Source organism: Miscanthus floridulus, chromosome 11, assembly GCF_019320115.1.
Source record: "Miscanthus floridulus cultivar M001 chromosome 11, ASM1932011v1, whole genome shotgun sequence".
In the NCBI taxonomy this organism is placed as follows: domain Eukaryota; kingdom Viridiplantae; phylum Streptophyta; class Magnoliopsida; order Poales; family Poaceae; genus Miscanthus; species Miscanthus floridulus.
In genome coordinates, this window is record NC_089590.1 from 59,186,613 (window position 1) to 59,258,701 (window position 72,089).

At 43.4% G+C, this 72,089-nt stretch overlaps 2 protein-coding genes across 10 annotated transcripts; both read left to right on the plus strand.

Annotated features, from left to right (window-relative positions):
- Window positions 1-18,915: 18,915 nt before the first annotated feature.
- LOC136490873 (uncharacterized) lies at window positions 18,916-23,677 on the plus strand. 5 transcript variants are annotated; one of them, XM_066487075.1, is made up of 14 exons: window positions 18,916-19,197; window positions 19,650-19,885; window positions 20,087-20,229; window positions 20,299-20,532; window positions 20,614-20,750; window positions 20,852-21,112; window positions 21,265-21,416; window positions 21,828-21,892; window positions 21,998-22,066; window positions 22,152-22,465; window positions 22,537-22,824; window positions 22,972-23,141; window positions 23,226-23,273; window positions 23,375-23,677. In XM_066487075.1, the coding sequence occupies exons 5-14, from the start codon at window positions 20,622-20,624 to the stop codon at window positions 23,463-23,465; spliced, it is 1,587 nt and encodes a 528-aa protein (XP_066343172.1). In that variant the 5' UTR covers window positions 18,916-19,197; window positions 19,650-19,885; window positions 20,087-20,229; window positions 20,299-20,532; window positions 20,614-20,621; the 3' UTR covers window positions 23,466-23,677. The 5 variants fall into 5 exon arrangements, with proteins under 5 accessions (XP_066343172.1, XP_066343171.1, XP_066343173.1 ...); XM_066487074.1 differs by having other exon boundaries at window positions 20,326-20,532; XM_066487076.1 differs by having other exon boundaries at window positions 20,336-20,532.
- Window positions 23,678-47,885: 24,208 nt separating this feature from the next.
- On the plus strand, window positions 47,886-52,664 carry LOC136490875 (uncharacterized). Of its 5 annotated transcripts, none has more exons than XM_066487081.1 (14): window positions 47,891-48,177; window positions 48,628-48,863; window positions 49,065-49,207; window positions 49,280-49,513; window positions 49,590-49,726; window positions 49,828-50,088; window positions 50,241-50,392; window positions 50,804-50,868; window positions 50,979-51,047; window positions 51,133-51,446; window positions 51,518-51,805; window positions 51,952-52,121; window positions 52,204-52,251; window positions 52,353-52,664. In XM_066487081.1, the coding sequence occupies exons 5-14, from the start codon at window positions 49,598-49,600 to the stop codon at window positions 52,441-52,443; spliced, it is 1,587 nt and encodes a 528-aa protein (XP_066343178.1). In that variant the 5' UTR covers window positions 47,891-48,177; window positions 48,628-48,863; window positions 49,065-49,207; window positions 49,280-49,513; window positions 49,590-49,597; the 3' UTR covers window positions 52,444-52,664. The 5 variants fall into 5 exon arrangements, with proteins under 5 accessions (XP_066343177.1, XP_066343178.1, XP_066343176.1 ...); XM_066487079.1 differs by having other exon boundaries at window positions 49,307-49,513; XM_066487077.1 differs by lacking the exon at window positions 48,628-48,863 and having other exon boundaries at window positions 49,307-49,513.
- Window positions 52,665-72,089: the final 19,425 nt, after the last annotated feature.

Consider the following 72,089-nt stretch of genomic DNA (forward strand, 5'->3'; position numbering starts at 1 on the left):
TTAGTAAAAAGTTGTGTAGTGTAACACTGAGGGTGTTACAAACGCATTCGGCCTCGGGCGGGAACACAGGCCCCCGCTGGGGGGCCCACGCTATCTCCAACCACTATGGGTGTGACGGCGCGAGCGCGTGTGGCTGGGGCTCAAGGTCGTGCGCGGCGCGTACCTGACCCACGAGACCCGCCTCAAGGCCGCCCTCGGCGTGCCTTCGCCCATTAATGGCAGCATCTAGGAGGCCCACGATTGCTACAACGGCTGTGTCGCCTTCCTCGACTGCGTCCGTCAGGGATTCGCCTCTGTCATGCTCGCCACCCACAACGTGAAGTCAGGTAACTAATTGGCCGGACAAGTAATGAACACTTGTTCTTGTCTTCTCTTCATCATGCATCCAGAGAAGACGTCATGTTGTACACGTCACGCTGAGGTCCACCACCGTCATGCTAGGGCCGGAGAAGACAAGGCATCGGCGGTGTGTTACTGCAAAAATTGGTACACAGCTGGAGGTTGAAGACGAGGGCACCAAAGTCATTTCTTCCATCTTCTCTCTCCGTAGATCTAAGAAATGAATAAAATATTAGCTGCGGTGTGTTATGGTAAAGAACCCCAAATTTGTAATGGTACTGAGCAATACCGCTCGTTGCGGTGTCTATCAGCATATTAAGTTTTTTTACGGTGTCCTATAGCAAAATTTCCCTATCAGTTATGTAAAATATCAACAATGACAAAGCCCAGCCCAGGACCAGGATCATATTAGTTATGTAAAATATTAAAAAAAAATTAGAACAACTAGTTTAATCTTATTCTGATGCATCAGTGTCATCGGTTTTGCAGTGTTTCTAGCCACTTTTGTAGGTCTGGCAATAGATTCAGACTCTGTTTCATTGAGTTATCGCTCATGTGAGCTGATGCATATTAAGGCAGTTCTGCATTCTTGCATACCTTTATTGCATAACCAGCAACAGCCCAGACCCACTCTTCTTCAGTCTTCTTGCCTTAGCATGCTCCATGCATTAGATATAAATCATTTTGGTATGTCAACTAATGGAGCAGGCATCTGATTATTTGTGATAGCACGTGTTTCATGTATCTTTTTCACTTTTTCTGAGTTCTTGAATCAAACAAGAAGGCATCTAAATATTTGTGATGCTGTGTCCTGTGTAGTTTCATGAGTTCTGAACCAAACAAAAAGGCATTTGTAACTGTAATCCTCAATGTACCCAGACAAGAGATTAGTTGCACCCATGCTAGGAAAAAAACTCCTATGTGCACGAACCTGAATGTGACATGTATCTGAATTTTTATTTTTCATTATTGTGCCTTCCAGAGTTGCTGCAGCATATTTGAACTCTGATTTGTCAATTTAGTTTTATTGACCGTGAACTGAATTTTCTGTTTATGATAACTCTATTGTACGTGGTAGCATAATGAATTCCAGGAGGCTCCTGCTTAAAGTTTTACAAAGGCTTCATGCGCAATTATTTATTTTGGGCACTAGAATCTGAATTTGTTTGATGAAAATTAAAATTATTAGCTACTGCGCTAGCCTTAAATGACTGTACTTTGTACTACTGCTTCTTGTTTCTCAAATGTCCATGTTTATCTCATCTTTCAGATTACAAACAAGAGGTACCTCTTGTGGTGATGCTTGATAAGAGGACCGAAGTGTTTGGTAGGTTTTCCTTTTGCTAGGTAGCTGCTACTAGGTAGTTCCCCAATTGCCTTTTTTATGCAGACTTGTAGGTAACACATGGAGATGCATATTTTCATATATTAAGATCTTTTCATATATTACTAGCTAAGGTCCAGGTTCCCCAATTTTCTGATCTTGATGTACATACGCAACCGCGAATGTGATTTCTTTTGGTTGTCTGTTTTCTTCTTGTCCGTCAAGTTGCTGCCTGCTGTACTTGTGCTGTTTGTTAGCTGGTTATGTGCTGTCTTTGCTTTTTTTTTCTATCATTTATTTTCTAAAAGATAACCACCGTTAAAATATTCCAGAAGATTACAACCATAAAATCTTCTAGAAGGTTAGTCATGTGACGTGCATGTTCTGTTTTTTTGTTTTGTTTTTTCATGTGACGTGCTAAATATTGATTTATTGAAAAATGTGGAAGACAACAAACAACAAAATCTTCCATGAGATGTGTAGTCAGTCCCGAGGTAAAATAACCGGTTTTGATAGTGCAAGGAGTCTGTTCGGACGGTTTTTGAGTCTAGGGAGGATACTCGTTCAACGATATTCCTAAGGAAAAAGTCCACGTTACCTCCCTCAACTTTCGCGAAAGTCCGCTTTTCCTCCCTTAACTTTAAAACCGGGCAAAACACCTCCCTGGCCCTATTATAAGCGGTTTTGAAGGCGGTTTTATCTTTTTCTTTTTAATTTATTTTGGTGGAAATTTTAAAAAATCATAGTAAATCACAGAAAAATTATAAAAATAGAAAATTCAATTTTTAGACTCCACATGAGTAGATGAACATATAATATGGTATGCTTTAGTACAAAGTTTTTTTCTGACTTTAGATCTATGTCCTTATGTAATTAAATGGAATAATTCATAGGTGCAGCTTCTATGGTCCAATTGTAATGAAATTTTTATGATGGAATAATTATTGTATGTCTAAACTGTAATAAAAATTTCATACTCATTGGATCATTTATAGCTTAGTTATAGATTTTATTTAGGTTTATGCTTGTTAAATATAAATTAATCTATAACTAAGCTATACATGATCCAATGAGTATGAAATTTTTACTACAGTTCAATTATATATTTAGCCTGTTCGCTTGTTGGTTTCAGCCAGGATTTATCAGCCAGCCAAGAGTATTTTTCTCTCACAACAAACCAGCACCGGCCAGACTTATCAGTCCAGAAACCAACCAGCAAACATGCCGAATAATTAGCCCACCATTAAAATTGTCGACATAGAATTTTTGTCCCGTGCTGAGGACACACGTAGCAAGCCAGAAGGGTCTGCTCGATGGAGTTGTAGATCCGCCTAGCTTCAGCGCAGGGGTGGTCGATCCTACGCACTCCTCCCAAGACGTGCCAGTCAATTTGACCATGTAATTGATAAGGAGATAAAGTTCATCAGTAATTACGGGCGGAACTTGCCGATGTTGCCAGACAGTCCCGAATGTGCGGCTCTGAAAGCCGATATGAAAGGAGATCGACTAAATAGTCGATTCCAGTATATTCATGAGAATAAACCGGTTAAAGCTCATTGGGTTGTATAAGAGGAATCGGTTATCATTCAGGATAAATGTCGTTATTTGAACAAATATTAATCAATGACAATAAGATATCAACAATGATCTGTTTATGCTAAGCCAATGATTACAAGTAACCAAACCTCTTTTTATATAAAGAAACAATTCAACACCACTTAACCGTTTAATAAAGGTAAATCTAATGAACATGTTAGATCTCATCTATCGCTATGACCAGTGGGGCATGAGGCAGAATCATGTAGGCCGTAGAAATAACAATAGACTCGACGACCCTAACTCATTACTAATATCAGTAGGGGCATGAGGCAGAATCATGCAGGCCATAATACAATAATAAGATCATGGGGCTAACATGTCTTTCAACCTATCTTTACTTCAACGGTCTCGTGATGCGAACTGTTCATGAAAGCTCTCGATATCGGCTAAACAGCCGATTCAGCCATAGCGCACAGTTAAAGTCATGTCTTATCAGAAATAGATCTATCAAATAACGATCCCCACTCTTCGATGCTCATAGTGGGGTGTGAGGCAGAATCACACAGGCTGTGATAACGGGCCATGGAATGGTTCTCGCTAGCCAATACATCTACTCAAGACGCAATATGCTTTAACCGCACACTATGCACGATCAAGATTGACGCAAAACAGCCGATAAAATATAACTCATCATTTAAGGTGTAGATTAGATCAATTTATATTAGCAAACGATGGGCTAAACAAGATATAAGGCCGATCTAGATTAATCCCAATCGGACAGAGTGATATTGCTGTAATTTGGATAAACAATGAAAGCAATAAACAATATCAGTAACTTAATGAATCTACCAAAGACTGTCATTCTAAGGTAGAGCCGATAACTTGACCTTGATCTAGTTCATGCAGTGGGGGTCGACCGGATCGATGCAGCCATACTTGAACTAGGCAAGAATCGATAACTAACTTATACCAGAGTCGTAGTGGAGGTTGACCGGATCGATGCAGCCGTACGAATCAGAGGTATAAGACATGATGGTACTTACAACAAGTAGTGGAGGTCGACCGGATCGATGCAGCCATACTTGCTGAAGAACTCGCCGAGATCTACTCTACTCCTACTCCTAAGGGGTGGCCAGAGACTGAAAAAGTAAATAACTTGTATATTAGATTGATTATTGTTCTTTACAATAGCCAGGGTCTGATATTTATACCTGAAGTCTAAACATGAATCCTACTCGAGCACGATTCGTTACAATCCTTGCCACAAATGACAATATTCCTAATTTAAGATAACTTGGACTCTAATCTTTCCCTTTTTGCAGAGTCTGATATGTAGTTTCCTGGCATCAACCGTAGTTCATCATCGCTATCCGCTGACGTCATCCCAAGAGATCCAATTCCAGAGTCATATCTGAGTCGGCTGACATCGATCCTCCTTGATTGGCACAATCTTGGAAGCCCATGAGTTTCCGCATTCTTTCTCCCAAATTTTGGTGTAAACACATGCCCCTCCAATTTTGGGATAAAATGATTTTATTCTAAAATTCCAGCATATTGGTTTACCGCGCCGTAACCGCTCTATTCCGAGATATACGCATAACTCCTGACTTCCTAGCCTGAGTCTTATATAACATCTCAATAGTATCTCTTTCGACACACTCGGCCTTTTTGTTTTCTCCTCTTTTCTTGAGCCAACTCCAACAGCCGACGCTGTCATCACCAAGGCCTCAAACCCTAGCAAATCCGCTGTTCCATCGAACCATCATTCAAGCTATCTTCATCAGATCTGAACCTGCTCCGGCCGTGATGGCAACCAATGACCATGTTCCTATGGTATGTTTCCAAGTTTCCACTCTCCAAGTGTCGGTCGTTACACCGTATTTCTTCTCTTCTTGAATTTATTTTATCCAATTTCTAGGAAATGAGGAACGAGATCTTGATTCCATCAGCTATCATTCCTAATGTTTATTTTCTTGGGCCTATGGGTGATCCTGATCCATCCGATTTTATCCGCCAAGAAACCAACCAGATCCCCTTTAAATAGTCTGTAGTGGATTCATCTTTCTAGAACAAAACTCCCTTCAGAAACTGGCCTAAAGCGCCTAAGGGATAGAGAGATTGGTTTCATAGGGTATCCGCGAAAAAGGGTGGAGACTGAGAGCTTTATGATCTTAACCAGTGCTTGACACTTTCGTTGTCCGAAATGGAGAGGAATGATTCACTCTTGATCTCTGCTTCTTATTTCTGGTCTAATGCTCTAAATGCTTTTATTTTTTGCCATGGCCCAATGACCATCACTCTGGCCGATGTATATATGTTGACCGGCCTTAGAATTACCAGATCAGTGCAACCCAATGAGTACTTGAGTGCTGGCTCCAAAAGATTGGCCAAGATAGCAGACTGCACCAGATGGGCAAGTTACATTCTGAATCACGTCGAAGACGAATCATCTGTCAACGAACGAAAATATGTGGCTTTTCTAAATATGTGGTTGGAGAGATTCATCTTTTGTGGGTCGTCTTGTGGTCTAACTTACAATCACAAACTCATGGTGGAGCACCTAGCATTAGGCAAGGATATCCCTCTTGAAAAATATCTGCTAGGAGCTGCTTATTATCTGATGTACCAGGTGGCTGCCCAATTACTGAAGAATGAACCAATACAGACTATAAGCGGCCCTTGGTGGCTGATACAATTGTGGCTCAATTTGTACATGCACAAGATTGTAAGGCCTGATCTCAGAGACCTGAGCTTTCCTTCCTCTAATTTTGATGAGGAATATAGAGGCAAAGAAGGAAGAACTCGACAGCGTACGAGTTATGGTGAGGCTGCATCGACCATAATAATTGACTTCGATGTTGGCCACCTCTTCAAAAAGTTTTATAGAGGGTTTGATGCATCCGTCCTGACTTGGCTACCTCATAATGAGGATGATGAACTAACTTTTCCATTCAAATTCCGATTTGAATCCGGCTGTTCGAACGAGACAGCAGGCTGCGATCTTCAATTCCTTTATTAAGCCCTGTGTTCTCCTAGCCGAATTTCGTCACGATCATGGCAAAATGGTTAAAGGTTCCTCCATCCTAGGCAATCCTCCAACCTATGAGTTTTATAACCCTTCTTTTGTGGCCCATCAAGTTTGGCCTTGGTTAACTTCCCCCTCGCCTATTCTTCAAGAACATCCTAAAGCCGAGAGAAGATATTAGTGATGTGCTAGAAGCTTCCTAGAGTCTTTCAATTGGGATCAGACCTTCCTTCCTTTTCCTTGCATGACTAGGTCAGAGCCAGTTTTTCTTCCAACCTCTTTGACTCCTGGTGGCAAGAATGGCAGTTCCCATCTCTTCTGTGGGCCAGTCCACCCTCTATGTATAGCTCTGGATGGGGAATTTGCTTCTGACAGTGAGGTAATCTTTCATTCCCTTTTCAGAGAGATTACTTGGTGAATTCTCTTGCCACCCATTCTAACCGATCTTTTTAGGACTTTGAATTCGATCCTCCAAGCCTAGATAGGAGAGGGCATCCTATAGATTACCAACCGTCATGCCCTAGTTTCAAGGATGGGATCAACCGCACCTTCTTTGAAGAAGTTGATGAGAACCCCTGCCACTCCCACGATCGTGACACGTCAATCCCCAAAGCGCAAGGCGGTTCCAGGGGTAACTCAAAAGGCTACTACTGGAAAAAGACTCCACAGGACAAGGCCATCAGCTGCTCAGGTGAACGATTCATACTTTCTTCAAACTAATGTTCAATTTTCTGATCCTATTTTCTCATAGTTATCGAGCATTGCATCCCTAGTCTGCTTTGGGCGTGGGACTACTATCTCAGGCGCTTGATTCAACACCAACCAAACCTTTGTCGGCCGATCCTCAACAGGAGCCAATTTCGGTGGAAGTAACCGATGCTTCCACAACGGCAGAAAATGTGAATTTTTCCTTGATGCTTGTCGAAGTATTTTCTTTAACTTTTTGATTTACTTAGTCTTTTACCCTTCACCTGACTTTTTACTTGTGCCAGATACTTCTCGAGGAAACACCTGATAGTCCACTTAGCGACCCTACCAGCACTAAGATGGTCTTATTGCCAGTCCATACTCAGGCTGTTGATTCCCTAGCCCAGGCAAACAACTGATGGTGAGGGAGTTACTTGCTCCAATCGTTCCTTTGCAGCAAACATGAATTAAAAATCCTTCCTTGTTATTGCAGACACCAATGCTAGAAACTCGGAGCCGATTCAACCTAGATGTCGTCGATGCATCATCAGCTGTTCCCCCTCTTCTGATAGAGGCTATTACAGAGAAGGTACTATATCTTCTTTGCCATCCAGCTTTTTGATAAACTGATCCAAACCTCCTAATCATGTTTTCCCTTATACACAGGCACTCAGTCTTCCAGCCCAGAGCTACTCTCTCAATCTTGAGGAATATTTTGATGAGGATGAGATCAGATCGTCAGCTACTTCTTCTAGCGAAGCCCTAGTCGAAAGAGACCAGAAATCGGCTAAGACACATATTGCCAATGCTTGAGAAGAACATAGCCGATTTGGTCCAAGATACTGATTCAATGCAGAGTCTTCTTGGCTATAAAGGGCGATCCATCTCTAGCCCTCTCCAGAGTCTTGTCATATTTGTCTACTTTTGAAGATCAAGCCCTAAAGGTGAAAAAGATTCAGAGGAACCTGTCCAATCGTGAAGCTTTGATGGCCAAGGATAACTCTAACAGGCAAGAGGCTAAATAGTTGATGTGGCTAATTGATGATCTAAAAAATTCTTCCCCTAGGACCGATCTAGAGCTTTCCTAGCTGGAAATCATACATGTTGAACTTAAGAAGGAACTGGAAAACATGAAGGCTGCTATTGATTGTCGCAAGTCTACTCTGGCCCAAATACCCGATGCCATCAAATAGAAGAAATAGGAACTGTTGGCCAAAGTGAAAGGAAGCAGAGCCATCCATAGTAGTCTTGAGAACACTCCTGGAACAGCCGAAGAATATGAGCAAAAGATTGCAGAAGCTGATGTTGTCTGGCTAGAAATATTACAAATTATCCTAGGATGTCTTGAACTTGTAATCCATAGGTTAACACATGTATTTTGCGTAAAACTGACGATAACCATACTTTCTTGCTATCTTCGTCGTATCTCTTGTTTCGGCTAAAGAGCTAATTTAAAACAGTTGATCCTAGACCTCTGGTCTCACTCCAATTGAGTCTGAAAACACGGCTTTTATTAAGAGAACCCTTCGATTATCTGCCTTCAGTCGCCCAACACCGTATTCTCTTTGTCATTAGTGAGGCGACGATTCACCTTCTATTAATTGCGGTTGTCTACCGCATTTCCTGAGGCGTTCACCTCTTTCGCTTCATGGCTTCAAATACCAGCCGATGGTTTTGGCCTCGAACACATCTCCACTAGCAACTATTCCTTTGCACTTCTCCGCCTTCCAAAACCCTAGTAGCGGTTCCCTTCCCTTCTCATAGATCCAATCAAATCCATGGCCGTACGAGGATAACCATGGCAAGCGAGCGGCGGAGGAGATCCCGGAGGGGAACATGCTAGTGAGCCAGCGTCTTCGACGCATGAGGTAAGATTAATGACTTCTGTTCATGGTGATGATATGTAAATCCCCTATTCATGGCGATGAACTTTTATACTTTATTTCTAGGTTCATCGTGAACGACAGCCTTTGTCCTCTTCCTAGGGCTAGCGAGCCCTCTGACGTTGTATCTTCTACTCCGACTTCATCGTCGGACTCCTTCGATTCGTACAACGACGACGACGCCCTGGCGCTTCCTTCAGGAGAGGAGGGCGGCTCAAAACTGCTACTCCAAGGTGACTCAAGAGAATGGCTAGCTTGAGATCCAGCCTTGGGGTTTCTTAGGCCGCTCTTTATGTAGCCGAGGAGGAGGCCAGCGCCATCCAGGCGTGGCTGGCCGAATCCGATGCCACGGTGGTGGGTAAAATGAACTCCATGAAGGCTTTTTACTCTGATATTCATTATCTTTATCTTGATAGTCTTCTTGTTTTTGTGATTGTCAGCCCTGATAGCGTAGTTGGAATCTCTCCAACTGGCGGTGAACTGTGGTCATAGACACTGTCAATGCTCTGGGGTTCCCCTATCGACTGTTCGTCTCCAAGACTGTCCCTGGTCCACATTTGAGAGATCACCCTCCACTGGCGTTCGTCATGGTGCAGGTGGTGGCGCTGACCACAGCACAAGTCCTAGACTAGGGTACGAGCTCCACGCTATGGAGACTGGTTTCCCAATGGGCGATGGCCTTGAGGAGCATGAGGACTTGCTCGAAGAATTTGTCATGGCAACTGGAGGCCATAGTAGACATCACATCCTCCTAGGATGTGGTGAACAAAGTCTTCGACTAGATTATACTTAGGGGAACCAATGAACAAAGATTTCTCTTTTATGAATGCGCCTCAGTGCAATGCCTTTGTGTATAATTGTTTTTGCTTTTTGTTTTTGCTCTATAGACTGATACATATCATATCGGCTTTTATTGTCTTTAAAGATTTTTACTTTTTTGAACTAGAGGCAATACATTCCTAGGTATCAGCTATTAGAGCCGAGAACGAATCGGCTATCAAATGTTAGGATAACACCCCCACAAAACTTTTCATATCAAAGGTCAAATTATCAATCAACCCAGATCAAGCGTCCTATTAAGCGAAATAGAACTTCTTAAGAAATCCATTAACTCTAAATCGCACTCACACTTTGACTCAGCATTCACATACGTCGGCCTAAACCCATCTCCAAGACTCAACGCTTATTTTTCCTTTATTCCAACGGCTGACTGTGAAGTCATGACTTTTCTACTAAAATAAACTCTTAGAGCCTGATCACTTGCATCGGTTGTTGGCTTTCATTGCTGATCTTAATGAAGCCTCCTTCCCTATGACTTGCCAGAAAAGCATTCGAAGTCTCCTAGTTCCCAAAAGATTGGATCAGGCTATTGCGATGCTTATGGACTCATCAACATGAACCAGTTTCGACATCATCTCCATGCTATTGAATCAAACACTGATGCATGGTCGATGGTATACAACAGTTCGCATGAATCCAATCACGACCAAGGAGCAAACTGTATGACCCTTTTCTGTCGATGATGAAGAATGTGGTGAGCAGAGTTTTGCTTCCGATTGTTAGCTCAATGTTTATTGCCCCCCGGGTCTTAGACGTATTACCCCTAAAGTCCTTAAGCATCATATTCAGTCTCCATCAGATCTTCTAGTCCTTTACCAAGTTTATGAAAAGTAGTGTAAGGCATAAGATTGATAGAAGCACCTCTATCCATCAACATCTTGTTCATCGGCTTCCCATCGACAAGACCTTTCATATATAATGCTTTTAAGTGCCGATGTTTGTCTAGTTTGTCAAATATTGCTTGTTGTACAACTATTAACTTGGCAACTATCTCCTCATACTCTGATTCATCGAAGTCTGAATAAACTTCTTGATCTGCTAGAGCTCTGAATTCCGATGGCAATAGAAAAACCATTTGGATATTAGCCGATGGTTACTTCCTATCGGCTATTTACTTGGTACGCCATACTTGAGTTTTACCGGATGCCTGAGCCTGTTCCATCTCTTTATTCCTTAGGCGTTGCATCCCTTCTCTTCTGGCTTCTTGTTAAACCTCCTGGGCACCATTGGCTTTCCTGCCACACATATCTTCTTTCATTGTCTTCCTCTTCATGATCAGCCCTAGTCCTGATCAACGACTCTTTTTCCAAGCCAATCATGAACACTTTTATTTTTTAAGCGCCGATCCATGTTACTATGATGATATGCATCTTGAGCATGGATAGACCGGCGGTTGAGTTTGAGACTGCCTATACTCCCGATATTGATTGTTGCATTCTGGACAGTCATGTCTGGTAGGCAACTTCAAACCTTCATTCCAGCAATGTCTGAAGAAAGGACAATTCCAATGTAATTCGGCTTGTTCCCTTTCATACCTCTCTTGTTTTAGTTGATGCTGGTACGCTTGATCTTTCAACCAACACTGATAATCATTTTCCTTCTACCAGCTGCCATTTATTCAATAAAATCCGAGATGTGACTCACAGCTTCGTCATCTCTACTTTTGACGTCTTCCCCTGCTCAGTATCGGCTCTTTTGCTCGGCACGACTGTCTTCTAATCTCTCTATACTCGTCAGCTAATATTTGCATCTTAGGAATCGACTGTTCCAGCTTCTTTGATTTGGTTGATGTTAGGACCTTAGTTTTCCCTTTGAATAGCCCTAGCAACAACCATGTTTTGATCTCCTAGGAAAGGATTATCATCAACTTTCATTTTCCGAGGCAGTATCAAATTTGAGCCTCCCCTGCTGAATAGCTCTCTATATATGTTGCCTGAAGATTCTGCATTCATTAGTGAAATGAGAAGTAGCATTATGGAACTTGCAGAACTTCTTATTCTTCAACTAATCAGAGGGTAACATGATATGACCATCGGGACAACTTGATCTGCCCTTTCTCAAGCAAGAAATCGAAGAGCTTATCTGATTTGGTGACATCAAAGTCATAGTTCTCCTCGACTCCTCTTCCCTAAGGATTTGGCACCATCACTATCTTCTTGTCCCAATTCCATTCAGCCATAGCAACCTCTTCTTCTTCATCTTCATAGTCGTTGTCGATTGAGTATGGATCATAAGCTTTGGCTACTAAGGTACTCTTCTAGAACCGGGTATCTCTGCGCATACTCTAGAATTGGCTATTCAGCGCTACTACTCGCTGAGCCAATTGTCCCAAGTTGACAAATTCTTGTCCCAGTAGCTTTTCTTTCCATATCGGCAGCATTGCTTGAATAGCTAAAGTAGCTAGTTGATCATCGACCAAGTTTAAGGAGAAGCACAAGTTCCTGATTTCTCGGAACCTCTAAAGAAATCCAGTGCCTGATTCATTAGTCTTTTGTCTTATAGTTGTCAGATCGACAATTTTCTTTTCTCCAGTCCTAGTGTAAAAATATATATGAAACTTCTTTCTAGATCAGTCCAATTAGCAATGGAATTGACTGGCAATGAATGAAAACCTAAGTGAAGGCTAGGCCCTGATAAGGATAGAGAGAAGAAACTGAACTCAATGGGCGTCCTCAACTGATGCTTCGCCCTAATTGTGTAAGATATCGACTGACATGTTCTATCATACTTGTACTGTCTTGGTCAGTGAACTTAGCGAATTCTAGGAGCCTATAATTTGTGGAAGAGCAATCAAATCATACCATTCTGGATATGGGTGTTTGTATGAAAATGTCAGTCCTTTTGGCTTCAGACCGAACTGATTTTTCATCATCTCGGTCACTCTCAACAACAATTCATCAGCTTACGGATTTGGATTTCTCTGTACCTGCTGACCCATCTGCGGATTGAAATCTCGTGTGCCTTGATATCCTGGATTTGGCATCATGTGAAGGGTATTATAATCCGTGCCATAGTGATACCCTTGTGGAATCTCAATCTGCTAGGTCTTTTGATGGCTTGCTGCTTGAAGTCTCTGATTATAGACATAAAGATCTATATCTCTACGGATCCTTTGAATTGATGGTGCTATTTTTTTAGCCGACGACGGTATGTGGCCTGATGTACCAAAATTCATCACCTAGTTCTAACTTTGCCCCGCCGGCTGTTGCACATGTTGTACTGATGGTCCAAGATTGTACTATGTTTGATTCACAGTAGTTCCTTGAGTTTGTTCAGATGAACCTTGAACTATCTGGACATCACCACTACCAGCCGGTGCTGCTTCTTGATGGCTGGTACCGACTTGATTAGTCCCTTGGGTTGATGGATCTAGAATGTTGTAATAAGCTGGTCCGTCTTGACCAACTGGAAATCCATGAATCGCCTCTCTCATAACGTTATGGAATATGTCCACGAAAGCTTTGTTACGGCTTGATATGGCATCACGAATAGATTTGTCTATAACTTCCTTAAAGAAACAACTGTCTTCAGCTTCGGTTGTTTCTGTCTGCCCGTGTAACAGAACTCTTGGTAGTAGAAATTTCTGAACAATTGTGTTGTCACGTGTTTTAGTGTAGGACAACAAACATTTGTTCTAAAACTCTTCTATAGCTTTGCTGATGATATCATTATCCCCATCAGGTAGATCTTCATAATGCGGCATAAGGATGTCGTTATTGTTGTGAACCGCCATGATGATTGTGGGGTCCCACTGGGCGTGCCAGAAACATGTGTCGACATAGAATTTTCATCTCGTGCCGAGGACACACGCCGTAAGCCAGAAGGGTCTACTCGATGGAGCTATAGATTCGCCTAGCTTCAGCGCAGGGGTGGTCGATCCTGCGCACTCCTCTCGAGACGTGGCAGTCAATTTGACCCTATAATTGACAAGAAGAAAAAGTTCATCAGTAATTAAGGGCGGAACTTGCCGGTGTTGCCAGACAGTCCCGAATATGTGGCTCTGAAAGCCGATATGAAAGGAGATCGACTAAATAGTCGATTCCAACATATTCATGAGAATAAATCGGTTAAAGCTCATTGGGTTGTATAAGAGGAATCAGTTATCATTCAGGATAAATGTCGTTATTTGAACAAATATTAATCAATGGCAATAAGATATCAACAATGATCGATTTATGCCAAGCCAATGATTACAAGTAACCAAACCTCTTTTTATATAAAGAAATAATTCAACACCACTTAACCGTTTAATAAAGGTAAATCTAATGAACATGTTAGATCTCATCTATCGCTATGACCAGTGGGGCATGAGGCAGAATCATGCAGGCCAGTAGAAATAACAATAGACTCGACTGACCCTAACTCATTATTAATATCAGTAGGGGCATGAGGCAGAATCATGTAGGCTGTAATACAATAATAAGATCACTGTAGCTAACTGTGTCTTTCAACCTATCTTTACTTCAACTGGTCTCGTGATGCGAACTGTTCGTGAAAGCTCTCGATATCGGCTAAACAGCCGATTCAGGCATAGCTCACAGTTAAAGTCATGCCTTATCAGGAATAGATCTATCAAATAACGATCCCCACTCCACGGTGCTAACAGTGGGGTGTGAGGCAGAATCACATAGGCCGTGATAACGGGCCATGGAATGGTTCTCGCTAGCCAATAGATCTACTCAAGACGCAATATGCTTTAACCGCATACTATGCACGATCAAGATTGACGCAAAACAGCCGATAAAACATAACTCATCATTTAAGGTATAGATTAGATTAATTTAGATTAGCAAACGATGGGCTAAACAAGATATAAGGCCTGATCTAGATCAATCCCAATCGGACAGAGAGATATTACTGTAATTTGGATAAATAATGAAAACGATAAACAATATCGGTAACTTAATGAATCTATCAAAGGCTGTCATTCTAAGGTAGAGCCAATAACTTGAACATTGATCTAGTTCATGTAGTAGGGGTCGACCTGGATCGATGCAGCCATACTTGAACTAGGCAAGAATCGATAACTAACTTATACCAGAGTCGCAATGAAGATCGACTAGATCGATGCAGCCGTACGAACAGAGGTATAAGCCATGACGGTACTTACAACAAGCAGTAGGAGGTTGACCGGATCGATGCAGTCAGTACTTGCTGAAGAACTCGCCGAGATCTACTCTACTCCTACTCCTAAGGGATGGCCGGAGCCTGAAAAAATAAATAACTTGTATATTGGATTGATTGTTGTTCTTTACAATAGCCGGGGTCTGATATTTATACCCGGAGTCTAAACATGAATCCTACTCGAGCACGATTCGTTACAATCCTTGGCACAAACGAAAATATTCCTAATTTAAGATAACTTGGACTCTAATATTTTCCTTTTTGCAGAGTCCTGATATATAGTTTCCTGACACCAACCGTAGTTCATCATCGCTATCCGCTGACGTCATCCCAAGAGATTCGATTCCAGAGTCGTATCTGAGTCGGCTGACATCTATCCTCCTTGATTGGCACAATCTTGAAAGCCCGCGAGTTCTCACGTTCTTTCTACCAAATTTTGGTGTAAACAAAAATTTCATCCCAATTGGATAAAGAAACTGCAGTAATGAATTATTCCAATTAATTACAGAAAAGCATAGATCTAAAGCCATAGCAAAAACTTTGTACTAAAGCATACCATATTATATATTTACTGTGTAGATCTACTCACGTGGAGTCCAAATAAATTGAATTTTCTATTTAAGATTTTCTATGATTTACTATGATTTTTTAAAGATTCAGTCGAAATAAATAAAAAAGAAAAAGACAAAACCGCATTCAAAACTGTTTATAACAGGATCAGTGAGGTAAGATGAACAGTTTTAAAAGTTGAGGGAGATGTTTTGCCTGATTTTAAAATCCACATAGGAAAAAACGGACTTTCACGAAAGTTGAGGGAAAGTAACGTGTATTTTTTTCTATTCCTAACAACATATGAGAAGTTTATTAGGCCTTATTGCGCTAAGCCCAGCAAGTAGGCAAGGCCCGAAAAGAATCCATAAAATCCCCCGCCCTCTCCAACCCAAGCAGAAGCGCGGAGCCGTCGCACAAGTCACATTCCTGTTCAACAGTGTGCACAAGTCACATTCGTTGCGTTCCATGGGTGCGCGGATGAGATTTGCGTGCGGCCCCCGCATGTTCAACAGTGTGCAGCGTCATGCTGGTTGCGACGGCCGCCCAGTGCTCACCCTTTGTGACGTGACTACATTTCCTTGAAGAAATCAATATGCCTATTTTTGTCTTAGTTCGTGAATCTTCATTTTTTACATGAAACAATGAAACATATATTTTGTGTGTCTTTATCCTCGCATTCTAAACAAAGACATTCCTTATCCGTCCTTGCATTATTCTAAATAAAGGCGCTCTTTATCTAGATAGAACGTCGATAAGATTTCCGTGAAGAATAGAAAATTGTAAAAAAAAAACATTTGAACTAAGGTTTTGTACGTGTTCTACCTTGCTCGGTCTACCAATGGATCATTATGATGAGTAGCACATCCACAGAGGCGTGAGCAAATGCTGAGTAATCATTTGAAAAGACTTATATGTTGCATTGTTATCGGCGGCTACGAGACAGAGCCGTAAAAGTTACATATTATCGCTTATTTGGATGGTGTGCTTTTTGAAAACATCACAAAACTGTGGTTTATAAGCCAAAGAGACATAAAACCATGGTTTAGAAAAAAAGGGGTCATGAGTGGAGTTTCTAAAACTCTAAAAAGATTACAGTTTTGACAAGGTTTTAGAGGCTACAAGATTTGTTACATCCAAACACATGGCAGCTTTTAAAAACCATAGTATTTTGTCAAACCATAGTATTTCTCTAATACTTCAAAAATACTTTGCATCCAAGCAGGAATGTGACATGTATCTGAATTTTTATTTTTCATTATTGTGCCTTCCAGAGTTGCTGCAGCATATTTGAACTCTGATTTGTCAATTTAGTTTTATTGACCGTGAACTGAATTTTCTGTTTATAACTCTATTGTACGTGGTAGCATAATGAATTCCAGGAGGCTCCTGCTTAAAGTTTTACAAAGGCTTCATGCACAATTATTTATTTTGGACACTAGAATCTGAATTTGTTTGATGAAAATTAAAATTATTAGCTACTGCGCTAGCCTTAGATGACTGTACTTTGTACTACTGCTTCTTGTTTCTCAAATGTCCATGTTTATCTCATCTTTCAGATTACAAACACCTCTTGTGCTGATGCTTGATAAGAGGACAGATGTGTTTGGTAGGTTTTCCTTTTGCTGCTAGCTGTTACTAGCTAGTTCCCTAATTGCCTTTTTTATGTAGACTTGTAGGTAACACATGGAGATGCATATTTTCATATATTAAGATCTTTTCATATATTACTAGCTAAGGTCTAGGTTTTAGTGAACCTACATATCTTTATATATGACTGAGTTAGGATCTTTGGTTTACCTTCTTCTGATGATTTTCTCCTGGATTTTGAGATACTGTTCTTGGTGATTCAGTTGGATCTAGTGAACCTGCACATCTTGAAGCTTGTATTTTGGGAAATTTTGGAATGTCTTACTTTATCAATAATTCCTAACAAAAGTAGCTGCAGGTTTATGCATAACTTTTGTGAGAGAGAAGGTTCTTGTGGTGGATTGATTTTGGTGGAGTACCTGCTTTGCATCTTCTTGGTTTCCTTATGATCTTGGTGTACGTACGCAGCCGCGAATGTGATTTCTTTTGGTTGTATGTTTTCTTCTTGTCCGTCAAGTTGTTGCCTGCTGTACTTGTGCTGTTTGTTAGCTGGTTATGTGCTGTCTTTGCTGTTTTTTCTGTCATTTATTTTCTGGAAGATAACCACCGTTAAAATCTTCTAGAAGATTACAACCATAAAATCTTCTGGAAGGTTAGTCATGTGACGTGCATGTTCTGTTTTTTTTGTTTTGTTTTTTCATGTGACGTGCTAAATATTGATTTATTGAAAATGTGGAAGACAGCAAACAACAAAATCTTCCATGAGATGTGTAATTAGTCCCGAGGTAAAATAACCGGGTATGTTCGGACGGTTTTTGAGTCTAGGGAGGATACTCGTTCAACGATATTCCTAAGGAAAAAAGTCCAGGTTGCCTCCCTCAACTTTCGCGAAAGTCCGCTTAGCCTCCCTGAACTTTAAAATCGGACAAAATACCTCCCTTAACTTTTAAAACCGTTCATTTTACCTCCCTGACCATGTTATAAGCGGTTTTGAAGGCGGTTTTGTCTTTTTCTTTTTAATTTATTTCGGCTGAATTTTTAAAAAATCATAGTAAATCACAGAAAAATTATAAAAATAGAAAACTCAATTTTTTAGACTCGACATGAGTAGATGAACATATAATATGGTATGCTTTAGTAAAAAGTTTTTATTCTGGCTTTAGATCCATGTTTTTCTGTAATTAAATGTATTCATAGCTGCGGTTTCTATGGTCCAATTGTGGTGAAATTTTTATGGTGGGATAATTATTGTATGCTTAAACTGTAGTAAAAATTTCATACTCATTGGATCATGTATAGCTTAGTTATATATTTTATTTAGGTTTATGCCTGTTAAATATAAATTAATCTATAACTAAGCTATTGTTAAATATAAATTAATCTATAACTAAGCTATACACGATCCAATGAGTATCAAATTTTTACTACAGTTCAATTATACAATCAGCCTATTCGCTTTATGGTTTCAGCCAGGACTTATCAGTCAGCCAATAGTGTTTTACTCTCACAACAAACCAGTACCAGCTAGACTTATCAGCACATAAACCAACCAGCGAGCAGGCTGAATAATTAGCCCACCATCAAAATTTCATCCCAATTGGATCATAGAAACTGCAGCAATGAATTATTCCAATTAATTATAGAAAAGTATAGATCTAAAGGCACAACAAAAACTTTATACTAAAACATACCATATTATATATTTACTGTGTAGATCTACTCATGTGGAGTATAAAAAATTAGATTTTCTATTTTACGATTTTTCTGTGATTTACTATGATTTTTAAGAATTTAACCGAAATAAATAAAAAAGAAAAAGGCAAAATCTACTTCAAAATTGCTTATAACAGGGAGGTAAGATGAATGATTTTAAAAATTAAAGGAGGTGTTTTGTCTGATTTTAAAGCCCAGAAAGAAAAACGAACTTTTACGAAAGTTGAGAGAGAGGTAACGTTGACTTTTTCCTATTCCTAACAACATCATAGAAGTTTAATGGGCCTTTCCCCACCCTCTCCAACCCAAGCAGAAGCGCGGAGCCGTCGCACAACTGCACAAGTCCTCGTCGGGTCGGACCTGCGGCGGCGGCGCCGCGGCACAAGCACCAGCCCTAAACAAACCATCTCGGCGTCTCGCGGGCGGAGGCGCCACGGTTGACGGCGACTCCTGCTTGTAAAAACCAGCGGTGTCGACGCATCACGCGGAGGGGGTCTTCCGGACGCATCTCACGGCAAGCAATTATCCTCAACCATAGATCTCATCCCCGATTCCCCTGCTTCATCGGGGACAAGTTGCGCGATGTAAGTATCATTTTATAACTTTGGCTCCTGTTTCATTAGGACTTCTGTTCTTTCTAGCATGTAGGCGTGCCTGTGTCCAGTCAAATAGTTTTGTTTCCGCTTGCATACTTTTTGGCAGTCTTGACCAGCTGCTAGGAACTGGCTGCTGATAGTTTCATCATATGCTGATTAGCCATACAAAACTATGGTTTGAATAAATTGGAGCCTTTTTACATTTTATTATGCAAAAAAAAAAAAATCAGTTCTTTGATGCTAGTTTTGAGCACTTCTTATGTTTTTTTTGGCCTAATTGCTCTCATAGCACTCAAATGGAAGTTTTGCGTCCACAGCATTATTTTTTATTACTCACAGCATCATATTTGACTCAAATCTTCTGCTTGTAGCACCGTGCTTACATACCATTATTTTTATTACTCACAGCGTCATATTTGACTCAGATCTTCTTCGTGTAGCACCGTGCTTCAGATTGTACACCAACGGCCCAGATTAGCCATGGATCCTACCCCACCATTAACTCTGTTAACTCCATCTCGTCAAAACCCAGATTGTTTGTACACTTACAGGCCCATATTAGCCATCGATCCTTTCCCACCTTTTACTCTGTTTACTCTTAAAATCCTTTCCCCTGCATGGCTGCATCCCCAATCATGCGTCGCTTCCCCTTCCATGCTCGGGGCAAAAAATAATTGTATGTGAGCACACTTCTCCAGTCTAGTGCTGTGAGATTCCCTATACTTTCCCTGTCAAATTACACAGTGTTTACTTTTTCCTAAGTGAACCTGAGAATAAAAGTCCGCAAGGTTTCCAATAGATGTTAGGGCATTATGATCAATCTCACAACAAGGCATAAGTAGATTTACTAAGCTTTTGCATTTACTCTCTGCTTCAGGACTGCAAAGGACCTTAAAAACAAGGGAGGGGTTGAGAGAGGTGTGACTAGGGAACAGAGAGCCATAAAAAGAAGGAAGAAACTCGAGGCATCATTGCTTTCAAGTGGTAGTGATGGCCACGGCATGAAAAGAATGTCGAAATGTGAGTAATTGCTTTAGAATTTGCTGCTTGTTCATTTTCCTTGCACATATTGCTCTAATAGAACAACAGTTTTATCGTATCATATCTGTTAACCAGTACAAGCTAGTCTGGCAGCGTTGGCTGATTTTAACAAGAAGGAATGTGCTATTGAGGAGGAACGATTTGGCAGTGGTGGATTACCCGATCGGGAAGTTCCAATCATTCCCTTTAAAGAGAAACCATTTGGTGATGAAGTTAAAGGTGGCCAAGAACTCTGTCGATCCAGTGTTGTCTCACTTGCTTTGTTTGATGGTGATTGTGCTGGTATGCTTATGAAATTTCCTAATTTGTATTTTATTATTTTTGTTGTCACTTGTTAATGATTTAAATCATGACATTGTGCAGAAGAAAACATGTTGTTTGCATGCTCTGGCATAACTCTGCCACATGGGTCAGCTATACAAGGGCTAACAAGATTTGTCACTTCAGCATGTTTGGTTAGAGAATTCAATCTAAAAAGAAATAGAGATGATAACTTGAGGGTTGGTGCTGCTGATATGACATTGTGTCCTCCATTTTTTATTTGTTTATTATTCGAGCTAATTGTGGCCATTCTGTGCTGATCTACTGCTTTTGTCATTAGATTCAAGTGCGCCTTCCTGATAATACAACTGAAGATGGGCTCTTGGGACTCTATGATGAAGATATTGCTATTGTTACATCCATGGACTGCCTACATGTTGATCCTGTAGATCTCGATCTTCAGGCATCACCTGACCACCCTGATGGTCATGTATTAGCTGCTGGGCGTGCCTTCAATTCAGGGAGTTTAATGGCCATGCGTGGGTCTCTGTCTAATGAATCCCCCAACATCTTCCTTTCTGATAGTCAAGGTTTCACAGAGGTAAGTTGTTGATTTATTTTTACTTTTTGGCATGATGGAAAGTTTGAAAATAATATTGGCGTTATGATGTCTTTGGTCTAATGTATCACTACATGCACCAAAGTAAAATGCACTTTTCCTTCATAAACTGTGCCACTTTGCTTTTGTTCGAGGCTGCACTTGGAGGGCCACTTGTAGGAAATGACGAGAGGTTTCATGGGATGATCGTTGATCTTTGTCATGATGTTGGTGAGAATAGGAAATGCGCCAAGTTCCTATCACGGAAATCACTCTGTCAACGCTTGGAGTTGTTTCAGATACTCAAGTATGTCTTTGGGAGAGATGTCTTCCCCGGTTAGCTAGCTTATTTATATCTGTTACCTTTTTTTTCTGGTGTATTGGAGCCTTGTGGGTTTTCACTCACTAATTTGTGAAACAAATTGGTTCCTGTTACCTCTACCTGATGGAGACCTGCATGAGTGCTGTCTCCTATTGCTAAATTAGTGCTCGTGCTTAATTTTAAAGCTACTCTTTCTAGATGAGAAAGAGATGAAACAACTCATTCGGATGATATGGGCAAATATATCCCTTAGAGTTGTATGAGTCTGATTGCCTAATTTTTTCCATACTTTGATTCCTTCCATATGAGTTGTTTCATGTGTTGGTATACTCTTCTATTTTTGCTGTTTTGTTAGTTCCACTGTTTTATTTATGAGAACGATGTTTTCTATTGCAGTCCTAAAAAACTTCACTTCTACGGTTATTCGTTGCCCTCAGGTGTATCAAGCGTAGTCCCTTCAGGTGTGAATAATCTTGCAAGCCATCATGTAAATGTTACCTATTGACCATTGCCCACAGAATATTATGACATTCGGAGTACTAATATTAATGACCTTGTTGCATCAGGATTCATGAAAACTATTTACCGGCTAAGATCCTTTGGCTATCCAATGCCACCACCACTTGTGCTTGAATGTAAGTTCTTTGGTTTTGATTGATATTTCTGATGTCCCTTGTTCTCTTCTTTATAATTAACTTCTGATCTTGGTTTTTTAACCAGTCAATGGGGAGTTGCTTGATCGTTTTGAAGACCGCTTTGGTGAACTGCGTGCTTGGAATGGGTATCCTTTTGGTGATCTGCCCAATGATCGTTGGGAGCGTGTCTGGGTGGAACTTGAAAAGAAAGTTGTAACAAAAATATCCCGTAGAGTTGTCTCGCTTGCTTCTTTCAACCGTGATTACTCGAGGTCTTTTGCTTGCACAGGGTTGCTTATAATGTGGCCTGGAAGCAGAGCCAAACGCACTGTTGTCCTGACTTCTGCTAGTTTAGTTAGAAGTCGTGATAATGAAGGCAACATTGATAGAAACTTGAGGGTTGGTGCTCCTATCACACTTGGTCTTTTAAGTTATATATATGGTTGGCTGAGCTCAGTTAATCAATGCAGATTGAGGTGTTTCTCCCACCGAATCAACGTCGTGATGGGACATTGGAATTGTGTAACTTACACAAAAATATTGCTATTGTCAGTTTCAAGAAAGGTTTCAAAGCTATTCACCCAGAAGACATTTTTAATGAAGGAATGCAAGAGTCATCATCTGAAAAGGTAGTTGCTCTAGGGCGTGATCCTATACATGGGCTATTGATGGGTACAATTGGTAAAGTGAAACGTAATTACAAGGATCGCAAACTTGAGTGCCAAGAGCTTCGATGTTCCACTTGTAAAATCAAGAAGGTAGTGTGTTGAATTTCTTACTGTTTATTTTTCTTTGCATGGTGGCCTGTATTAGGTAATTGCATTAGAATCCAAGCTCTCTTTAATCACATATATATCAGGAATTAGAAGTTTTCCAGTAACATTTGCCTTTTTTTTTGGTACTAGGTTGGGATTGGTGGCCCTCTTATTGATTTTCATGGGACTTTTGTTGGCATGAACTTTTATGATGGAAGAGATCTAACTCCTTTCCTTCCAAGGGACAAGGTTGTCGATGCCTTAAAAGGATCAAATAATTTCATATTACCATCAGAAAGGTTCATATTACCATCAGAAAGGTATTTTTTTTTTCTGTTGTGTCAGTTATAGCTGGGTAGGGTTAACAGTCTATGAACTTAAGTTGAAAAAATGTTGGATTACAGCGGATCTAATCCTGTGTCCATACTTGATCCCCAGGAGAAGGAAAACAGGTAATATTTGTTCTGTTTTCTCATTGCCACTTGTTTGTGACTGAAAACTATTTTATTCAACAACTATAACCTACATTGGAGAGAAATATTTTGGATGACAGGTGGCCAGTTCCTGAACCATATTGGTATCATGGTGCACTTGATGAGGATATGGATGATGTCCCTGAGCTTATGGGAAGGACTCTATTATAGACGGTGTCGGGCTATTAACGCATCGAGCTATGTTAGTATTATGGTGCACTTGATGTGGATATGTATGCTGTACCTTTTAGCTTTGTTCTGCTCATCTTGCTAGTTTCTAAGTAACTAGTAGTGGTATCGTTGCCCTTCTGTCTAAACAATATAAATATATTTAGACTTTTAATGGTTACTGCAGGATGGTCTGACTGACAGTTGTTGCTAAACGCCATGTTCGCTTGGCTTATAAGCCGTACATTTTTAGTCAACGAACATTATTTTTCTCTCACAGCAAAAGAGCCAACAGTATTTTCAGCCATGGCTTATCAGCCAAGTGAACAGGCAAAAATATGCGCTTAGTTTATCACAATTTTGTCAGTTTTTTTTATTTGAAATGGGGGTTTATTTATGGGCGAAACTAACACATGGTGTAATATGCTCTTTCTTGTTCTTTTTCCGTTTTTGTAAAAAGAGATCTGTTACATCTCACAAATGATCGCCCGAACTTGAGATTGCTGGTAATCATGTATGCCATGTGGTAAATTTAAACTTGGATATGCTCTTGTTCTTTTTCGGTTTTTGTAAAAAGAGATGTGCTCTATCTCACAAATGATCGACCGAACTTGAGATTGCTGATAATCATGTAGCTCTGCCTCCCGGAAAATCCGGATTAAAGAATATATATGTCTATACCTTTCCGGGAAGCAGAGGAGAGGGAATGGAGTCCTCGCCCCGGAGGGGTATAGTTCTATGGATTTATAAATCAATTCATAGAATTGATTTAATATACCGCATAAATAATAGATCCCTTATTTATAATATTATTTATTAACAGTGGCATTCCTCCTGGATGTCTTACTACCCTTCGAGTCCAATCTCAGGATAGCGCTTAGGCAGGGTTAACTAATAAGATCGGTCGTTTTCTCAAAGGGAAGATCTCCCTTTGATCACTAGGGCTTCCCAACCTGGCAGGTTGGGTTCCCCAGAGATGAAGAGGAAACCACTGTGACTTATTCTGTGCACTTTGTTTAGATACAGCACTAGTGTCTTTCGTGCGCGTGGTGCTTCACGCTTCAATGCCAAGTTTGCATACATCACCATACAAAAAACACGATACAAAAGGATAGAAGGGTGATGGTAGCACATTGTAAGCTGGCAGTAATTGTCGACAAAGGCAAGGTGTATTCAATGGTGACTTCGTGAATCTTGAAATCTGCTGGCTCAGTCTTTCAGAGGTGGTCACAGGGGTAGGGTTTGCCTATGTGTGTTCATAGGGATGAATGTGCGTGCATGTTGTGGGTGTCTATATTTTACTATGTAATTCTAAAAAAAACTTATAATGGTGAAAGCTAAGATAGATATGAGTTAGAAGTAGGGACGTAAACGGATCAGATACGATGGATACAAATACGGATAGTTTTTCTTCTCTTGGATTCGGATCGGATACGAATAGTGTCCACTTGTGTCTGATAAGATAGGAATGGATATCAACATCATAAAAATCAACTTTGAGTATTCGGATTTGGATACGGTGTTGGACGCTAAGTGTCCGGACTTGGATTCGAACGGATATAAACCCCTCCAATCGGATTCGAACCAATATAAACCCCTCCAATCGGATACGAATCGATAATATCTGTACCATTTACATCCCTAAACTTACAAGCTTCAACTTTGCACAATCTATTTTGCAGAATTCAAATGCAAGCAGAAAATGTTTCATCATCAATTTTTTAAGGAAAATTCTAGTTGGAAGTTCTGTCCGATTACAATGCGTGGCACAAAAGAAATGATAAACACAGATTATTATAGAAATATAGTGCTAAGCACCTATTCTAAATGAATATACGGATAAAGGAGTATTATCTTTTGGAGAGGTCTAGCGGTAGCAAGTTTGAATAGATAAGGTATCTCAATAGACCCCTAAATCATGTTGGTCCACTAAATCCTGTTTACATATCCATCGTAGACCCCTACATGACCGAGTTTGGATTGGGCACTATTTCAATCTGTAAATAACTTTAAGCTAACATTCGTACATATATCTATCAGGTCAACTTTTCATATTTCTCCACTTCCCCAATTTCTAACCATGTATGCATGCAGCCAGTTGAATAATGTTTGGGCTTGCTCAGCTAGTTCATCTTTTACCCATTTTCGGTTTAATTGGATTCTTGTTGTGCTTGTGCACTCTAGCAAAATCTTAACCGGCTGCTAGGAGCTGGCTGCCAATCCTGATTTGCCACACATCACTAGCTGGAGCCCCTTTTACATTTATATGCAGGCAATCATCGAATCTCAGGTTCCGGGTCAGTACCACAATTATCGAATCCCGTGACAACCGGGGATTCTTCCAGAACTTGCTCAACTAGAATCGTTTCGTTCTCGGGTTCTACACGAAATGATAACATATGCTTTAACATGATGATAATGTAAACATGATGCTTTCACGGTACATGAAATATAAAAACACCTGCAAATGATTTTATTTCACGGTACAGTTGCAAGCCAACAAAACCAACTTGCAATCCTACCATTAAGAACCATCCATGTGACTTGACCAAATGGATCTTGAAACCCTACTAGTCACAAAACATGACCAAAACAAGATCCAACACTAATCAAACACTTAGGGTTTGCTTTTATTTATTTTTGAATTAATTTGGAATTAAGCCCAAAAATGAACTTGTTCCAAATGATCTCAAAATTTTATGTAAGCTTACTCATGACAAATTAGTATACCAAAACATATTTCATAATTTTTGGAGTTATACAGTGGCCTATAAAAATCATGGAAATTGCATTTATTAATTAATGGACTGAATATTTGAACATTAAAAATTTATTCAAATTTCAAGTTTCAAATTTTTAAATTATACTAGAACATGTACAGAAGCTACACACAAAATTTCAGAATTTTTGGAGCTATCATGAATTTCCTACAAATTCCCAAAGTTTCAGCACTATTCATAAATTCAGAAAATAAAAATCATCACTATTCTTCTTCCTCACTCGCACTGACAGGCTGACCCCACTGTCAGTGACTCAAAGCAATCACGGCGGTGCTACCCTCACTGACCGGCCGCAAAATACGCCGACGGTGACGCTCCGGCGAAACCGACCTCACCAAAATGATCTACACCTTACTACGAACCCATCCCCGTCCTTGGAACGGCAGAAGGTACACCGGAGAAGACCCCACGTCGGCCATGGCGGCTCGAGCACGTCGGCTCACAGCGTAACCCCGGCAAAACTACGGTAGCGTCAAAAGCGAAGTGAACTTCACGTTCAGTGGCTCACCACGGTCACGTCGGTGGGCTTTGGTGAAGGCGGAGATGGTCTGGAACGGCCTAGCCACGTCGAGGCGATGGTGGCGGAGCTCCGGCCGGGCTTGGGGAAGAAGCAGTTGCGCCGGGCGACTCCGGCCAACCCAAGCGGCGTGGGCAAGATGCCGAGAAGCACAGGACCAAGACGATCGTGTAGGCGTAACTGGGCACGGCGGAAGCTACTCGACGGAGGCTACGGCGAGCGGCGGAGCAAGCTAGCGGCGGAGCAGAGCAGAAGGTGAAAAACAGAAATGACGACGGCGTGCTCCTATTTATAGCAAGAAGGATGGCGTGCGGTGTTGACAGCACACGGGTGAACTCGCCATGGAGGTTTGGGCATGTCACTGTGCGTGAAAGCGGCGAAATCCAATCGGCGGTGACCTCCGCGTGGCGCCAGCGGCAAGCAGAGAGGTGGAGGTGATTTTTGAAATAATTACAGAACTGCCATTGCGTCCATTTTTTAAATTACTCAAAAATTTTCTAAAGAAGTTGAAAATCTCCAAAAATAAAAGTTGTTTAATTTTTCAAACTCTACAACTTTGCTTCTAGAAATATTTTCAAATTCTGCCTCCATTTTGAAATTTGAATTTGGGGTGCATTTGAGCATTTGAATCATTTCAAAATTACTCCAAATTTTATATATAAACTTGAAAAACTTTGAATACCAAAGTTGATCTACATAAAATAATCTCCAACTTTGCTTTTTGCCTCAACCCCAAATTCCACATGGATTTTGAATTAGTCAAAAGGGGCAAAAAGGACTTTTATAAGTTGAATATGAATTCAAATTTGATTTGTCTTTCTTTTACTTAAATTTTGATTTTTGACCAGTAACATGGCCCATTAGGGTTACTTGAGTCAAATGACACATGATCACATGAAATTTGACCCTTGTGGTCATGATCTATATTTAGGGTTTTTGAAACACATTACATGAAATAACAGCATTATGAAATAAACCTTATTTAGTGAATGCATTCAAAACTTTATACTATATGAATGCTTTGCAATGCACATGATGACATATCAAATTTTAGTGCAAGGTCAAAACACCAGAGGTGTTACAACCCTTCCCCCTTAAAGAAATCTCGTCCCGAGATTTAAAACTTAAGGCTAAGTAATGGAAAAGGAAATGTGTCAAGCTAACACATCATAACTTTATTCAAAAGACTAGAGAGGGGGTTTTCCATTCTGTTGACAAACGAGACAAGTTACAATATAGATGAGGTATTGCAATTAGATAGAAGCGAAAAAGTCAGGAAAATTTTCTTCTAAGTAATCCTCGGACTCCCAAGTAGCTTCATCTTCAGTGTGTTGATTCCATTGTACTTTGTAGAACTTGATCGTATGTCTCCGAGTGACTCGATCTTTTTGATCTAAGACTCTAATGGGGTACTCAGCATAAGTCAAATCAGGTTCCAGTTCTACATCACCAAAGTCAATCTCTTGGTCAGGTACTTGAAGGCACTTCTTTAACTGAGATACATGGAAGATATCATGCACCACTGACATGTGATCTGGTAGCTTGATGCGATAGGCAACTGGTCCACATCGTTGTTGGATTTGAAAAGGACCTACATAACGGGGTGCCAACTTTCTCCGAATCCCAAAATGATGAACTCCTTTCATTGGTGATACCTTGAGGTAGACATAATCTCCCACTTTGAATTCTAGCGGTCGTCTCCTCTTATCAGCATAGCTTTTCTGTCAGGATTGAGCTATCTTCATATTAGCTTGTATGAGTTTAACTTTCTCTTCAGCTTCCTTGACCACATCCGGTCCAAAGAACCAACGTTCTCCAGCTTCTGACCAATTTAAAGGTGTTTGGCACCTATGACCATATAGTGCTTCGAATGGTGCCATTTTAATGCTCTCTTGATGACTATTGTTATACGAGAATTCAGCTAAGGGAAGGCATTCATCCCATTTAGCACCAAAGGAAAGGACACATGCTCTTAACATATCTTCAAGAATTTGATTTACCCTTTCAGTCTGTCCGTTTGTTTGCAGATGATAAGCAGAACTACGGATAAGTTTAGTTCCCAAAGACTCATGTAGACTTTTCCAAAACTTGAATATGAACAATGATCCTCTGTCAGAGACAATGGTCTTGGGTGCCCCATGCAGACTGAAGATTCTATCAAGATAAATCTTTGCATACTGCTCTGCTTGATATTTATCTCTGACTGGTAGGAAATGAGCTATCTTGGTTAGACGATCAACAATAACCCATATTGAATTGTAGCCTATAGATGTCCTAGGCAACCCTACTATAAAGTCCATACAGATATCTTCCCACTTCCAAGATGGAACTGGCAACGAATGTAATGGACCTGTAGTCTTCATATGAACTGCTTTGACTCTCTGGCAAATATCACACTTGGCCACATATTGAGCTATTTCTATTTTTATTTTGGTCCACCAATATCTCTTTCTCAAATCATGATACATTTTGTTGCTACCCGAATGAATGGAGTATCTTGTAGAATGAGCTTCATCAAGAATCTGCTTTCGTAGCTCCAGATTTTTGGAGACTACCAATCTATCTTTGAACCATACGACATCTGATTCATCAATCTTGAAATATGTTGGTTTTCCAGATTTGACTTTATCCTTAATATGGGCTATGCCCTTACTTTTCTATTGAGCAGCAATGATCTAATCTTTGATAGTGGACTCAACTACAATATTGGACAGGGAACCTTGTTCTATGATTTGTAAATTCAGATGCCCCATCTCTTGACACAATGTTCGCTGCATCGGTTCTACAATCAGGCATTGACAATGACTCTTATGACACAGGGCATCGGCAACCACATTAGCCTTGCCCGGATGATAGTGCACTTCTAAATCATAATCTTTAATAAGTTCCAACCATCTTCTTTGCCTCATATTCAACTCTGACTGAGTGAAGATGTATTTCAAACTTTTGTGATCCGTATAGATATGACAGATATTGCCCAATAAATAATGTCGCCAAATCTTGAGTGAATAGACAACAGCAGCTAATTCAAGATCATGGGTGGGATAATGTTCCTCATGCTTCTTGAGTTGTCTGGAAGCGTATGCTATGACTCTGCCTTCTTACATAAGAACACAGCCAATACCAATTCCAGATGCATCACAATAGATATCAAATGGCATCTCGATATCTGGTTGTGCTAATACTGGTGCAGTTGTCAGCAACTTCTTCAATGTCTGAAAGGCCTCTTCACATTCTGTTGACCATACAAACTTAGTTTGATTTTTCAATAGTCCAGTAATTGGCTTCGCAATTCTGGAGAAGTCAGGGATAAACCGACGGTAATACCCTGCCAACCCCAGGAAACTATGAACTTGATGAACAGTTGTAGGTGCTTTCCAATTAAGGACTTCTTCTACCTTACTCGGATCAATAGCTATACCTTCAGTAGATAGCACATGACCCAGAAATTGTACTTCCTCTAACCAAAATGCACATTTGCTAAATTTGGCATATAGTTGGTGATCTCTCAATCTTTGTAGAACAATACGGAGATGTTCTGCATGTTCCTCTTTGCTTTTAGAGTAGATAAGAATGTCATCAATGAACACCACGACAAACTTATCCAACTCAGGCATGAAAACTGAGTTCATCAGGTATATGAAATGAGCTAGGGCATTGGTTAGCCCAAAAGACATGACTAGATACTCATATAGACCATATCGGGTAGTAAATACTGTCTTCGGCACATCTTCACATCTAATCTTAATCCGGTGGTAGCCTGATCTTAGGTCTATCTTCGAGAATACCTTAGCTCCCGCAAGTTGATCAAAAAGCAAATCAATTCGGGGTAAGGGGTATTTATTCTTGATGGTGACTTCATTTAATGGCCGATAGTCAACACATAACCTCAAGGTTTGGTCCTTCTTCTTCACGAAGATAGCAGGGCATCCCCAAGGTGACGAACTGGGTTGAACGAAACCCTTGTCTAACAACTCTTGTAGTTGCATTTTTAATTCTACTAGTTCCTTGGGTGGCATCCTATATGCTCTTCTAGACACTGGTGCTGTCCCTGGTTTCAGATCAATTCTGAACTCTATGTCTCGGTCTGGTGGTAGACCAGGCAGATCATCGGGAAAGACATCCATAAACTCACATACCACCGAAATTTTCTCGACTCCTTCAACAATAGTTGCACAGACTGTTTCCACTGTACTCTTAGGAAAGGAAAGTTGGATGAGAAGTTTGGTTTTGCTGCCAGGTGCATTTACCCTTATGGTTCTACGTAGGACATCTATGATAGCCCCGTGCTGAGTTAACCAGTTCATACCAAGGATCACATCTATATCTTGATCCTTTAATATCAGCATATTGGTAGGGAACTCATAACCTCCCAAATCAATAGGTACATGCTGAACTACCTCCCTTGTACAAATTCGTTCCTCGGGTGACTGTATATGATAGGGTTCTTTTGTTTCCCCAATAGCTATCCCATGCTTCACAACAAATGTACGATTGATGAATGTATGTGATGCACCAGAATCAAATAAGGTAATTGTAGGATGCTTAGCAATGGGAAACATACCCATCATAACTGGTTCTCCTTCCGGAATAGATTCCACTTGAGTATAGAAGACCCTTCCGGTTTTCTTCTCAGCCTGACCCTTCTGATTGATCTGAGCATTACCCTTGTACTGATTCTGAGCTTGATTAACAGGGGCTTTGGGTGCATCAGGATTGTTCTTCCTAGGATACGGACATTCTCGGGAAAAATGTCCGGGTTTACCACAATTATAACATGGAAAATTGTGATTCTGGGGAGTAGCATTGCGGTTTGCATTATTTGTATTGTTCTGCTGCTGCGGTGCTTAATGAGTATAAGGCGTATTAGTTACAGGATGAATAAAGATCTGCTGCCTGCTTTGGCCTTGTTGTGGGCGGAATGGTGCACGGCCATGATTCTGAGGATGGTATATGATCTTCTGACACTTTCCACTCGATGATCCAGAAGCAAATATTTTCTTCTTCGCCTCCTTGTGTCGGTGGTAATTCTCCTCTAAAGCGATAGCAATGTTGATTGTCTCGTGGTAAGTTGCATTACCACAAGTTGTGATCATGGTCTGAAGTTTAGTGTTCAGGCCTCTAAGAAAATGATTCTTTTTCTTCCTGTTAGTATTCACATACTCAATAGCATAATGCGATAGGTGGTTGAAACGCCCAACATAATGCATCACCGGGTGCTCCCCTTGCTTAAGAGCCAAAAACTCTTCTAACTTCATGGTCATCACACTGTCTGGAATATAGTGTGCCCTAAAGGTATCCTTGAATTCCCTCTAGTTGATTTGGTGACCAGCGGGCTGTACTGCTACCAAATTTGCCCACCAGGCACCAGCAGCTCCTCGAAGTTGCTGTGCCACAAACCTAGGTTTCTGAACCTTGGTACAATAAATCAGCTCAAACTTTTGCTCTATTATCCTAAGCCAATCGTCAGCTTCTAAAGGCTCTTCTACCTTAGAGAACACAGGCGGATGTGTGTCAGTAAAATCCACATAGGTTGACTCGTCGTTTCTATTATTACGACGACCACGATTAGGGTATGGTGCCTGCTGGTTCTGCGCCAACTCCCTTAATAGCCTAGCATTTTCTACCATTGCGTTGACGAGTGCGGCTATGGCATCTGCCATAGTCGAGGGCATTGGTAGAGGATTTGGGCACTCATCATCGTCATGCAAGCCACTAGCACCAGTTCGGGTGATAGGACGAGGCATCTGTTAGAGAAACACGTTTACTTACATTATTCTTTATTGAAAGCATTTAAAAGGTTTCATGCTACAAAGGGTCCTTATTTATATTACATGTCTTGTATCCCACAAGACAACCCTGGTTTTCTAGGAAAGCAGTAAAGGAACTACTTCTACTCCAAGCTCTCAGTCTTTGGCATCCGTGCCCATATCAGACGAAACCTCATCTTCATCTAAGAAGTACACCAACTCCTCAGGATCCTCCTCCTCTTCTTCATTCTCGACTTCTCCTGGAGCTACAATCATTTCTTCATCGGTAACTTCACCATCCCCATGAGGTGGATGAAGTTGAGCGTACAACATGTGGATATTCTCATGAAGAATAGTATTATCCATCTCTAGGTCCTCTACGTAGAACTCCAACTCATTGACGCGTTCATTGGCTGCATCCTCTCGTGTCCAGGCTTCATTCCGTAGCTCCATGGTCATGGTGATACCCCTTTGCATTTTCACTAGCTCTTCTTGATCTTTGGCATGAGCTTGATGAAGAGTGTTGAGCTCCTTGTTAAGGTTCTCAACGTTGGCGGGGTTGCTTGAAGATTCTTCCTCTCCTAGGTTCTTGGAACTTCCTTCACCAAGCTCGTGATTTCTTGGTGCCAATTGGTGACGAGGGACTCCATGAGGTCCGGTGGACTTGCGTGCGGTTTTCTTGGTCTTTGCCATAGCCTGTAGGATTTAAGGTAGGACTATAAGAATAGCTTGAGGATAATGGAGGTTAGCAAAAATGGGATTGACATTACTTACCCAACCACTATTAAGGGGAATTATTATGCAATGTGCTCAAGCATGATGCATGAATCGATCTTACGAATCTCAGTACAAAAGATTTATATAATCATAAGTACTAGATTTTTAATACATAGGATAAACCTAATCATATTATCCACCACAAACTTTCAAATAAGACAAGATTGAGACTAGATCAAAGGTAAGAAGAAAGAAATTTGAACTTTAAAATATCAAGTTTACTTTCTTTGATCCAAATCATTTTGAAGGTTTTTCCAAAGTAACCTACAATGATCTTAGATGGGAACCGCTCTGATACCAGCTGTGGTAGAACCTCCTAAGAAATCGGACCCACATGCACCTATCGTTGTCTTAACAGACCTCGGATAGCGTACACGAGTTCCCAACAACTCAACAAGTCTATCAGGTGTCCTCGAGAAACCCAAATCATCCACGATTCTCTTTTCAAATAGGATCCCAATCACAGACATTGCAGATTATAATAGTTTATTCAAATATATACCAGAGTAAAAGATAGCGAAAGTCTTAAGATAACATAATTACAAACCAGTTGTTTTCAAACTTACAATACCATAAGTGTTATACAACCATAGTAGCGGGATAATATTACATTAACTTTATTTATCATACAAACTAGTGCCTTGTCCAAAGGCCATTCATCACTCCTCATCTTCGTTAACTTCAAACACAGACATGCAGCAGGGACCAAAACAAGCCTGCGCATGCGACTCACCTGCAACAAGGGTTAACAAACCCTGAGTACAAAGGTACTCAACAAGACTAACCCGACGTAATGGGGTGTAAGACTTTAGAGATGCAAGGGTTTGGGGCAAGGTAAGGATGTAGCAAGATTCAAAAGTTCTTTGCCAAAAGTTTACTATTCTTCACTCTATTTTCAAGTTTTACCACTGAGTCCTTTTTGTTCATTATCTCAACTAAATATACATTTCCTATATTCCATTCCTTCTCATTCAATTCTTTTTCTCATATTTTAGTAATTCACTAGTCCTGTATTGCTTCTGTAATAAATCGAGTCTCCATATCCGTGGAGCACCGACAATTCGAATTGATTCAAGTCCTAGTTGGGGATTCCTTATCACATGACATATGTAGAACTTAATCTTGCATATATCAACCTCGCTACCAGATCCTCCTATACTAAGCCGTCTCCACGCCACCCGAGAGCACAGCACACCTCAAATCTAGCCACATTCCAGCCACGAGGGTACACGCTACTCCCGCCATCTCTCCACTCCTAGTGCGTGGGCATTCGTCTTAGTATCGGATTAGCCAAAGTAGGCTTACCGGAGTATGTGACCAGTACTACAAAGTGTCTCGTTCAGAAGATCCACAATGAGTGGCCTTTAAGCGACATAGCCGGCAACATTACCCAAAAATTTAAGATAAGTCACCCGACTAGTCTCTAATTCATTCAACCTTCTTTCTTTCTTTGGCCAGTATGCCATCTTTGATTGTATCAAAACTTTTACTTTGAAAGCCTACTATAAAGCATACTAAGCATTCTACGCCTTTGTAAATAAAAACATCTCCAAGGATGGTAAACAAGTAACAAGGTAGGTAATGCATCAAGTAGGTAACATTTGAATTAAACAACTTAATGCATTAAGTAATATAGGTGATAAACTTTTCAAAGTAAACAAGATAATGGCTTAATGCTTAAACCGGGGCTTGCCTTCGTTGATGATCTCAGGTTCCGGGTCAGTACCACAATTACCGAATCCCGTGACAACCGGGGATTCTTCCAGAACTTGCTTAACTAGAATCATTTCATTCTTGGGTTCTACACAAAATGATAACATATGCTTTAACATGATGATAATGTAAACATGATGCTTTCACGGTACATGAAATGTAAAAACACCCGCAAATGATTTTATTTCACGGTACAGTTGCAAGCCAACAAAACCAACTTGCAATCCTACCATTAAGAACCACCCATGTGACTTGACCAAATGGATCTTGAAACCCTACTAGTCACAAAACATGACCAAAACAAGATCCAACACTAATCAAACACTTAGGGTTTGCTTTTATTTATTTTTAAATTAATTTGGAATTAAGCCTAAAAATGAACTTGTTCCAAATGATCTCAAAGTTTTATGTAAGCTTACTCATGACAAATTAGTGTACCAAAACAAATTTCATAATTTTTGGAGTTATACAGTGGCCTACAAATATCATGGAAATTACATTTATTAATTAATGGACTAAATATTTGAACATTAAAAATTTATTCAAATTTCAAGTTTCAAATTTTTAAATCATACTAGAACATGTACAGAAGCTACACACAAAATTTTAGAATTTTTGGAGCTATCATGAATTTCCTACAAATTCCCAAAGTTTCAGCACTATTCATAAATTCAGAAAATAAAAATCATCACTGTTCTTCTTCTTCACTCGCACTGACAGGCTGACCCCACTGTCAGTGACTCAAAGCAATCACGACGGCGCTACCCTCACTGACCGGCCACAAAATGCACCGATGGTGACGCTCTGGCGAAGCCGACCTCACCAAAATGATCTACACCTTACTACGAACCCATCCCCGTCCTTGGAACGGCAGAAGGTACACCGGAGAAGACCCCACGCCAGCCATGGCGGCTCGAGCACGTTGGGTCACGGCGTAACCCCGGCAAAACTGCGGTAGCGTCAAAAGCGAAGTGAACTTCACGTTCAGTGGCTCACCACGGTCACGTCGGTGGGCTTGGTGAAGGCGAAGATGGTCTGGAATGGCCTAGCCACGTCGAGGCGATGGTGGCGGAGCTCCGGTCGGGCTTGGGGAAGAAGCAGTTGTGCTAGGCGACTCTGGCCAACCCAAGCGGCGTGGGCAAGACGCCGAGAAGCGCAGGACCGAGACGATCGCGTAGGCGTAACTAGGCATGGCGGAAGCTGCTCGACGGAGGCTACGGCGAGCGGCGGAGCAGAGCAGAAGGTGAAAAACAGAAATGACGACGGCGTGCTCCTATTTATAGCAAGAAGGATGGCGTGCGGTGTTGACAGCACACGGGCGAACTCGCCACGGAGGTTTGGGCATGTCACTACGCGTGAAAGCGGTGAAATCCGATCGGCGGTGACCTCCGCGTGGCGCCGGCGGCAAGCAGAGAGGTGGAGGTGATTTTTGAAATAATTACAGAACTGCCACTGCGTCCATTTTTCAAATTACTCAAAAATTTTCTAAAGAAGTTGAAAATCTCCAAAAATGAAAGTTGTTCAATTTTTCAAACTCTACAACTTTGCTTCTAGAAATATTTTCAAATTCTGCCTCCATTTTGAATTTTGAATTTGGGGTGCATTTGAGCATTTGAATCATTTCAAAATTACTCCAAATTTTATATATAAACTTGAAAAACTTTGAATACCAAAGTTGATCTACATAAAATAATCTCCAACTTTACTTTTTGCCTCAACCCCAAATTCCACATGGATTTTGAATTAATCAAAAGGGGCAAAAAGGACTTTTATAAGTTGAATATGAATTCAAATTTGATTTGTCTTTCTTTTACTTAAATTTTGATTTTTGACCAGTAACATGGCCCATTAGGGTTACTTGAGTCAAATGACACATGACCTCACATGATCACATGAAATTTGACCCTTGTGGTCATGATCTATATTTAGGGTTTTTAAAACACATTACATGAAATAACAACATTATGAAATAAACCTTATTTAGTGAATGCATTCAAAACTTTATACTATATGAATGCTTTGCAACGCACATGATGACATGTCAAATTTTAGTGCAAGGTCAAAACACCAGAGGTGTTACATCTTTTCTTGTGTAACGATCTTTGAAGGTGTAGCACTCTCCGATGGTGTGATTCGCTTTAGGGTGCCAGATGTAGCGCATGTTTTCGATGTCGTCATAACTTCTGGGTTTGTAAAACTTCCTTGATTTGTCAATCACCGCTACAGTGTTGTCTGGTCCATATTTTCTTTTCTGATGTTTGTTGTTTTGGTGATTTTGCAAGTCTGGGTTGTCTCGGTTGTTTCTATCCAGGAACCTTTCTTGTGTCTTCTCATCCGCAGTAATCATTCTTTCTACTGTGCGTCTGAATTCTTCATTATTTCTTAGGTTTTCTTTGTAGAAATCCTGAAATTGCCACCTAGCCATGATTCCATGAGAGAAAGCTTCGATTACTTCTCGTTCGGTGATGTCATGTACTTGAGAACGTAGTTCACCAAATCGTCGATAGTAATTTCTAAGACTTTCACCCCCTTTCTGCTTGAGTCCCTTTAGTTCTGCGTGAGTGATGGGGTGCGTAATGATACCCACGAAATTTTCATAGAAAGCTCTTTGCAAGTCCTCCCAATTTCTGATTGACCCTGGATTCAATTTGTCGAACCATTGTAGAGGCATGAATTCTAGAGCCATTAGAAAAAAACAAGGTCTTGATATCGTCGTCTCCTCTGGCTAGTTCAATTGATTGCGAGTAGATCCTGAGCCACTGCCTTGGTTCGGTCTTGCCATCATATTTTGTGTGGTTGGACGGCTTGAATTTGTGAGGTAGTCATATTGAAGCTAGTCTGTTTGTAAAACAGGGGAATCTATCGTGCATTCCAGCTTCTTTGTATTCTAATTCAGCACCTCCTTCCTGCCAACTGTTGTTTTGGTGAGAGTAGTTCTGTGGGGCTGTTTGAATAGGTGCTTTGCTTCTGGTCTTTCTTGGTTGTTCGACTCAGTAGTTTTGACTATGGTCCCTTCTACTTTCTCTGTTGTGATTTCCACCTGGTCCAAGTCTCTTAAAAGCGGACTTCCTTTGATTTTGATCTTCCTACTCATGAGATATTGACCTAGTAGGTAGTCTTGAGTGTGTCCTTCCGTCGTGCGTCCTTAGTACCGTTGTCCGAAGAAAGTCCCTGAGCTGTTCTTGTTTTTCACTAGGATGTGAGGTCGCTTCGAGTTCTTCTATTGCTTCTTGGATCTTGTTGTAAGGTGTATTCACCACGCGTCTCTCTTCGACTTCTTGTTCTAATTTTCTTCTATTGTACTCAGCTAGATCTGACTCATATCTGACCCAAGCCTCCTTGCGTTGCTTAGCACGGCGTCGGCGTCCTTGTTTCAATTTGTTTCTTCTTTCTCTGGCTTGTTTCTGATTTTCGGTCTCACCATCGTGCCCTTGGACAAAGGGTGATATGTTGGACTCAGATTCATCTGATGACCTGATGTCGGGTGCTTCTAGGGGAACCAATGATGATTGAGGACAGCGAACCATGAATATTTCTCGTGCGTGAATTGTTCTGTTATCGGCGTTGGTTTCCACACTGTTGGAGTTATTGATAACTTCAGTAGAGGCTTCAAGGTCGCAGATCGAGTCTCCCTCTTGGTAGGGTAGGGCTGTTGTCATTGTTGTTTCAACTAGTTGAGTACTGCTATCCTTAGGAACAGAACCTGGCTAGTGGACGATGCAGTCTTGAGATGTTACGGTTAGTACGAGACCTTCTTGAGCTCCTTTCAGTGGTATTATGAACATCGGATCAAAGGATCTTTCGAGCTATGCCTGATAAGATGTTGCCATGTTGTGGAGTCCGAACGAAAAAGGTCCCGACGCCTTAAAAGAACTCTGAGTATACTCCGGGTTGTATTCTTGATAGGCTGAGGCCGTGCTCTAGAACCCTGCCGGAAAAGAACTCGATTTCTCAAAAGAACTCGGGTAAGACTTCATCTCAGATGCGGAACCCAAATTTGAGTCGGATGCGCAAAACCACGAAATCTGAGTTGAATCGGTCATTACGAGCTGCGTGAATCTTCCGACGAGCTGATCTGTCGTAGTCGTCGAAATAGAAAGTTCTTCATGGTGATCCGAATCTTCGAGGAGACCGAAGCTTGCCGTTGTTGTCCGCCTCACAGATCCATGAACCGAAGATGAAGGTTGATCCTGTTGAGAAGATCATGTTGTCGAGGTCCGTTGAGCTCTCGAATGCGAATTCGCCGAAAGCCCCTACCTGGCGTGCCAGCTGTCGATGTTTCACCACCGATAGCCTGCCACGGGGGTACCCAGGGCAGTATGTTCGGGCTTCAGCATATGTAGAACTCGACAGTAAACGCAAGAGATAGTCGATTTATCCTAGTTTGGACCCTCGATCGTTGATCGAGTAATAGCCCTACGTCCAGTCGGCTTTAGCCTTTGCATTAGATTGATTGTCAAGTATTGTGTGTTGTGTTATATTCTTCCGAACTCCCGATCTAAGGAGCCATGCCCTCCTTTATATAGTTAAGAGGCCAGAGTCCTAGTCGGTTTACAATGTAGAGTCCTAGTAGGATTACAGGGTAGTATTACTACTAGGATTACATGGGAGGAATCCTGATCAAACTAAATCTCCTCTCTTCCTTCTGGGGTATCCTGTGGGTCCCGCATCGACATGGTCATCAACATTAACTCACCCAAATGATCAAGGGTATGACCGCGACCTCATCCGATCCCTCTAAGGAAGGTTCCAATTCGCCTGATACCAAGGGCACTGGCTCCGCCTCGCCCGACCCCAGGAAGCCCATCCGGCCTCGGGCGGGAACGCAGACCCCCACGGGGTGCCCACGCTATCTCCAACCACTACGGGTGTGACGGCGCGAGCGCGTGTGGCTAGGGCTCAAGGTCGTGCGCGGCGCGTACCTGACCCGTGAGACCCGACTCGAGGCCACCCTCGGCGTGCCTTTGCCCATCCATGGCAGCATCCAGGAGGCCCATGATTGCTACAACGGCTGTGCCGCCTTCCTCGACTACGTCCGTCAGGGATCTGCCTCTATCATGCTCGCCACCCACAACGTGGAGTCAGGTAACTAATTGGCCGAACAAGCAACGAACTCTTGTTCTTGTCTTCTCTTCATCATGCATCCAGAGAAGACGTCATGTTGTACACGTCACGCCGAGGTCCACCACCGTCATGCTGGGCCAGAGAAGACAAGGCACCGGCGGTGTGTTACTGCAAAAATTGGTACACAGCTGGAGGTTGAAGACAAGGGCACCAAAGTCATTTCTTCCATCTTCTCTCTCCGTAGATCTAAGAAATGAATAAAATATTAGCTGCGGTGTGTTACAGTAAAGAACCCCAAATTTGTAATGGTACTGAGCAAATACCGCTCGTTGCGGTGTCTATCAGCATATTAAGTTTTTTGACGGTGTCCTATAGCAAAATTTCCCTATCAGTTATGTAAAATATCAACAATGACAAAGCCCAGCCCAGGACCAGGATCATATTAGTTATGTAAAATATCGAGAGAAAAATCTAGAACAACAGTTTAATCTTATTCTGATGCATCGTGTCATCGGTTTTGCAGTGTTTCTAGCCACTTTTGTAGGTCTAGCAATATATCAGACTCTGTTTCATTGAGTTATCGCTCATGTGAGCTGATGCATATTAAGGCAGTTCTGCATTCTTGCATACCTTTATTACATAACCAGCAACAGCCTAGACCCACTCTTCTTCAGTCTTCTTGCCTTAGCATGCTCCATGCATTAGATATAAATCATTTTGGTATGACAACTAATGGAGCAGGCATCTGATTATTTGTGATAGCATGTGTTTCATGTATCTTTTTCACTTTTTCTGAGTTCTTGATCAAACAAGAAGGCATCTAAATATTTGTGATGCTGTGTCCTGTGTAGTTTCTTGAGTTCTGAACCAAACAAAAAGGCATCTGTAACTGTAATCCTCAATGTACCAAGACAAGAGATTAGTTGCACTCATGCTAGGAAAAAAACTCCTATGTGCACGAACCTGAATGTGACATGTATCTGAATTTTTATTTTTCATTATTGTGCCTTCCAGAGTTGCTGCAGCATATTTGAACTCTGATTTGTCAATTTAGTTTTATCCGTGAACTGAATTTTCTGTTTATGATAACTCTATTGTACGTGGTAGCATAATGAATTCCAGGAGGCTCCTACTTAAAGTTTTACAAAGGCTTCATGTGCAATTATTTATTTTGGGCACTAGAATCTGAATTTGTTTGATGAAAATTAAAATTATTAGCTACTGCGCTAGCCTTAAATGACTGTACTTTGTACTACTGCTTCTTGTTTCTCAAATGTCCATGTTTATCTCATCTTTCAGATTACAAACAAGAGGTACCTCTTGTGCTGATGCTTGATAAGAGGACAGAAGTGTTTGGTAGGTTTTCCTTTTGCTCCTAGCTGCTACTAGCTAGTTCCCCAATTGCCTTTTTTATGCAGACTTGTAGGTAACACATGGAGATGCATATTTTTATATATTAAGATCTTTTCATATATTACTAGCTAAGGTCCAGGTTTCAGTGAACCTACGTATCTTGATATATGACTGAGTTAGGATCTTTGGTTTACCTTCTTCTGATTATTTTCTCCTGGATTTTGAGATACTGTTCTTGGTGATTCAGTTGGATCTAGTGAACCTGCACATCTTGAAGCTTGTATTTTGGGAAATTTTGGAATGGTCTTACTTTATCAGTAATTCCTAACAAAAGTAGATGCAGGTTTATGCAGAACTTTTGTGAGAGAGAAGGTTCTTGTGGTGGATTGATTTTGGTGGAGTACCTGCTTTGCATCTTCTTGGTTTCCTTCTGATTTTGGTGTACGTACGCAGCCGCGAATGTGATTTCTTTTGGTTGTCTGTTTTCTTCTTGTCCGTCAAGTTGCTGCCTGATGTACTTGTGCTGTTTGTTAGCTGGTTATGTGTTGTCTTTGCTATTTTTTCTATCATTTATTTTCTGGAAGATAACCACCATTAAAATCTTCCAGAAGATTACGACCATAAAATCTTCTAGAAGCTTAGTCATGTGACGTGCATGTTTTGTTTTTTTGTTTCGTTTTTTCATGTGACGTGCTAAATATTGATTTATTGAAAATGTGGAAGACAACAAACAACAAAATCTTCCATGAGATGTGTAATCAGTCCCGAGGTAAAATAACCGGGTCTGTTCGGACGGTTTTTAGTCCAGGGAGGATACTCGTTCAACGATATTCCTAAGAAAAAAGTCCAGGTTACCTCCCTCAACTTTCGCGAAAGTCCGCTTATCCTCCCTGAACTTCAAAACCGGGCAAAACACCTCTCTCAACTTTTAAAACCGTTCATTTTACCTCCCTGACCATGTTATAAGCGGTTTTGAAGACGGTTTTGTCTTTTTCTTTTTAATTTATTTTGGCTGAATTTTTAAAAAATCATAGTAAATCACAGAAAAATTATAAAAATAGAAAATTCAATTTTTTGGACTTGACATGAGTAGATGAACATATAATATGGTATGCTTTAGTACAAACTTTTTATTCTGGCTTTAGATCCATATTTTTCTATAATTAAATGTATTCATAGCTTAGCCTGGGCGTTCGGTTAACCAAAATCGATCGGTTCGGTTATTCGGTTCGTCAAACTATTCGGTTACCTGAGAAGTAGGAACCGATTGGTTACTTTGAAGATACGGAACCGAGGAATTTCGGTTTTGGGTAATTCGGTTCTAACCGATGGAACCGAATTTTTAGGAACCAGGAAACACCCCATTCAATTGCAAATTTCAGCAGCAATTTGCCTAATTTTCATGCAGTCAAAAGGGACAATTTAAACAAACAACAGTACAACACATATATGTTATTGTTCTCTCAAATATTCAAGCAAATTCAAGCTTGCAGACTGCAGTAAGAAAACAGGAGCCAAGAGGTCCAACAGACAACAGCATAGGCTGCATAGCAATGCTCAGTTGCTCAGTCACAGACCACAGCTCCAGGCCTCTAGCCTCCAGGCGTCCAGCAACACAGTCACACTCACACACACACATATTCAAGCATATAGAGCAATGAAAAAACAAGAGGTCCAAGTCCAACAGCACAAGTGAAACAAGAAGTCCACCATTTTGCCTGCTTCAATTGCTTTCCTTGGAGTCTTGAAGCCAAGCCCAATGTAGCAATGCTCTTCCAGAATCGATTGCCTCCCATGCCAGGCTTCTTACCCTTGCCAGATTTCTTTGAGCTATAAAATTAAGAAGAAATCTATGGTCATGAAATGTATATTGCTCACAGAGAATAGAAAGCATGGAAGAGGCAAGAAGCTCTCACAGTCTCACCTGAGGAAAACCTTAGGCTGCTTGAGGAAAGCCTTCTCAGTCTGGAAAATGGATAGATAGAAAACATTATAACTACTTTGCAACTAGCTAGAAACTACTGGACTTGCTTATACACATGAACAAGTAAAAACTTGGCAGACAAATGCAATAAGAACTGTGCTCGTTCAATAATCAGAGAGTGACAATACTATTATAAATGCATCACATCAAAATAACACAATAAACCTAAAAATTAGAACTGACACGGTATCATCAAGAAGGAACATTTTTTAGTCCTAAAAGGCTAAAACTGCATACAATGGAACTGCAGCGATAAAATGATAAGTGAGATTGACAAGTGACCTAGTTTCTTGTAAAAATAATTAAGTTCATTCTGACCTTGGCCTAGTTAGAACACAAATCACAATTGAAACATGCAGATTAGAAAAAAAATTAAGATTACGCCAAGGAGAAACATGCATACCACAATATAGCTCACATGGTCATTTATCTTTTACCTATTTCTTGTTCTTGCTTTCCTTTGAGGATTTGCTTGGATTGGAGGACTTGCTTGGCTGTGATGAGCTGATGTTGGTGGATGTAACCATCTTCTTTTTGCTGCCTTGGATTTATGACTTGGCAGCATGGGCATCAACAATGGCTTTGTCCTTGAATTCTTTAATAAATTCTAAAAATAGAAAACAGCAAACAAAGAAAACATTAAATATTTTTTTCATTATTGAAAACAGTAAAGAAATGGTACAATAAATGGTCACCTTCTTCTACTTTGGTCAATTCTTCTGTATTCTCTACTAAGTTGATGGGAGTTGCTCTTCTAAGCCAATCTTGAGTGCAAACAAGAGCTTCAACCATAAATGGAGTGAGTGAACTCCTAAAATCATCTAGAATACGCCCACTAGTGCTAAAGGCTGATTCACTAGCAACTGTGAATATTGGAATGACGAGCACATCATGGGCCAATGTACACAATATGGGAAATCTAGTGGACTGCCCCTTCCACCAAGCAAGAATATCAAACATTTTGGTATCTTCTTCACACTCTTCAGCCAAGTATTTATCCAGTTCAGTCCTACTGCCCCTGCTGCAACTGCTTGTTCCATTGTTCAGCTTAATCTTCTTTGTCAGCTTAGTCTTCAACTTTCTAGCACCCTCTCCACCTTGCTTAGATGGGGGTGATTCACTTGGTTGGGGCTGCACATTACTTGGAGAACTATTGTTCCTGTATTCTTCAAAAAGGTTTTGCAAGCATTTGGTAATTGCAGCCCAAACTTTCTGTCCAACACTGTCACCATACATCTCTTCGATTACCATTTCTGTATACTGTGAAAGCTTGTATCTAGGATCAAGTACAGCAGCAACAAAAATCAGCAAGTTAATATTTTCCTTCTCCTTCTCCTTTCCCTTTGCCTTGTCATTTTGCATTTCTAAATGTTCATGCCACTTCCCCCAATACTTGTCATACTTGTCTTTCATTCTTCTCCACATTTCTTGCTGGACAGAATCTGAACTACTCATCCATTCATTCACTAATTCATTGACCTCTCCAATCTCATGAAAGTAAGTGTGAGCAGTCACACTTAATGATGCTGAAACATGTTTTGTTACTTTAGCAAAATGCCCTAGAAACTCAGCTAGTTTTCTTGCATTATCCCAATCATGCTCATCAGGAACTCCTGGACCGGGAACACCTGGCTTTATGTCACTAAGCAATTCAATTGTATAGTATGGATCTTCATCTGGATACCTTGCAAACACCTTTTCATATGTGCAAGCTGCTTTTAGCATATCATATGTCGAGTTCCACCTAGTGCACACATCAAGGTTCAAGAATGCCTTGCTGTCCACTTTCTCCCATTGTGCAATCTCTTTAAATTTGGCCAATCATGATGAACCATTCCTAACAAATCTAATCACAGCCCGTACACGCTTGATAGACTGGTCTACTTCTTTCAAACCATCTTGGACAATCAAATTAAGTATATGTGCAGCACATCTCATGTGAAGGTATTTGCCCCATGCTATGCTAGTTTTCACACTATTCATTTGTCTTCTCAAATAACTAACACCACTATCATTTGCACCAGCATTATCTACTGTTACTGTCATTACTTTGTCCAACCCCTAATCAAGCAACACTTTATGCAGGTGTTTTCCAATATCATCCCCTTTTTACCTTTTACCTTGAAAAACTAATTATCTTTTTATGTAGGCACCAATCTTTATCTATAAAGTGGGTTGTCACAGTCATGTAATTATTTTGTTGCTGTGATGTCCAACCATCGGTTGTGAGGCAAACTCTATTGCATTGTTCTTGAAAGAAAATTTTAAGTTTTGCTTTCTGCTCAAAGTACAACTACATAGTGTCCCTAGTACATGTCCTTCTAGAAGGGATAATGAACCTAGGGCAAGCAAGAGACATGAACTTTCTAAAACCAGGCTTCTCACCATATCCAAATGGCTCCTCATCTTCTATCATCATTTCAGCAAAAGCAGACCTAAGCAATTCAGGATCAAACTTCCAAGTACCTACACTAGTGCCTTGACTTACTGACAAAACACCTTGTTTTGCATCATCACTAACTCTATGAGGATTACGCTTGCAAGTGTTAAAATGCTTACGCATAGCAGATGTACCATTGAGCACTGGATGTGCTGCAATTTCATTGCTGCAATAGTTGCATTTTCCCTTGACCAACTGACCTTTATCATATATTTTGGTGAAGTGATCCCACATGCTAGATCTGGATGCCATCGACTTTCTCTTATTTTCCTCCTCAGCTTCTACATCAATGACCTCCTTCTCCTTCTCTATGTCACCATCAGCCCAGTAGTAGCACCATCCTTCTCTACATCACCATCAGCCCTAGTAGCAGCACCATCCTTCTCTACATCACTATCATCCTTGAAATTCCCATCACTCCCGCCATAGGTCTCTTCCCAATCCCTCAAGTCTTGGTCCATGTCCTCGTCAGACATCTGAAGAAATGCAGTCAAGTTATCAACTACAAATCCCCACAACAAATCAGTCACAAATATAGTCAGATCTTTAACACTTACATTACAGGATGCAATTGATGTAGCCGTTGTGGAGTAGATCACAAGAAGTGGCGGCGTCAGTGTGGCGGGCGACGGCGGCTTAGGGCCAACGGCCAGGCGGGTGCAGGGTGCATCTTGCCTCCTGTGCCGGTGCTGGAATGCTAGCCGCCTGCGCCTAGGCGCCTGTTGTGTCATGGAGGGAGCTGGTCGTGTTGGCCTATCGCCTGTCGGGGTCGCGGAGGGGAGGGGAGGACCGAAGACCGGAGGGGACTAGGGAGGGCTAGAGACCGGAGGGGAGGGCGGATCGACATGGCGGGGGCGGGGTCGAAGATCAGAGGGGAGGGGCAGCGTGCCACTGGTGGTGGATCAGCGCGGTGGGGACGGGGTCGGGGGCGGTGAGGTGAGGACTAAGGAGAGTGACTGAGGACAGGAGAGCGACCGGTGAGGACTTAGGGTTTACCTTGGGCTAGGTTGTATTCTATGGGCCATCAACGAGCGCAGATGCAGAGCCGCAAAGCTACTTCATTTCGGTTATTTCAAGTCATTTCGGTTAACCGAGTGCTGGAACCGAATTAACTGTAATAATTTCGGTTTCTAGGAACCTAGAACTGAACCTGGAACTGAAATTTTCGGTTTCGGTTACTTCGGTTTTGGTTCCGGTTATTTCGGTTCGGTTCTTGGTTTTCGGTTTTTTGTGCCCAGGTTGATTCATAGCTGCAGTTCTATGGTCCAATTATGGTGAAATTTTTACGATGGGATAATTATTGTATGCTTAAACTATAGTAAAAAATTCATACTCATTGGATCATGTATAGTTTAGTTATAGATTTTATTTAGGTTTATGCCTGTTAAATATAAATTAATCTATAACTAAGCTATACACGATTCAATGAGTATCAAATTTTTACTACAGTTCAATTATACAATCAGTCTATTCGCTTTATGGTTTCAGCCAGGACTTATCAGTCAGCCAATAGTATTGTACTCTCATAACAAACCAGCACCAGCCAGACTTATCAGCCCAGAAACCAACCAGCGAGCAGGCCGAATAATTAGCCCACCATCAAAATTTTATCCCAATTGGACCATAGATACTGCAGCAATGAATTATTCCAATTAATTACAGAAAAGTAAATTTTATAGTAAAATATACCATATTATATATTTACTGTGTAGATCTACTCATATGGAGTACAAAAAAATTAGATTTCCTATTTTATGATTTTTCTGTGATTTACTATGATTTTTAAAGATTCAGACGAAATAAATAAAAAAAAGACAAAACCGCTTTCAAAACTGCTTATAACAGGACAGGAAGGTAAGATGAACGATTTTAAAAGTTGAGGGAGATGTTTTGTCTGATTTTAAAGCCCTAGAAGAAAAAATGGACTTTTGTGAAAGTTGAGGGAGTAACGTTGTCTTTTTCCTATTCCTAACAACATCATAGAAGTTTAATGGGCCTTATTGCGCTAAGCCCAGCATGTAGGCAAGGCCCGAAAAGAGTCCATAAAATTCCCCACCCTCTCGAACCCAAGCAGAAGCGCGGAGCCGTCGCACAAGTCCTCGACGGGTCGGACCTGCGGCGGCGGCGCCGCGGCACAAGCACCAGCCCTAAACAAACCATCTCGGCGTCTCGCGGGCGGAGGCGCCACGGTTGACGGCGACTCCTGCTTGTAAAAACCAGCGGTGTGGACGCATCACGCGGAGGGGGTCTTCCGGACGCATCTCACGGCAAGCAATTATCCTCAACCCTAGATCTCATCCCCGATTCCCCTGCTTCATCGGGGACAAGTTGCGCGATGTAAGTATCATTTTATAACTTTGGCTCCTGTTTCATTAGGACTTCTGTTCTTTCTAGCATGTATGCGTGCCTGTGTCCAGTCAAATAGTTTTGTTTCCGCTTGCATACTTTTTGGCAGTCTTGACCAGCTGCTAGGAACTGGCTGCTGATAGTTTCATCATATGCTGATTAGCCATACAAAACTATGGTTTGAATAAATTGGAGCCTTTTTACATTTTATTATGCAAAAAAAAAATCAGTTCTTTGATGCTAGTTTTGAGCACTTCTTATGTTTTTTTTGGCCTAATTGCTCTCATAGCACTCAAATGGAAGTTTTGCGTCCACAGCATTATTTTTTATTACTCACAGCATCATATTTGACTCAAATCTTCTGCGTGTGGCACCGTGCTTACATACCATTATTTTTTATTACTCACAGCATCATATTTGACTCAGATCTTCTTCGTGTAGCACCGTGCTTCAGATTGTACACCAACGGCCCAGATTAGCCATGGATCCTACCCCACCATTAACTCTGTTAACTCCATCTCGTCAAAACCCAGATTGTTTGTACACTTACAGGCCCATATTAGCCATCGATCCTTTCCCACCTTTTACTCTGTTTACTCTTAAAATCCTTTCCCCTGCATGGCTGCATCCCCAATCATGCGTCGCTTCCCCTTCCATGCTCGGGGCAAAAAATAATTGTATGTGAGCACACTTCTCCAGTCTAGTGCTGTGAGATTCCCTATACTTTCCCTGTCAAATTACACAGTGTTTACTTTTTTCTAAGTGAACCTGAGAATAAAAGTCCGCAAGGTTTCCAATAGATGTTAGGGCATTATGATCAATCTCACAACAAGGCATAAGTAGATTTACTAAGCTTTTGCATTTACTCTCTGCTTCAGGACTGCAAAGGACCTTAAAAACAAGGGAGGGGTTGAGAGAGGTGTGACTAGGGAACAGAGAGCCATAAAAAGAAGGAAGAAACTCGAGGCATCATTGCTTTCAAGTGGTAGTGATGGCCACGGCATGAAAAGAATGTCGAAATGTGAGTAATTGCTTTAGAATTTGCTGCTTGTTCATTTTCCTTGCACATATTGCTCTAATAGAACACTAACAGTTTTAGCGTATCATATCTGTTAACCAGTACAAGCTAGTCTGGCAGCGTTGGCTGATTTTGACAAGAAGGAATGTGCTATTGAGGAGGAACGATTTGGCAGTGGCGGATTACCCGATCGGGAAGTTCCAATCATTCCCTTTAAAGAGAAACCATTTGGTGATGAAGTTAAAGGTGGCCAAGAACTCTGTCGATCCAGTGTTGTCTCACTTGCTTTGTTTGATGGTGATTGTGCTGGTATGCTTATGAAATTTCCTAATTTGTATTTTATTATTTTTGTTGTCACTTGTTAATGATTTAAATCATGATGCAGAAGAAAACATGTTGTTTGCATGCTCTGGCATAACTCTACCACATGGGTCAGCTATACAAGGGCTAACAAGATTTGTCACTTCAGCATGTTTGGTTAGAGAATTCAATCTAAAAAGAAATAGAGATGATAACTTGAGGGTTGGTGCTGCTGATATGACATTGTGTCCTCCATTTTTTATTTGTTTATTATTCGAGCTAATTGTGGCCATTCTGTGCTGATCTACTGCTTTTGTCATTAGATTCAAGTGCGCCTTCCTGATAATACAACTGAAGATGGGCTCTTGGGACTATATGATGAAGATATTGCTATTGTTACATCCATCGACTGCCTACATGTTGATCCTGTAGATCTCGATCTTCAGGCATCACCTGACCACCCTGATGGTCATGTATTAGCTGCTGGGCGTGCCTTCAATTCAGGGAGTTTAATGGCCATGCGTGGGTCTCTGTCTAATGAATCCCCCAACATCTTCCTTTCTGATAGTCAAGGTTTCACAGAGGTAAGTTGTTGATTTATTTTAACTTTTTGGCATGATGGAAAGTTTGAAAATAATATTGGCGTTATGATGTCTTTGGTCTAATGTATCACTACATGCACCAAAGTAAAATGCACTTTTCCTTCATAAACTGTGCCACTTTGCTTTTGTTCGAGGCTGCACTTGGAGGGCCACTTGTAGGAAATGACGAGAGGTTTCATGGGATGATCGTTGATCTTTGTCATGATGTTGATGAGAATAGGAAATGCGCCAAGTTCCTATCACGGAAATCACTCCGTCAACGCTTGGAGTTGTTTCAGATACTCAAGTATGTCTTTGGGAGAGATGTCTTCCCCGGTTAGCTAGCTTATTTATATCTGTTACCTTTTTTTTCTGGTGTATTGGAGCCTTGTGGGTTTTCACTCACTAATTTGTGAAACAAATTGGTTCCTGTTACCTCTACCTGATGGAGACCTGCATGAGTGCTGTCTCCTATTGCTAAATTAGTGCTCGTGCTTAATTTTAAAGCTACTCTTTCTAGATGAGAAAGAGATGAAACAACTCGTTCGGATGATATGGGCAAATATATCCCTTAGAGTTGTATGAGTCTGATTGCCAAATTTTTTCCATACTTTGATTCCTTCCATTTGAGTTGTTTCATGTGTTGGTATACTCTTCTATTTTTGCTGTTTTGTTAGTTCCACTGTTTTATTTATGAGAACGATGTTTTCTATTGCAGTCCTAAAAAACTTCACTTCTACGGTTATTCGTTGCCCTCAGGTGTATCAAGCGTAGTCCCTTCAGGTGTGAATAATCTTGCAAGCCATCATGTAAATGTTACCTATTGACCATTGCCCACAGAATATTATGTGTTGTCATTCGGAGTACTAATATTAATGACCTTGTTGCATCAGGATTCATGAAAACTATTTACTGGCTAAGATCCGTTGGCTATCCAATGCCACCACCGCTTGTGCTTGAATGTAAGTTCTTTGGTTTTGATTGATATTTCTGATGTCCCTTGTTCTCTTCTTTATAATTAACTTCTGATCTTGGTTTTTTAACCAGTCAATGGGGAGTTGCTTGATCGTTTTGAAGACCGCTTTGGTGAACTGCGTGCTTGGAATGGGTATCCTTTTGGTGATCTGCCCAATGATCGTTGGGAGCGTGTCTGGGTGAAACTTGAAAAGAAAGTTGTAACAAAAATATCCCGTAGAGTTGTCTCGCTTGCTTCTTTCAACCGTGATTACTCGAGGTCTTTTGCTTGCACAGGGTTGCTTATAAAGTGGCCTGGAAGCAGAGCCAAACGCACTGTTGTCCTGACTTCTGCCAGTTTAGTTAGAAGTCGTGATAATGAAGGCAACATTGACAGAAACTTGAGGGTTGGTGCTCCTATCACACTTGGTCTTTTAAGTTATATATATGGTTGGCTGAGCTCAGTTAATCAATGCAGATTGAGGTGTTTCTCCCACCGAATCAACGTCGTGATGGGACATTGGAATTGTATAACTTACACAAAAATATTGCTATTGTCAGTTTCAAGAAAGGTTTCAAAGCTATTCACCCAGAAGACATTTTTAATGAAGGAATGCAAGAGTCATCATCTGAAAAGGTAGTTGCTCTAGGGCGTGATCCTATACATGGGCTATTGATGGGTACAATTGGTAAAGTGAAACGTAATTACAAGGATCGCAAACTTGAGTGCCAAGAGCTTCGATGTTCCACTTGTAAAATCAAGAAGGTAGTGTGTTGAATTTCTTACTGTTTATTTTTCTTTGCATGGTGGCCTGTATTAGGTAATTGCATTAGAATCCAAGCTCTCTTTAATCACATATATATCAGGAATTAGAAGTTTTCCAGTAACATTTGCCTTTTTTTTGGTACTAGGCTGGGATTGGTGGCCCTCTTATTGATTTTCATGGGACTTTTGTTGGCATGAACTTTTATGATGGAAGAGATCTAACTCCTTTCCTTCCAATGGACAAGGTTGTCGATGTCTTAAAAGGATCAAATAATTTCATATTACCATCAGAAAGGTTCATATTACCATCGGAAAGGTTTTTTTTTTCTTTTGTGTCAGTTATAGCTGGGTAGGGTTAACAGTCTATGAACTTAAGTTGAAAAAATGTTGGATTACAGCGGATTTAATCCTGTGTCCATACTTGATCCCCAGGAGAAGGAAAACAGGTAATATCTGTTCTGTTTTCTCGTTGCCACTTGTTTGTGACTGAAAACTATTTTATTCAACAACTATAACCTACATTGGAGAGAAATATTTTGGATGACAGGTGGCCAGTGCCTGAACCATATTGGTATCATGGTGCACTTGATGAGGATATGGATGATGTCCCTGAGCTTATGGGAAGGACTCTATTATAGACGGTGTCGGGCTATTAATGCATCGAGCTATGTTAGTATTATGGTGCACTTGATGTGGATATATATGCTGTACCTTTTAGCTTATTGGGAGGGCTATCACTCGGATGTCAGGCCAGTAACGGACTTTGTTCTGCTCATCTTGCTAGTTTCTAAGTAACTATAGAGGTATCGTTGCCCTTCTGTCTAAACAATATAAATATATTTAGACTTTTAATGGTTACTGCAGGATGGTCTGACTGACAGTTGTAGCTAAACGCCCTGTTCGCTTGGCTTATAAGTCGTATTTTTTTAGTCAATGAATAGTATTTTTCTCTCCCAACAAATCAGTCAATGGTATTTTCAATCATTGCTTATCAGCCAAACGAACAGGGCAAAAATATTTGACTGAACAAAATGCACTTAGTTTATCACAATTTTGCCGGGTTTATTTTATTTGAAATGGGGGTTTATTTATGGGCGAAACTAACACATGGGGTAAATTAAAACTTGGATATGCTCTTTCTTGTTCTTTTTCCGTTTTTGTAAAAAGAGATCTGCTTCATCTCACAAATGATCGCCCGAACTTGAGATTGCTGGTAATCATGTATGCCATGGGGTAAATTAAAACTTGGATATGCTCTTTCTTGTTCTTTTTCCGTTTTTGTAAAAAGAGATCTGCTCTCTCTCAAATGATCGCCCGAACTTGAGATTGCTGATAATCATGAGAGATGAAGAGGAAACCACCGTGACTTATTCTGTGCACTTTGTTTAGATAATGCACTAGTGTCTTTCGCGCGCGTGGAGCTTCACGCTTCAATGCCATGTTTGCATACATCACCATACAAAAAACACGATACAAAATGATAGAAGGGTGATGGTACCATATATGGTATTTGCTATCACATATAATACATCAGATTGTAAGCTGGCAGTAATTGTCGACAAAGGCAAGTTGTATTCAATGGTGACTTCGTGAATTTTGAAATCTGCTGACTCAGTCTTTCGGAGGTGGTCACATGGGTAGGGTTTACCTATGTGTGTTCATAGGGATGAATGTGCGTGTGTGTTGTGGGTGTCTATATTATACTATGTAATTCTAAAAAAAACTTATAATGGGGAAATCTAAGATAGATATGAGTTACAAGTAGGGACGTAAACGGATCGGATACTGATGGATACAAATATGGATAGTTTTTCTTCTCTTGGATTCGGATCGGATACGAATAGTGTCCACTTGTGTCTGATAAGATAGGAATAGATATCAACATCATAAAAATCAACTTTGAGTATTCGGATTCGGATACGGTGTTGGACGCTAAGTGTCCGGACTCGGATTCGAATGGATATAAACCCCTCCAATCGGATTCGAACTGATATAAACCCCACCAATCGGATACGAATCGATAATATTTGTATCATTTACGATTTTTTTAATTTTAACACTTTTTGAAAACTAAATTTAAATCTAACACTGTCGGTTTTTTTAAAACTAATACTTTTGGCCACGTCTATTGTCCTGGCGCGGCCAAATGGCTGTGCCGCGCCATGCATGGTGGCGCGACAGCGGGCTGACGTGGCGATGACCGGAATCGCTGACTGCTGACGTGGCAGGGCCTGTCGCGCCACGGATCTTGACGCGGCAGTGCCGCGTCCTGATTCGTGGCGCGGCAGAGCCGAATATAACCCCGTGGCCAGTCTCGCCTACCCGAGCAACAAGCCCGCCTTCCCGCGCCTGGCCGCCGCGGCCGCCCCCCCCCCCCCCTCCGCCCGGCCCCAACGTTGCCGCCTCCCTCCATTCCCTTCCATTCCCCGACCGCCTCCCTCCCTTCTCGTCCTCGTTCAAGGTAATGACGCATATTTTTTTTGTTTGAATGGTCGATAGGATATTATGAATGAGAGTTAAGGTTAGGAGGAAAATTATGTTTGGGAACTATGGGCTATGGTTTGAAGTAAGATATTAGTTTAATTTTGTCAATGTTAAGGCTAATTATTTAGTTAGAAGTTGCCACGTAATATTTTCATTGGTTTATGAGTCTGCAAGTTTTCAAGGACAATATTCGTTCGACATAAGTTCGACGTAACGAACTAAGTCCCAGGAATGTAAGGATCCCTCGAACGCCTCTTGGAAACCTCGCCGTCCGGTGAAAGAAGGGGGTCGTCGTACTCCACCTCAAGAAGGGGTACAGCTGGTGCGGCGTCGGAGGGGCCATCCTTTTATAAATTGATAAACAAAGGGTTAGAGTATTCAAATTAACAATATTCAGATAAACATTTTGTAGCATTGCAAAATTTAAACTACTTGTTATGTAATACGAACACAATATGAAATCACCTGCTGCCCTCGTCTTCTATGCCTGCTAGCCTTGTGACCAGATTGTTTGCAAACAAAGCAAAGATTCCTGCCACGGGTCTCGTTGAAGTCTCCCCCGCCGTACATGTCTTCGTCGTACCCTCTCATAGCGTCCATGTCCCCCTTGAGTCACTTCTTCTTTCTCCTACCCTTCCCTACCTTCATTAGATCCGGATGCTGCACGTAGTCATAACCATTATAAGGTGGCCACTGTGTCGGGTCAAGGTATGGCTCGAAGCTCATCTCCCAAATACTAACGGTGTTCGAACGGAGATACAAGGGTGACATATATGGCAGATCCTCATAGTTGTACCCGCGAACCCTGCAGGCCGTGATCATATGAGAGCAAGGGGCATGCATGATCTGAGGGACGTTGCAATTGCACTCTACCTTTTTAAGATCAACTCGGTAGTTTCGTCCACCATAACGTTCGCCGCCCCAGCTTGTGCCACCCTTGCCCCGTACACTAAAGATATAGCGGCGGGGTCCATACGGCTCGGCGATGTGCTGCTTGGCCAATTCCTCAGTCTCCTTCAAATGTTCAGCTCCGGCCTTTCCAAAACGCCCTTGCTCAGCTATATTCCTCTGCGCAAGTTTCCACCTCTTCACAAAATATTCATTGCACTTATGAAAGGAGAACTCAATAATTCCAGACATAGGCAACGATCGAACTCCAGTGAATACACGGTTGAAGGACTCCGAGGAGTTAGTGATCATGATGCCATACCTGAACCCCCTCTCGTCATATGCTAACGCCCACTGAGCCTTGAAAGGTCCTAATGGCTAGAGGGGTGAATAGCCTAATAAAAATTTCTACAACAACACTTAACAAATGGTTAGACAATTATGAGGCGAATCAAGTGTTGCGCTAGCCTACTCAAAATGCAAGCCACCTACCACAATTCTAGTTTTGATAGTATCTATTCACACAATAGCTATGACACTACTCTATGTTAGTGTGCTCTCAAAGGCTAACTAAAGAGCCACACCAACCAAGCAAGCAAGCTCTCACAACTAGCTACACTAAAGAGCTTAACAACTAGTTTGCGGTAATATAAAGAGAGTGATCAAGAAGATTATACCGTCGTGTAGATGAAGGAACCAATTAATCACAAGGATGAATAACAATGAAGACCAATCACCTTGGAATCAATGATGAACACAATGATTTTTTACCGAGGTTCACTTGCTTGCCTGCAAGCTAGTCCTCGTTGTGGCGATTCACTCACTTGGAGGTTCACGCGCTAATTGGCTTCACACGCCAAACCCTCAATAGGGTGTCGCACAACCAACACAAGATGAGGATCACACAAGCCACGAACAATCCACTAGAGTATCTTTTGGCTCTCCCCGGAGAAAGGTGAAGAACCCCTCACAATCACCACGATCGGAGCTGGAGACAATCACCACTCTCCGCTCAACGATCCTCGCTGCTCCAAGCCGTCTAGGCGGCGGCAACCACCAAGAGTAACAAGCAAATCTCGCAGCGAAACATGAACACCAAGTACCTCTAGATGCAAACACTCAAGCAATGCACTTGGATCCTCTTCCAATCTCACAAAGATGATGAATCAATGATGGAGATGAGTAGGAGGGCTTTGGCTAAGCTCACAAGGTTGCTATGTTAATGAAAATGGCCAAAGGTGTAAGTTTCAACCAGCCATGGGGCTTAAATAGAAGCCCCCACGAAATAGAGCCATTGTACCCCTTCACTGGGCACAATGCGGGGTGACCGGACGCTCCGGTCCGATCGATCGGACGCTGGCCCTCAGCGTTCGGTCACATGATTCATGCCACATGTCCCCTACTTCAAATACTGTTCGTTAGATTTCAACGGTCATCTGTTGACCAGACGCAGCGCAGAACCTGATCGGACGCTTAGCATCCAGCGTTCGGTCGTTTCCAGTAAGGTTTCAGAAATGATTTTCTTCGACCGGATGCGTCCGGTCATGCTTGACCGGACCCTGCCAGCGTCCGGTCACTCAGTGACTTTTCTCTACGCTGCCCGGCAATAGGACCAGACACACCCTGCCAGCGTCTGGTCGCTGAGCGACCCAGCGTCCAGGCGTTTGACCGACGCCAGCGTCTCCGCTGTTACAACTAACCAGACGCGCCGGTTCCTCTAGGACTAGCGTCCAGTCACCATGTGACCAGCGAGACTTACTCCTTTTCACCTCTAACTTCTTCACCCTTGCTCAAATGTGCCAACCACCAAGTGTATCACCCTGTGCACATGTGTTAGCATATTTTCGCAAACATTTTCAAGGGTGTTAGCATTCCACTAGATCCTAAATGCATATGCAACGAGTTAGAGCATCTAGTGGCACTTTGATAATCGCATTTCAATACGAGTTTCACCCCTCTTAATAGTACGGCTATCAAACCTAAATGTGATCACACTCTCTAAGTGTCTTGATCACTAAAACAAAATAGCTCCTATGGTTTATACCTTTGCCTTGAGCTTTTTGTTTTTCTCTTTCTTCTTTCCAAGTCCAAGCACTTGATCACCATCATGCTATGATCTTCATTTGCTTCACCACTTGGAGTGTGCTACCTATCTCATGATCACTTGATAAACTAGGTTAGCACTTAGGGTTTCATCAATTCACCAAAACTAAACTAGAGCTTTCAAGCCTTCTGTTCTATCTGCGCCTCTAACCGGGCCTTTCCCGCTGCATTTACCATCTTGTCTAGTTCTCTCTTTGTCTCCTTGAACTGGTGCTCTGTACGTACACAACATAGAGCCTTTATCTTGTCACATACCTCCTGCTTCCGCTGACGTCGCCAGAAATTAGCCTCAAAGTGTCTCATGCACCATCTATGTACTAGAGGCGGGAACCCATCTATATGCTCAGCTACAGCATTAAGAAGCCCTACATGACGGTCCGAGATCAAACATATAGTGCGAGTTGGGCCAAGCACCTGTACATGTAGAAGTCGCATAAACCATGATCACGATTCATTGTTCTCTCTGTCTGCCAAAGCAAAAGCCATGGGTACTATCTGATCCTCAGGATCAACAGCAGCAGCCATCATCAAGGTGCCCCTATACTTTCCTGTCGGGAAAGTGCCATCAACAAGTACGACTAGCCGACAAAACTAGAATGCATGTTTCGTTTGCGCGAACGACCAGAACACACGATAGAGGACAAGCCTCAATGGGTTCCAAAAACACATCCCTCTGGTGTCCACAAACCATTTCAAGCCAGGGTTTTAGTAATGCATTGCACATAAGATGCGGGGCACCCTATTGTACGCTTCTTTCTAACTACCCCATTGAATCGCTAGAGCAATTTGCTCAGCACGCCAAGCCTTTCCTTACGTCACATCGTACTTAACGAATCTAGATATGGACTGTTGTAAAGAAGACACCGAAATATTATTATTGTCATCAATGAGCCCCAATATACAACGGGCAAGGTAACATGCAGTGAGCTGCTGATGATTTTCCTTCCCCCTATTGTCTAGGCAAGTGTGGGGTTCAACAACTTTAGTTATCCTCCACTTGCCATCACTCTGTCTCTTTCGTGCATTTAACCTCCACATACAACTGTTTTTGCATATCACGTGGTACCTCAACTCCTGGTCCAAATGAGTGACGGTGTACGGCCTATGGTGGTACACAGCATAGTCCTGAAGGAAGAGTTTCATTTCTGACATTGTGTTGAATATCATCCCCTTCCTAAGGGTTTCTTTCTTATGGTCATACGATGAATTTCTACACATCTGGAGACCGGTGTCATAAACTGCCATATCCATCATGCTGACATCCCTATAGTTCGGAACGCCCCTGAAAGGTACGTTCTTGGACCTTAGTTGCTCAAGCTCAGTCGCTGTGTAAGGTGGTGGTGGAATATACTGCTGCACTTCGCTAATTCTGGCCCATGAATCATAGGGGGTATCATCTGCAGCCAAATCTGTGACTAGTCTACCCTGAGCCTGGACACCATGCAGAACCTCAGTTGGTACTGGTAATGGCATAGTATAAACCGGTACTGGCATGGCATCAGCCGGTGTTGGCATAGCATCTGTACCTCCTTCGTCATCATCAGAATTGTCTAAATCATTGCTAACTACATCACCGATCCTGTCCTCCTCCTGCTCCTCATCTTCCTGTTCAAACTCATTCACATCAAAGTCATTGCTTATACAGCCTACTGCAGTTGAATGAAACTGCTCCTGCGTCAACTTACCATCCAAATCTATGTTATCTTGAGTTGCTTCCCCTTCGACCCATATTTCTTGTTCATTGCCTCCAAAACCATCAATGGACGGGCCTTCCTGAACACCCTGCATCCTGTACACATTCTCCACCACTACCTCAGCCATGGGCACATTGGAACCTTGGAGAACCCTAGTGTAGCGGGACCAGTGAGTAGGGTCGCGCAAGGGCATGAGGACACAGTGTGCCCTCGTCTTCCCAGTATCAAACCTCTCCTTCAGTGTGAAATCACTGCCAAACTTTGTATTCAAACGGACACAAAGGTCGTTGAAGCTTGGAGGTTCATCAAACCATTCCAATTCTTCTTCCATATCTTCAAACATACCATCTTCTCTCCTAACACTTCCTCCGTATAAAACTCTAACACAACAATCCATCTGCAAAAGCATTTCAAAAAACTTCATCAAATTGTCGAAATTGTCATACGTAATGTCCATAGTAATATTAATACCTACTCTAACTTAACTATACTAACTAATCTAATATTAACATCTATACAAGGCTAACTACAACAACTAATTAGACTAAATCCAATGTATGACTAGACTCAATAACTGTACTAACTAAACTACCTAACTTTACAATCTATACTAACTTACTAAACTAACTTTACTAACTAACTTTAGTAACTATACTAACTATACTTTACTAATTTTACTAACTTTATTAACTATACTAACTATATTAGGGGAGTACCTCGCGGCAGCGGTGCTCGTCCTCACGGCGGTGGCGCGCTGACCGGGCCGGGAGGCGCAGGCGCAGGCCTTGGCGGGCAACCGGCATGCGTGGCCGGAGGAGGTGGCGCGCCGGCGTGCGGGCGCAGCGGCCGCACCGGGCGGCCGACGGCTGTGCATGCCGGCGTTCATGGCGCGGCGGTCGGCGTGCTCGGCGGCAGGCAGGGCCGGCGGGCTAGCGCGGGCGGATGCGGGCGCGGCGGCCAGGTGCGGAGTTTGCTGCTCGGGTAGGCGGGATTGGCCGCGGGGGTTATATTCGGCTCTGCCGCGCCACGGATCAGGGCGCGGCACTGCCGCGCCAAGATCAGTGGCGCGGTAGGCCCTGCCACGTCAGCGGTCAGCGAATCCGGTCGTTGCCACGTCAGCCCGCTGCCGGGCCACCATGCATGGCGCGACACAGGTATTTGGCCGCGCCAGGACAATAGGCGCGGCCAAAAGTGTTAGTTTAAAAAAACCGACAGTGTTAGATTTAAAATTAGTTTTCAAAAAGTGTTAAAATTAAAAAAAATCACCATTTACATCCCTAAACTTACAAGCTTCAACTTTGCACAATCTATTTTGCAGAATTCAAATGCAAGCAGAAAATGTTTCATCATCAATTTTTTAAGGAAAATTCTCGTTGGAAGTTCTGTCCGGTTACAATGCGTGGCACAAAAGAAATGATAAACACAGATTATTATAGAAATATAGTGCTAAGCACCTATTCTAAATGAATATCCGGATAAAGGAGTATTACCTTTTGGAGGGGTCTAGCGGTAGCAGGTTTGAATAGATAAGGTATCTCATTAGACCCCTAAATCCTGTTGGTCCACTAAATCCTGTTTACATATCCATCGTAGACCCCTACATGACCGAGTTTGGATTGGGTTCTATTTCAATCTGTAAATAACTTTAAGCTAACATTCGTACATATATCTATCAGGTCAACTTTTCATATTTCTCCACTTCCCCAATTTCTAACCATGTATGCATGCAGCCAGTTGAATAATGTTTGGGCTTGCTCAGCTGGTTCATCTTTTACCCATTTTTCGGTTTAATTGGATTCTTGTTGTGCTTGTGCACTCTAGCAAAATCTTAACCGGCTGCTAGAAGCTGGCTGCCAATCCTGATTTGCCACACATCACTAGCTGGAGCCCCTTTTACATTTATATGCAGGCAATCATGCCAATTTGTTACCTATTTTGAGCACTTCATACATATATTTTCTCAACAAAATATGATCAGTGAACCTGGGAAAAATAAAAGTTAATAACCTAGTTAGTTGCTCTAATAGACATTTGCATTTACTTTCTGCTTCAGGACTACGAAGACCCTGAAAGACAAGGGGGGATTGATTGCACAAGAGGCCTGAGCAGAGAGCAGAGAGTAGAGAGCCATAAGGCAATTCCCAACCCAATGACTAGGATAGTGTCCATAGCATTAAATAAGGTGCCACATAGGATAAAAGATGAGGTGACAAGTGTCGGGTATGGATGTTAGGGTACCCAGAGAAGGGGAACTAATCGTCATCAACATTAACTCACCCAAACGATCAAGGGTATGACCGCAACCTCATCCGATCCCTCTGAGGAAGGTTCCGATTTGCCTGATCCCAAGGGCACAGGCTCCGCCTCGCCCGACCCTTAGGGCGTGGGCTCCGTCTCGCCCGACCCTTAGGGCGTGGGCTCCGTCTCGCCCGAACCCCCTCCCCCCCGCCGAGGGGGGACTCTGCCTCGCCCGACCCCTAGGGAACGGACTCTGCCTCGCCCGACCCCGGGAAGCGCATCCGGCCTCGGGCGGGAACGCAGGCCCCCGCGGGGGGCCCACGCTATCTCCAACCACTACGGGTGTGACGGCGTGAGCGCGTGTGGCTGGGGCTCAAGGTCATGCGCGGCGCATACCTGACCTGCGAGACCCGGCTCGAGGCTGCCCTCGGCGTGCCTTCGCCATCCATGGCAGCATCCAGGAGGCCCACGATTGCTACAACAGCTGTACTTTGTACTACTGCTTCTTGTTTCTCAAATGTCCATGTTTATCTCATCTTTCAGATTACAAACAAGAGGTACCTCTTGTGGTGATGCTTGATAAGAGGGCCGAAGTGTTTGGTAGGTTTTCCTTTTGCTGCTAGCTGCTACTAGCTAGTTCCCCAATTGCCTTTTTTATGCAGACTTGTAGGTAACACATGGAGATGCATATTTTCATATATTAAGATCTTTTCATATATTACTAGCTAAGGTCCAGGTTTCAGTGAACCTACATATCTTGATATATGACTGAGTTAGGATCTTTGGTTTACCTTCTTCTGATGATTTTCTCCTGGATTTTGAGATATTGTTCTTGGTGATTCAGTTGGATCTAGTGAACCTACACATCTTGAAGCTTGTATTTTGGGAAATTTTGGAATGGTCTTACTTTATCAGTAATTCCTAACAAAAGTAGATGCAGGTTTATGCAGAACTTTTGTGAGAGAGAAGGTTCTTGTGGTGGATTGATTTTGGTGGAGTACCTGCTTTGCATCTTCTTGGTTTCCTTCTGATCTTGGTGTACGTATGCAGCCGCGAATGTGATTTCTTTTGGTTGTCTGTTTTCTTCTTGTCCGTCAAGTTGCTACCTGTTGTACTTGTGCTGTTTGTTAGCTGGTTATGTCCTGTCTTTGCTGTTTTTTTTCTGTCATTTATTTTCTGGAAGATAACCACCGTTAAAATCTTCCAGAAGATTACAACCATAAAATCTTCTAGAAGGTTAGTCATGTGACATGCATGTTCTGTTTTTTTGTTTCATTTTTTCATGTGACGTGCTAAATATTGATTTGTTGAAAATGTGGAAGACAACAAACAACAAAATCTTCCATGAGATGTGTAGTCAGTCTTGAGGTAAAATAACCAGTTTTGATAGTGCAAGGCTGTTCGGACGGTTTTTGAGTCTAGGGAGGATACTCGTTCAATGATATTCCTAAGGAAAAAGCTCACGTTACCTCTCTCAACTTTCGCGAAAGTCCGCTTGTTCTCCCTGAACATCAAAACTAGGCAAAACACCTCCCTCAACTTTTAAAACCGTTCATTTTACATTCCTGGCCCTGTTATAAGTGGTTTTGAAGGCGTTTTGTTTTTTCCTTTTTTATTTATTTCGGCTGAATTTTTAAAAAATCATAGTAAATCACAGAAAAATTATAAAAATAGAAAATTAATTTTTTGGACTCCACATGAGTAGGTGAACATATAATATGATATGCTTTAGTACAAAGTTTTTATTCTGGCTTTAGATCTATGTTTTTCTGTAATTAAATAGAATAATTCATAGCTACAGCTTCTATGGTCCAATTGTGGTGGAATTTTTATGGTGGGATAATTATTGTATGCTTAAACTATAGTAAAAATTTCATACTCATCAGATCATGTATAACTTAGTTATAGATTTTATTTAGGTTTATGCTTGTTAAATATAAATTAATCTATAACTAAGCTATATGTCGGTGTTTTGGATCCAGGGGGTCCTCAACCGACTAATAAAAGTATACTGCGTGTCCCTAATCCTGGATGGTAATGCAAAGAGACACAAGGTTTATACTGGTTCAGGCAATAGCTGCCCTATGTCAGTCTGAGAGAGCGATCTTGTATTCCTTGCACCGATGTGCTTGTAGTAGGGGCTTACAAGCTGAGCGAGAGAGGGAGTTGGTCCCAGGTCTCTGCGTGGAGTGGCGTGGATTGCTTGAGATGTTGATCTCTTGCAGTGAGGGAGCGTGTGTGCTACAGAGCATTGTGCGTTGCTTGCGCGTGTCTGTGTCTCGTGTGTCTGTCTGTAGAAGCTGCCCCGGTCACTCTCTTTTATAGTCGAAGGGAGGCACGAGGGCGGTACATGGATTTGCTACATGGCGTTTTGTGAGTAGAGGCGGCATGTCCGAGCCATGTAGCTCATCACTGTGGCGGCATGGTCGGTGGAGCAGCCTTGTCCTGGTGCACTGGAGCGACGTGCCGGTCACGTCCGATCCTGTGCAACGCGGGAGCTCCTGTGATGGCATGCGCGCCTTCTTCTGTTGGAGGCGTGCTAGTCGCTGTATGTTTGACTGACGCGGGGAGCCGAGGCTGGGTAGAGGCGACGACATGGGTGCGATGATTCCGAGGCTACAGGGGCTTGGCCCTGTGCACGATGTGGGAGCCCCTGCGGCTTGACGCAGGGCATGGCGCGTACTACGAATGACACGTCGGTCCTAGAGTGCTGTCAACATAGAGAGCCGAGGCCTAGTTGGTGCAGAGGTTGAACCATTATGGGGGGCTCGGTGGGCGTGAGTCCCGAGGCTACAGGAGCCCGAAAGCGGATGGCCGAGGCTCGGAGGGAGCAGTTGGTCTTGTACGTTGATTTCGAGGCTACAGGGACCCGGACTTGATTTCCCACGCCGCACTATCTTTGGAGCAGGGATTAGGCAGCATAGTGCATCACGGGTGTCAGTTGTGGGCATAGTGCCGAGCACAGCGGCCGGTAACCCCTGCCCCATCCTGTCTTGGATGGCATGGCGTCGATGTGACTCCCACCTCGTTGGCCACTCCGATGTGTCGAGCCATCATTCGGCTGATGTTGCGGGAGTGGTTGAATGCATTAGTTGGACGTGACGTCCTCATCCGAGGCCTTGTGGCATGGGGCCTCGAGCGAGGCGGAGAATCGGTACCTCATCCGAGGCCTTACGAGCGGGGCCTCGGGCGAGTCGAAGAATCGGTACCTCGTGCGAGGCCTTACGGGTGGGGCCTCGGGCGAGTCGGAGAATCGGCACCTCGTGCGAGGCCTTACGGGCGGGGCCTCGGGCAAGTCGGAGAATCGGTACCTCGTCAGAGGCCTTGTGGTTGTCTCTTGGCTTTGATATTTATAAGGTCTAAGCGATTTTTTCGGTTCTTGCTTAGGGGATCCCTTTTTATGGTACCCGACAGTAGCCCTCGAGCCTCGGGGAGAGCGTGAGCGCTCTCCCTGAGGTTTTGACGAGACTTGGCTCACGACAGCTCCTGGCGGGATGATGTTTCGTACTCGAGGCTTCGGTGGGTGTGCGCGAGCGCACACACCAGGTGTAGCCCCCGAGGCCCTGGAGGAGTGGATTTATTCCTCTAGGGGCTTTTCTCATGTCGAGTGCAGGGTTTTATCGCATTTTACTGAGCCCCCGAGTGTGAGTTCGGGTCACTGGGCCTCGACTTGGTTGCAGGAAGAGCCCCCGAGCCTCTGCTCGGAGCAAGAGGGTGATCAGGAGTTCCCCTGTATTTTTTTGTGCGGCCCTCGCACGCCCTTTTAGTTCAGAAGGAGGGGTGGAGTACGCCAGGCTACCCTCAGTGGGCACGAGCAGTGACACCTCCGGTGAGCTGTTACTGGGTAAGTCCGAGTGGAGGCCTATGCCCCATTCGTTAGGGGTCAGCTAGCAGTTGAGAGACGCACTCAAAAAGTACCAGAGGGCTTCTCTAGTGGGTCTTAGGGCCGTTTGATTGGCCTCGGGGGCTCGGTGCCTCCCTATGGTGGGATCCCATTCAGAGACCTCTCTGCCAGTCTCGGACATGACTTAGGGCATCCCAAGCAATTGCTGGCTTGGGCCTCGGCCATGTACGGGCTCGCCCATAGTCATCCCTGACTCTGTTTGTCCTAGGGCGACTGTCGAAACCCTCAGGGGGCCAGCCTTTGAACCCCTAGATTGTAACGGGCTCAGTGCCCAGTGCTGAGCTCTTGAGTGCGAGTTTGGGTCGCTGGGCCTCGGCTTGGTTGCAGGAAGAGCCCCCGAGCCTCTGCTTGGAGCAAGAGGGCGATCAGGAGTTTCTCTGTCTTTTTTAGGCGGCCCTCGCGCATCCTTTTCGTTCGAATGGAGGGGTGGAGTATGCCAGGCTACCCTTGGTGGGTGCAAGTAGTGACACCTCCGATGAGCTATTATCGTGTAAGTCCGATTGGAGGCCCGTGCCCCATTCAATAGGGGTCGGCTAGCGGTTCAGAGATGCACTCCAAAAGTACCAGAGGGCTTCTCTAGTGGGTCCTAGGGTCGTTTGATTGGCCCCGGTGGCTCGGTGCCTCCCTACGGTGGGATCCTATTCAGAGACCTCCCTACCAGTCTGGGACATGACTTAGGGCATCCCAAGCAATTGCTAGCTTGGGCCTCGGCCATGTACAAGCTCGCCCATAGTCATCCCTGACTCTATTTGTCCTGGGGCGGATGCCGAAACCCTCGGGGGCCCAGCCTTCAAACCCCTAGACCATAACGGTCTCGGTGCCCAGTGCCAAGCCCCTGAGTGTGAGTTCGGGTCGCTGGGCCTCAGCTTGGTTGTAGGAAGAGCTCTCGAGCCTCTGCTCGGAGCAAGAGGGCGATCAGGAGTTTCCCTATCTTTTTTGTGCAGCCCTTGCGCATCCTTTTCGTTTAGAAGGAGGGGTGGAGTATGCCAGGCTACCCTCGGTGGGCATGAGCAGTGACACCTCCAGTGAGCTGTTATCGGGTAAGTCCGAGTGGAGGCCCATGCCCCATTCGATAGGGGTCGGCTAGCAGTTCAGAGACGCACTCCAAAAGTACCAGAGGGCTTCTCTACTGGGTCCCAAGGCTGTTTGATTGGCCCCGATGGCTCGGTGCCTCCCTACGGTGGGATCCCATTCAGAGACCTCCCTACCGGTCTTGGACATGACTTAGGGCATCCCAAGCAATTGCTTGCTTGGGCCTCGGCCATGTACGGGGTCGCCCATAGTCATCCCTAACTCTATTTGTCCTAGGGCGTCTATCGAAACCCTCGGGGGCCCAGCCTTTGAACCCCAGACCGTAACGGGCTCGGTGCCCAGTGCCGAGCCCCTGAGTGTGAGTTCGGGTCGCTGGGCCTCGGCTTGGTTGCAGGAAGAGCCCCCGAGCCTCTGCTTGGAGCAAGAGGGTGATCAGGAGTTTCCCTGTCTTTTTTGTGCGGCCCTCGCGCATCCTTTTCGTTCAGAAGGAGGGGTGGAGTATGCCAGGCTACCCTCGGTGGGCGTGAGCAGTGACACCTCCGGTGAGCTGTTACCGGGTAAGTCCGAGTGGAGGCCCATGCCCCATTCGATAGAGGTCGGCTAGCGGTCTAGAGACGCACTCCAAAAGTACCAGAGGGCTTCTCTAGTGGGTCCCAGGGCCGTTTGATTGGCCCTAGGGCTCGGTGCCTCCCTACGATGGGATCCCATTCAGAGACCGCCCTGCTGGTCTCGGACATGACTTAGGGCATCCCAAGTAATTGTTTGCTTGGGCCTCTGCCATGTACGGGCACACCCATAGTCATCTCTTACTCTGTTTGTCCTAGGGTAGCTGTCGAAACCCTCGAGGGCCCAGCCTTCGAACCCCTGGACTGTAACGGGCTCGGTGCCCAGTGCCGAGCCCCTGAGTGCGAGTTCGGGTCGCTGGGCCTCGGCCTGGTTCCAGGAAGAGCCCCCGAGCCCCCGAGCCTCTGCTCATAGCAAGAGGGCGATCAGGAGTTTCCCTGTCTTTTTTGTGCGGCCCTCACGCATCCTTTTCATTCAGAAGGAAGGGTGGAGTATGCCAGGCTACCCTTGGTGGGCATGAGCAGTGACACCTTTGGTGAGCTGTTACCGAGTAACTCCGAGTGGAGGCCCATGCCCCATTCGATAGGGGTCGGCTAGCGGTTTAGAGATGCACTCCAAAAGTACCAGAGGGCTTCTCTAGTGGGTCTAGGGCCATTTGATTGGCCCCGGTGGCTCGGTGCCTCCCTATGGTGGGATCCCATTCAGAGACCTCCCTGCCAGTCTCGGACATGACTTAGGGCATCCCAAGCAATTGCTTGCTTGGGCCTCGGCCATGTATGGCCTTGCCCTTAGTCATCCCTGACTCTGTTTGTCCTGGGGTGGCTATCGAAACCCTCGGGGGCCCAGCCTTTGAACCCCTAGACCGTAACAGGCTCGGTGCCTAGTGCCGAGCCCTGAGTGCGAGTTCGGGTCGCTGGGCCTCGGCTTGATTGCAGGAAGAGCCCCAAGCCTTTGCTCAAAGCAAGAGGGCAATCAGGAGTTTTCCTGTCTTTTTTGTGCGGCCCTCGCGCATCCTTTTCGTTCAGAAGGAGGGGTGGAGTATGCCAGGCTACCCTCGGTGGGCGTGAGCAGTGATACCTCCGGTGAGCTGTTATCAGGTAAGTCCGAGTGGAGGCCCATGCTCCATTCAATAGGGGTCGGCTAGTGGTTCAGAGACACACTCTAAAGGTACCAGAGGGCTTCTCTAGTGGGTCCCAGGGCCATTTGATTGGCCCCGGTGGCTCGGTGCCTCCCTACGGTGAGATCCCATTCAGAGACCTCCCTACCGGTCTCGAACTTGACTTAGGGCATCCCAAGCAATTGCTTGCTTGGGCCTTGGCCTTGTATGGGCTCACCCATAGTCATCCCCGACTCTATTTGTCCTGGGGCGGCTGTCGAAACCCTTAGGGGCCTAGCCTTCGAACCCCTAGACCGTAACGGGCTCAGTGCCTAGTGCCGAGCCCCTGAGTGCGAGTTCGGGTCGCTGGGCCTCGGCTTGGTTGTAGGAAGAGCCCCCGAGCCTCTGCTCGGAGCAAGAGGGCGATCAGGAGTTCCCTTGTCTTTTTTGTGCGGCCCTCGTGCATCCTTTTCGTTCGGAAGGAGGGGTGGAGTATGCCAGGCTACCCTCGGTGGGCGCGAGCAGTGACACCTCCGGTGAGTGGTTACCAGGTAAGTTCGAGTGGACACCCATGCCCCATTCGATAGGGGTCGGCTAGCGGTCTAGAGACATACTCCAAAAGTACCAGAGGGCTTCCCTAGTGGGTCCTAGGGCCGTTTGATTGGCCCTGGGGGCTCAGTGCCTCCCTACGGTGGGATCCCATTCAGAGACCTCACTGCTGGTCTGGGACATGACTTAGGGCATCCTAAGCAATTGCTTGCTTGGGCCTCGACCATGTATGGGCTCGCCCATAGTCATCCCTGACTCTATTTGTCCTGGGGCGGCTATTGAAACCCTCGAGGGCCCAGCCTTCGACCCCCTAGACCGTAACGGGCTCGGTGCCCAGTGCCGAGCAACTGATTGTGAGTTTGGTTTGCTGGGCCTCGGCTTGGTTGCAGGAAGAGCCCTTGAGCCTCTGCTCGGAGCAAGAGGGCGATCAGGAGTTCCCTTGTCTTTTTTGTGCGGCCCTCGTGCATCCTTTTCGTTCGGAAGGAGGGGTGGAGTATGCCAGGCTACCCTCGGTGGGCGTGAGCAGTGACACCTCCGGTGAGCGGTTACCAGGTAAGTTCGAGTGGACACCCATGCCCCATTCGATAGGGGTCAGCTAGCGGTTCAGAGATGCACTCCAAAAGTACCAGAGGGCTTCTCTAGTGGGTCCCAGGGCCATTTGATTGGCCCCGATGGCTCGGTGCCTCCCTACGGTGGGATCCCATTCAGAGACCTCACTGCTGGTGTGGGACATGACTTAGGGCATCCTAAGCAATTGCTTGCTTGGGCCTCGGCCATGTATGGGCTCGCCCATAGTCATCCCTGACTCTATTTGTCCTGGGGCGGCTATTGAAACCCTCGAGGGCCCAGCCTTCGACCCCCTAGACCGTAATGGGCTCGGTGCCCAGTGCCGAGCAACTGATTGTGAGTTTGGTTTGCTGGGCCTCGGCTTGGTTGTAGGAAGAGCCCTTGAGCCTCTGCTCGGAGCAAGAGGGCGATCAGGAGTTCCCTTGTCTTTTTTGTGCGGCCCTTGCACATCCTTTTTGTTTAGAAGGAGGGGTGGAGTATGCCAGGCTACCCTCGGTGGGCGCGAGCAGTTACACCTTCGATGAGCTGTTACTGGGTAAGTTCGAGTGGAGGCCCATGCCCCATTCGATAGGGGTCGGCTAGCGGTCTAGAGACGAACTCCACAAGTACCAGAGGGCTTCTCTAGTGGGTCCCAAGGCCATTGGATTGGCCCTGGGGGCTCGGTGCCTCTCTACGGTGGGATCCCATTCAGAGACCTCCCTGCCGGTCTCAGACATGACTTAGGGCATCCCAAGCAATTGCTTGCTTGGGCCTCGGCCATGTACGGGATCACCCATAGTCATTCCTGACTCTGTTTGTCCTGGGGTGGCTATCGAAACCCTCGAGGGCCCACAGACCATAACGGGCTCGGTGCCTAGTGCCGAGCCCCTGAGTGCGAGTTCGAGTCGCTGGGCCTCGGCTTGGTTGCAGGAAGAGCCCCCAAGCCTCTGCTCGGAGCAAGAGGGCGATCAGGAGTTCCCTTGTCTTTTTTGTGCGGCCCTCGCGCATCCTTTTCGTTCGGAAGGAGGGGTGGAGTATGCTAGGCTACCCTCGGTGGGCGCGAGCAGTGACACCTCTGGTGAGTAGTTACCAGGTAAGTTCGAGTGGATGCCCATGCCCCATTCGATAGGGGTCAGCTAGCGGTTCAGAGATGCACTCCAAAAGTACCAGAGGGCTTCTCTAGTGGGTCCCAGGGCCATTTGATTGGCCCCGATGGCTCGGTGCCTCCCTACGGTGGGATCCCATTCAGAGACCTCCCTGCCGGTCTAGGACATGACTTAGGGCATCCCAAGCAATTGCTTGCTTGGGCCTCGGCCATGTATGGGCTCGCCCATAGTCATCCCTGACTCTGTTTGTCCTGGGGCGACTGTCAAAACCCTCGGGGGCCTAGCCTTTGACCCCCTAGACCGTAACGGGCTCGGCGCCTAGTGCCGAGCCCCTGAGTGCGAGTTTAGGTCGCTGGGCCTCGGCTTGGTTGCAAGAAGAGCCCTCAAGCCTCTGCTCGGAGCAAGAGGGCGATCAGGAGTTTCCTTGTATTTTTTGTGCGGCCCTCGCACATCCTTTTTGTTCAGAAGGAGGGGTGGAGTATGCTAGGCTACCCTCGGTGGGCGCGAGCAGTGACACCTCTAGTGAGCTGTTACCGTGTAAGTCCGTGTGGAGGCCCGTGCCCCATTCGATAGGGGTCGGCTAGCGGTCTAGAGGCGTACTCCAAAAGTACCAGAGGGCTTCCCTAGTGGGTCCTAGGGCCGTTTGATTGGCCCTGGGGGCTCGGTGCCTCCCTACGGTGGGATCCCATTCAGAGACCTCCCTGCCGGTCTCAGACAACACCCTGGTTCCGCACCGGTTCTAGAATTTTCTCCCACATTCCAGCATGTCCTCATTTCGGGCTAGCGGTTCCGCCGTTCCACTGCTTTTGATTTTGAGAAGATGGCGATTTTGCCATTATGAAATGTGGGCTTCGCTCTTTTGCCATCCCGTAAATGGGATTTGCCCATTATCAAACGTGTCTCACCAGCTAAAATGCCATTTGAGTAATTTTGTGCCAAATTTAATATATTTTTTTGTCGCCACACCTTTTCTTTCTAGTTTGCCCCTGAGCCTTATCTCTTTGTTTCACACGTTCATGGTCTTTTCACGGGAGCTCACGGAGAGCATGGGCCGGGCGAGACGGAAACACCGCCGCCGCAACTCTGGGTTCGTGCCCACGGCCGCCACCACCGCCTCTCTTCCACCCACAGCCACCGCCGTCGCCGCCTCGACGCGTCTACGCTAGCGCGCCGGCGCCCCACGAGCAGGTCGCTACTCTCCCCATCGCTAGATCTACGGCCGCTGCTCCTGCCTGTCCGGGTGCTCTTCCCCAGGCCCCCGCCACACACGCCACGCTATGGGTGTGGCTTCGTCTAGTTCATCGTTCATCCCAACAGCTGTCCTTTCTCTGTATCCTCTTGGCCTTAGTGGGATCCCCTGATTCCATGCCCAGAATGTGGTGATAAAGTAGTGGAATGCAAATCCTAGAAGAACAATGGCAGAATTTTCTTCAAATGTGTAAACTACAATGAATTTGTGAATATATATTGCTTCGTTGTTTATTGTCATATACAACTGGATGAACTAGGTACTGTGTCAATGTTTGGATAAATAAACTGTGTTATGTATTGTCATTTCCACAGACAGTGAAGAAATGTCCATTCTTTAGGTGGTTGAAAGACTACAAGAAAGTAGTCGCAAAGAAGCTTAAAGAAGATTTGCAAGCTGCAGTGCCATTAGAAGGTCATGGTGAAACTAAATGTCAGGAAGAAATGAAGCTTAAAAGCAAGATTTTTGATGAAGAGAGGATCTATCTCAAGATGGACAAGCTTAAAAGCAGGATTCTTTTAGGTGTGGTAGTGCTTATTAGCAAGTGAAGCAAGATTGTGTTCTAGAACTGTGTTGTATGACTCCTGGTGGTGGTCTGTTTAGTAACTGATTTGTAGAATGTGTTGTAATGACATTAAGTCCTATGGAATGAAGATGTTTTCCTGGAATCTACATGTGTTTTTGACCTATGGTATGATTTTGACAGAATCTTGGTACAATTTAGACAAAAATTAGACAGAATTTTGCTTGAATTTGGACAGAATTTCAATACAATTTGGATAGAATTTTGACACAATTTCATGATCACAGTAACATTCCAGATAAATTAGC

Coding starts and splice junctions, on each gene's coding strand:
- LOC136490875 (XM_066487077.1), top strand. Junction 49,208..49,306: donor CATGAAAAGAATGTCGAAAT/GTGAGTAATTGC, acceptor TCTGTTAACCAG/TACAAGCTAGTCTGGCAGCG. Junction 50,089..50,240: donor ATAGTCAAGGTTTCACAGAG/GTAAGTTGTTGA, acceptor CTTTTGTTCGAG/GCTGCACTTGGAGGGCCACT.
- LOC136490873 (XM_066487072.1), top strand. Junction 21,113..21,264: donor ATAGTCAAGGTTTCACAGAG/GTAAGTTGTTGA, acceptor CTTTTGTTCGAG/GCTGCACTTGGAGGGCCACT. Junction 23,274..23,374: donor CCCCAGGAGAAGGAAAACAG/GTAATATTTGTT, acceptor TTTGGATGACAG/GTGGCCAGTTCCTGAACCAT.